The 70,886-nt window shown below is 53.5% G+C and overlaps 1 long non-coding RNA gene across 1 annotated transcript; it reads left to right on the forward strand.

Moving 5' to 3' along the window:
- Nucleotides 1-10,124: 10,124 nt before the first annotated feature.
- Nucleotides 10,125-15,576, forward strand: LOC115503414. Its single transcript, XR_003965366.1, has 3 exons — nt 10,125-10,708; nt 11,002-11,093; nt 15,390-15,576. It is a non-coding gene; the product is annotated as an uncharacterized LOC115503414 (long non-coding RNA).
- The last annotated feature ends 55,310 nt before the right edge of the window (nt 15,577-70,886 follow it).

The raw sequence follows: 70,886 nt of genomic DNA on the forward strand, positions 1-70,886 counted from the left end.
GACAGAAGAGGTGAGAAGAGAGAGAAGAGGTGGGCTGGGCCTGGCCGGAATGGCAGGCTCAAGGGTAGGGGTGCCACGTGCGGTTTTAAGCCAGGGGACCTCTTTGATCAGAGCAGGGAGCGTGAGCGCTCAGGAAGGGGCAAGCCGGCGTTCTGGGAGAGGCCAGCCTTCTCGGATCACGGAATTCTCCTCGGGTCTTAACAAAATGGCCAACATGACCACGTGCCTGCATGTTCCATTTGTCACATTACACCCTTGGCTTCAACAGCCACGCCGAGGCCCGGTGCGAGGTGCCCGGAGCGGGAGAGGTAGGACATTTTATTGGACGCTATTGAATTTGTCCAGACCCCTGCAATTCCCCAGGAAGGGGCCACGGGCACGGGGTTAATTTACCCTCCGACCCGAAGCCGCAAAGTTGATAATCAGCTGCCACGGTCTACGGGAGAGACGAACCCCATTGTGGAGCTGTTCAATAAATCTGCTATTAGCAGGGAAAGTGCTTACATGCACTTAAAAAAAATTAAACAACAAAATAAGAGCCGTTGATTGACAAGGCATCAATAAAGCCGTGCCCGTGCACTGCTGACCTCCCCCCCACCCCCCAGCTGCCAATCCGTGTTTATTAGAAACCTGCTCTATAAATAGCTTGTGGCACAGAAAACAGTGAGCCGCTTCTCAAATGTGTCATTGTGAAATGCTCACTATTTAATACTTGGCTCTTGGTTTGCTCTAGCTGATATGTGGGGCATCGGGAATAAAGGGTTATTGTCAGGAGGTGGCTAATACTTTTTGACCCTCCACCTCGGAAGCGAAATTTCCAGTTCCCCGCTCCCGCTCCTTTCTTCCTTTTGTGCCGACCGCCTGAACGCCAATTTGTTTTCAGGGTAGCAGTGTGCTTTGCTCGAAGAAAAAAAAAAATGGCTTTCCCATACTTCTCTGAAACCAGGGTTGGCCACACAGTTCTGGGCAATGAGACACCGCTGAGGGTTTCTGGGAAAAAATTTTTGCTGATCCGATACATGCGCCACCTCTTTCCCTTTCTTCCGTCCATTTTCCTCTCGCCTGGAACGTGGCTGTGAGTCTGGAGGTACAGCAGCCATATTGTGGCTATGAGGTTACGAGCTTGAGGATGAAGGTCATGGCGATATGGATGGCTGGAGCAAAAAGAGGGATAGGGTTAGAGTCCCCAGTGTTGCTGTTGAGACACTTACCGTTTCAGGCTGTCTATTCATGGGCATTTTGGTGTGTGATAAAAATTAATTCTCACCTGTTTAAGCCACTGTAGAAGGATTTTTTGCTAATTGTAGCTGAACACATCCCTGACTGCCAGCCACAGTTTGAGTGAGCTTACATACATTAATTCATTTAGCCCTTGCTACAATCCTCTTAAGTAGGAAACATTATCGTTCCCATTTTGCAGATGAGGAAACGGAGGTCCTAGAAGAACTGTGAAGGGGAAAAATCAGGACTGGACCGCTGGAATGCTGTGCTCCCGACTCCTCATCGGGGCTCTCTCTGTCCTTCGGCTCAGAGAGGAGGCATCACGACAAGGTCAGGGGAGAATCTGTTCTAGGGTTCCCAGTGTTTCTCCTCTCGCCCTCGGGATGTAAGAAGTTACTAGTAATGCTTGACCAAAACAAACCACAACAAAGCGAAACATCCTAGTCTCAGAGCACGAATCGTGCAAAACGGGGAGGAAAGATTGGTTATAAGATGTCGGATCTCCGCTCCAATCGATAGTCCGTCAGCTTAAGAAATGAAGGCACTCCAGGAGCCCTCGTCCACGTGAGGCAGAGAACACAGCAGGAAGGAAATTCAAGCCTCATTCTTTATCTATCCCTCTTTCACAGGTAGGTTTTCCTCCGCTGGAGACACAGCACATTCTGACTCACCTAGAGAATCACGGCATCTCGAGGCTACAAGAGACTTTACGGGGGTCATCTGACCCGCTGCCAACTGGAAAATGGTAATAACAGTAGTGAGATTAGTTGACCGACAATAAACACTTCCTATGTAACGGGCAACCCTGCTGATCACGTTACGTACTTCTTTCTCTCAACCATTTTAGGAGTTTGGTACGGCAGATGTCTCTAACTTCAGAAGAGAAACTGAGGTACGGAGAGTTTAAGCAACGTGCTCACAAGTTATTTAGGTGAGTAACTTAGAAAAGCGAACGGAGGGGCGCCTGGGTGGCTCAGTCAGTTGAGCGTTCGACTTCGGCCAGGTCATGATCTCACAGTTCATGAGTTTGAGCCCCGTGTCGGGCTCTGTGCTGACGGCTCGGAACCTGGAGCCTGCTTCCGATTCCCTGTCTCCCTCGCTCTCTGCCCCTCCCCCCACACGCTCTGTCTCTCTCTGCCTCTCGAAAATAAAGAAAACTAATAAAAAATTTTTTCTTTGCAATTCGTGGGTTCGAGCCCCGCATTGGGCTCTGTGCTGACGGCTTGGAGCCTCGAGCCTGCTTCAGATTCTGTGTCTCCCTCTCTCTCGGCCCCTCCCCCACTCATGCTCGCTCTCCCGCTTGCTCTCTCTCTCTCTCTCTCTCAAAAATAAATAAACGTTCAAAAAATTAATAAATAAAATTTGAAAAAAAGTAAGTGTACTTGTCAGGGTAGCATCAGGTCTATAACAAATAATCCCCCAAATATTAGTGCTTAACACAGTAGAAATTTACCTGCAGACCCCTCCACACTCCAATGCTGGTGTTTCTGGTCACAGGGTGGTGTCCTCTATCTACATGGTGCTTTGGGGACCCAGGCTCCTTCCGTCTTGGAGCTCTGTTATCCCCGAGGGCCCCCTCTCTGTCCACCATAGCCATCCGGAGGGAGAGCACAGAGAACTCACTTCCTTGGAATCTTGGCCCACAGCGAACAATATCCCACTGATGAGAAGTAGGGATGTAGCCACATCCAGATGGAAACCAAAGGCAGGCCCTTCTCGGGGACACTTCCGCAGTGTGGAATGAAAGGGAGGACTTCGGGTGACAACTAACCACCTGTCATGGTAAATGGGGGGAGGGGAGGGGGCAGAAGGCAGCGCAATTTCATCCGTCTCCTCTCACCGGTTAGCAAGGAAGAGGGAGAGGAAACGGCTGTTGAGTAACCAGCCGCTTGAGTCAATCACGTACTCGCTTATTCAGAATCTATTCCACGCACGCTGACTGAGCACCTGCTCTGTGCCAGGCGCTGCGCTAGCTTTGAGGAGGGACGTCGTTTCCGTTGTTCGAGGCCACCCTGCTTCCCACCCAACACCGCGCTAAAGCTGCCCTCACCAGAGTTACCAGGAACCTCAATGGGGATCAGCCCCAGAGACACCTTCCAGGGACCTTCCTAGACCTCACGGCCCGTTAGATGCCTTTGCCGAGTCAAGATCATCTCCCTTCTTTGGGATGGCTGGGAAAGAACCCCAGGGCCCCAGGATCAGACGTGGAGATGTGGAGGGGCCTACCGCCAGCCACCCCTCTGCTTGGCTCCCTGGAGCGGAGTGGGGAGGGCCCCTTCCCCTCATCTCTGATGATTGAACCAAGTTCATGTTCAGAATGTATATAAAGTTATTTGGGCCAAATTTCCATGTTAACTGTTCAGAGCAGAAACGCTCAGTGTCAGTTAAATTTGGTTAGATTACAAGACAACACAGTCAAGATCAAGAACATGTGGCCTGATTTGATTTAACCCAGAGAAGAAATGCCTTTTTCCTTCTGCTCAGCTATAACATTATACATATAAAGATACATACGTGCTTGCTCTCTGCCAGAAATGTCAACTGCTTTTGATCTCTCCCTTTAGATATTAAAGTTTCCCCTGCTCACCCCTCTGGTTGGCGGGCCCCTTAAGGGCTTTCAAACCAGTAAACAAGCCTGGAGCTGTTGAGAGGGCGGAAGCTGTTTGCCTTTTGAGCTGGAGCCCCGTAGCCCAAAGGTCGTGTTTAATCAGCCTCAAGGTTTTGGTTAACACTGACTTGGAGTTTAAAATAGCATTTCAATAACCTCGGCCCCCTCCCGCTCCCCCATCAGCCAGGGGAGGAGGGAGACAGGGGCCCATGGCTTTCGAAGGGTTTGTGTGTTTGTTGTTAAGGTTCTGAAGCGAACGAGCCGCGCTTGGCTGGTGGCCGTGATGGAGAGCTGCCCTCCTGGGCCACCTCGGGCAGGGCCCTGGCCAGGACCAGGTCCTGAGTGCTCCCCAGTAAGGGGACTTGCTGTAGCAGAGTGCCGGCTGGGGTTTGCATTTCCTTCTTCTCTTCTGCTTGGACTCTAAAGGTAGGTCATGCTCTTCAGGAGAGAGCATGGGGCCCCCCGGTGTAAGTTCTCAATTACGCCCTCAAAACTGGGTGAAGGGGGAGAGTAGAGGCATCACAGCCTCCCCCACAAGCTGCTTATGAAACTCACCCAACGCCGGAGATGGCATAAAGCCCTCGCTGCTCTCCCTGCCCTGGGAAGGGAAATCCACAAGCCTCCTGGGATGGGGGTCAGGCTGCTTTTGCTCCCTCTGCTTTTCGTCCCTTTTCCCCTCTACCCCTTCCTTCTGTGGCATCCTGGTCCTGCCACGGTGGCATCTGCCCTGGGAACCTGGCGGTAGACAAGCTCCCATCTAAGACAGATGGCTTTGCCTCCTCTTTAACAGAGCCTGCCTATGAAAGCGTTCTTTCAATGCGTCACTATACTTAGAAATAGCCTCCCGGGGCGCCCGGGTGGCTCAGTTGGTTAAGCGTCTGACGTCGGCTCAGGTCACGATCTCACAGTCTGTGAGTTCGAGCCCCGCGTCGGGCTCTGTCCTGACAGTTCCGAGCCTGGAGCCTGCTTTGGATTTTGTGTGTGTGTCTCTCTCTCTGCCCCTCCCCTGCTCACACTCTGTCTCTCTCAAAAACAGAGAAACATTGACAACAAATTTCTTTAAAGAAATAGCCTCCTCGGGGCGCCTGGGTGGCTCAGTCGGTTACGCGTCCGACTTCGGCTCAGGTCACGATCTCGCGGTCCGTGAGTTCGAGCCCCGCGTCGGGCTCTGGGCTGATGGCTCGGAGCCTGGAACCTGCTTCCGATTCTGTGTCTCCCTCTCTCTCTGCCCCTCCCCCGTTCATGCTCTGTCTCTCTCTGTCTCAAAAAATAAATAAATAAACGTTAAAAAAAAAAAAGAAAGAAAGAAAGAAATAGCCTCCTCATCTCATGGGTTCGAAAACCATGGGCCCCTGTCTCCCTCCTCCCCTGGCTGATGGGGGGAGCAGGAGGAGGCCGAGGGTGTTGAAATGCTATTTTAAACTCCAAGTCAGGGCTAACCAAAGCCTCGAGGTTGAGGTTGAATAACACACCATCAAATAGCTCAGCCATCCCGTGCTGACCAGGATGGCCTAGGTTATGCCGCAAAGTAACTTTGCCCGAACCCCACAGAAGCCCATTCGTCACCCATGAAGAGTCCCGTGCAGATGAAGGGGACCTCGGGGGGGCCCCTTGCACTGACTTGGTGAGGCCGACAGCCTCCACGGTCTCACCACGTGGCTCCGTGACCACAGAAGGGACACGTAGAAGGTTGAGAATCGGCTTTCAAATGCTTTAGCCCAGAAGTCGCATGCACGGCTTCTGCTCGTTGACCGGCCCCAGTCACAGGGCCCTCCTCAGTGCGAGACGTCTGGGAAATATAGGCAACACATTAGGGGAGCGGGAAGTTCCCTCTGCCACCCCTCACCCCACCTTCTGCCTCTCGGAACCCTCGTAAGTCCCTCTTCTCGGGTGTTAGGGAACTCCCTTCTGAACCTATTGCTAGGGCCGGGCTGGGATGTGCCTGAATGTAGAGGCAGCGGACGGAAGAATCATCCCTACCATCATGGTCATCACCAACCACCATCATCGCCGATATCTATTCGGCAATTTTCCATACGCCAGGCGGGCGCCGAACCTTCTCGTGCGTTGTTTCGTTTCATCCTCCGCAGGTTATCACCACGAACTCCTCATTTACTGCCGCGTCAGCTGAGGCCCAGAGAAATTAAATGATTTGCCCTAGTCTGTCCATCAATAGTTGGCAAAGCTCGGGCGGTCAGACCCCCGAGTTCTCCATGCTACATCTACAGGCCGGTGACCGGTCCCCGAGACCCCGGGCCGTGCAGGAGTCAACTCCAAGGGGTCGTGGTGCCGTCAGGGGGGGGATCCACGGCAGCTTCCCCTGCCAAAGCGGACGGTGGCCAGCTTCAGCAACCCCCAGACCGCTGCTCACCTTGAGGCCTTCCTCCTCAGCACAGCCGGGGCCTCACCGGCCAGGCCCCCTCTGCGGGCCCAGCTTCCCCCGAGTTAGATGCTTATTGACTGGCTGTTCCTGTCTGGTCCCGATGCCCAGAGGATTTGGCCGAGGACGTCACCGGGGCCCGTGGACCTCAGGCAAGCAGGCCTGGCGGGAGGGAGGCGCAGTGGGCCAACCACAAGGCCCGTCTCCCAACAGTGGACCGTGGGTTCCACGACCCACGTGGGCTCTCCCCTGCCACATCCTTCCCTGCAGCTCGATGGAAGCTGTTTTTGCTCCCCATTAGGCCAGACAAGGGGAGGCCTGTTAGAATCCAACCCACAGCCAAAACACGAGGGGTGTGGGATGCTGCATTGTCCAATCCTGACCCAGGCCCCGGGAACCGAGTATGCATCTTGGGGGCGGGGGGGGGGAGCTGGTCACGTGGGGCAAGGGTCCTTCACTCACGCAGCTACTGATGGTGCCAAACATCAGGTCCAGCCCAGAAAGAGGGACGAAACAAGGCCGCTTGCACTTGAGGAACTTCCTGCAGGGGGTAGACAGACAGATCGTCCTAGAGTCGAAACAGGTGCAAAATATGACGGAGCCCCAGGGGTGGTGGTGACTTCCGGTCCTTCAGGAAGGCTGCCGTGAAGAGGGGATAAGGATGCTGACGCGTTTGGACTCAGGGGGCACGGTAAGAAGAGGACGTTCCAGGCAGAAAGAACAGCATGTGCAAAGGCCCGGGAGTTCGGGAATGCGTGCGCTGTGTCCTGAGAATGTGCATTTGCCGAAGGCGGCTATAACATTGGGTACAGGGCATGGGAGGGGGCCGGCAAGGTCAGATGCGGCCCCGGAGGGATACTTCTGCCCTGAGGTGGACCCCGGGGAAAATTCACGGCCCAAGGGGCCTTTTACTCGGGCCCTCCTGAAGGTTGAAGAGATGTGGGGTTTGGAAATGAAGGCTTAATCTGCGTCTGTGAAGGAGGGCAGAGCCTGGGGGGGGGGGGGTTGCCGCTTGGAGCTTCTAGACGTGCTCCTCTCCGTGGGCAGTTCACAGCAAGGATGCTCGCTTTCTCCAAGGCCCCCGTGTCTCTCTGACTTCCCCTTTGGCCACCGGTGGGACAAAACTCTGCTTTGTAAAGGGCTCCCGTGGTCAGGTCGGCCTCCCTTAGACAAGCTCTGTATTTTAAGTGCAGCTGCTTTGGGACTTTAATCCCACTTGCCAAATCCCGACATGACAACCCCCAGAGTAGCATTCGATGGAATAAAGGGGGGGGGGGTGTCAGGAATCTTGGGGCCCGTTTTAGAAGCTTGGCTGTCGCCCGAAGTGAGTGCGGCCCCAGGAACGGCGAGCTGGAGTAAGAGAATCCCTTGGGTGCAGCTGGAGGGTGGCCTCACCGCACAGGACTGGCGACCGGAGCCTGGCTTAGGGTGGACCGCAGAGAAGCGTCTTCTGACCAGTGGGGGCTGCTGAGCTGATTGGCTGCGCTTGAGGTTGGGCCCGCCCCCCCACCCCGGGTTTCCGCCTCCAGCGTGGGTGGGAAGGAGGGGGGATGCTGCCTGCAGGGAAGCGACTCTGGGCCCCACGACGTACCCCAGCCCCACCCGCCTTCAGTCCCTGATGACGGCCTTCTAGGACCACAGTTGACCGGAGAAGCAGGAAGCCCCCATCCCGGGTTCTGCTGTCCCGGTCACGTCCCCTCTGAGCCCTCACGTCCCCGCTGCTTTGGCCTCAGGGCCAGGGAGGGTGCAGCTGGGAGACCCCCCCACCCCCACTTTCTGGGCAGGCTCTTTTGTACCCTTTGTGAGCCGCCCAGTTGGATGTAGCCACAAGAGGAGGGGCAGGAGAGGCTCAGTAATAAGTAATAATAACGACGGTTATGAGACTCACAGGTCTTAGAGAGGGGAGGGGGGGAACACCATGCAGGGCCACAAGGGAAAGACCCCCAGGGTGGACAGGAGGCAGGAGACGTTAGGGGGCTGCGCGGGGTTCCCGGAGGCAGAGGCAAAGCAGGGCGGGGAGAACAGCCTAGAAGGGCTAGTTTGAATAATTTCCGGCTTTGGGCTGTAGGGGCGGTCTCTAGCCGCTGGGCACCTGGCCCTGGGATGATGAAGGCAGAGAAACATTGCCTCCTGGGTGCCCAGGCAGGAGGAGGAAAGGCTCCGATTGGTAGTTTGCATATCAAAGGCACACTCCAGCTGGGCCCTTTGCTACCTCTAAGAACTGGCTGGCCCAGGGAGAGGCAGACTCTCCCAGCCAGAAAGAGTTTAAGATGTCAAAACATCGTAATATACAGAAAATTAAAAAAAAAAATGCAATACACAGGCTCTGCTTAAAAGTGGGTAATCGGGGGTGCCTGAGTGGCTCCGTCGATTAAGCGTCTGACCCTTGCTTTTGTGGGATCGAGCTTTGCATCGGGCTCTACGCTGATGGCACGGAGCCTGCTTGGGATTCTCTCTCTCTCTCTCTCTCTCTCTCTCTCTCTCTCTCAAAATATAAATAAATAAACATTAAAAAAAGTGGGGACTCAAAGCTGAGGACAGGTATGACACATAACTGGGGCATCCCCGTTTTTTGCAGAGGTGGAAACTGAGGCCCAGATACTCCAAGTTTTGTGTAGGCTCACGGTTGGTAAGGGACAGAGGGAAATTTGACCTGTGGTCTTGTATTTGTGTCACCAGGTCCCTACACCTCTCCCATCTCGGGTATCTGTGTCTCTTCCTTTGCCCCCTTCCAGAAAAGAGACTCAAGCTTTCTTACCCAGAAGAAAGGACCCCGAACTCCCTCCGCAGTGCACACCCGGGCACTCCCTAGACGTGCTCCCCCGACAAGGTGGCAAGGGGGTGATTCTCAACCCAAAAGACGGGGTGGTGCTTAACTCCTGGGAGCCAACAGCAAAGCCCGCAACTGGCGAGAGGCCAAGAGGGAAGGAGGGAACTTTCAGAGGAGAGTAGGAGGCCGTGCCTGTGCCCCAAACCCACAGCTCGCCTCTTTTGGGCTCCCCCCCAAAACTGAGGGCCCCCCACCACCACCTAAACTGAGGCTCTGACTTGTTCCTTTTGTTTCTGAACCTGCTTTCTCGCCCCCCCTCCCCGTCAGTTCCATTTTCTGGAAGTACTTCAGTGACTCCGTATGAGTTGAGGGACAAGTCTCTGGCCGTTAGCGCTCTGACCGCGATGTTGTTTGAGGCCACACTTTGGGGTCCTCAAAGGGCCCGGGGTCAGAGGGATTCACTAGAAAGCACCCCATGGACCCAGCCTGGCCCTCACCAGCTGAGCGAGCCCCACCGTGCAGGCAGGCGTGAGCATCAGTGCCCAGGCGGAAGGGAGCTCGCGATAGTCCCTCTGAGCACAAGGAGACAGATGCCGCTGAAAGCCTGAGGATTATTTGCCTGGCACGTGTGACCTGCTAATTAAGTTTTACTATTTACCTCTGGAAAGCGACGTGGCTTCCTGGGCTCTGGAGAGGGCCTGACCCCTCCCCTCTCGTCTTTCCATCCTCCACCCCGCTCAGGCCTGGAAACTTCTAGCTCTGAGAGGGGGGTACATCGTTGTTGGGGCCTAGAGAAGGGGAAAAAGTCACATAAGCCCCTGTGCACACCCCACCTCCCCCCCCCCCAAGTGCCCCGTAGGTGGAGAGCAAGCCTAGGGATACGGGGCAAGAGAATGAAGTCATTCAGCCAAGGCTAATTAGCTCCTTCTAGCTACTTGACCTTGATCTCTTTGAAGGTCATTCCCCTCACTTGTAAGGTGGGGGAAATAATCACATTTCCCTCTGAGGATCGATGGGAGGATTAGAGGAGGCCGTGTTCGTGTGGGAGAGTTGGCTAGATACCCACTCAATGTCTGTCTTTCCCTTCCTTGTTACCTACAGGCCCAGAATTCTTTAGTTGGCCAGCAAAGTGCCCAGATAAACGATCATGTTTCCTGATCTCCTTTGCAGCGAGGGCTGACCCAGGAGATATAAGTGGAAGTTGTTGGCCATGGCGGTGGAGTTCATCTGCTTCCATAAAGACAAACCTGCCGCTCTTTCCTCCTTGCTTCATTCTCCTTCTTGCCTGGGATGCAAACATGATGGCTGGAGCTCTAGCAACCACCTTGGCGTATGAAGTGATCTCGGGAACGGGTCCACGTACTGAAGACGGTGGAACGAAAGGATGGAGATGTCACGCTGACTCTGGACCATCTATTTTTGGATTTATTCTAAGGGATAGACACTTAACCTCTCTGTTGGTTTAAGTCAGTGGTTCTCAAAGTCTAGCTTCCACTAGAATTACCTGGAAGGCTGGTTACACACAAAGATAGCTAGGCTGCAGTGCCTGGAGGTTCTGATTTGATAGGTCTGGGATGGGGCCTCACAGTTTTGTTTCTAACGTGTTCCCAGGTGATGCTATGGTGCTGGCCTGGGTACAAGGTGCACCTTGAGAACCACCGGTTCAAGCCATCATCAGTGAAGTTCTTTATCTTCCGAAGCAGAACCCAATCCTAACTTACCTAGCAAGGTAAGTGCTTCACACTCGATTAATGTGATTATTATTTTTGTACAGGGGTGGAATGATAGCCAGGGGGCTACCCATTCCCCTCCTGGCACCCAGGAGATCAAAGGGCTGGGAGGGAGGGCAAAGCCGTGACGGCCAGCGTGCCCACCCCAGCTGAAGGCAGCCTTGACCTCCCCAAAGGAGACTGGGTGGCCCCAATGCCTTTCTTCGGGGAGCGGTTGAGGCCCCACTTTGCCCAGATCCATTGTTTGGCACCTCCCGTTTGTCTGAGTTGCCCAGAAATTTTCTGAAAACAGGAACCACGTGTGAAGTCGAGCGCTCTGCAAGTATTATCTCATTGAATCCTCGTGACCCATTTCACAGATGAGGAAACTCAAGCGAACAAAGGGTAAGTCACCTGCGCACAGTCACAACACCCTCGTGAGCGACGGAGTCGGGGTTTGAACTGTAAATGCCACCCCCCCAACAGCTAGGAGAGGCTGGAGCCACCCCCGCCCTGGCATGGGGCGATGCTCAGCTGTATTCTCAGAGATAAGAAAGCAAGGGGGCCACGGGGCAGCTTTGGGAGAGGGTGGAGGGAGTCTGGACCCTCCTGCCCCTGCGTCCACGGACCTGCACTGAGGGCTGAACACCAAGCCCTATAGAGAACGAGGAGAGGCGACCCCTTGTCCGGGCATGTGCGCTGTGTTGATGGATTGGAAGCCATGCTTCTCCTGAGGTCAGTGGCCCTCCCTGCCCTGCCAGCCACTCTAATAAAATATGAAGTTCAGAAACCCCAGGCAATCCTCTCTCTCCGCTGAGTGATGACCTTGTAATTGGCTCACAAGCTAGCTTGATTTATCCACTCCAACCCGGGCAGCCCGAAAAGGATGAATGAGCTTCAGCGGCCTGCGGACGAGAGCAGAGTCCCTGGGAGCCGTGATGCCATGGGCGTGGGGGCCATTTGTCACCACCAGCCTTTGCCTAATTGTGGGAAGATAAAGCGGGAAGGTGCCGGGTTGCAACGTGTAATCGTGGTCTTTCGTGGAACAACCTGGGGCCCAGTTGGCCAGGCGGGTGGTCCGACTGGGAAAGTCCCAGACACGGACCTGCTCCTCTGACACTGCCCCCACCCCCCCATGAAAGAGGGCCCTGTAGGGAGGGACTGTGAAGCTAATGGTGCTACAGCCTCAGGGGAAGGTGATGCCCTCTGCCGAGCGTCCTGGGTTCGAATCCTGACTCTGCCATTTACCGGCTGAGGGCCGGTGGCCAAAGTCACGTAACCTCTCCCTGCTGAGCATCATGGTTAAGAGCACAGACTCTGGATTTGAATCTGGCCTCCACCTTTCACTAGCTGTGTGGCCTTGGACAAGTTACTCGATCTTTCTGTGCCTCATTTTCCTTATCCATACGATGGGGACAATAATAACACTCAACAGGCTGTTGTGGCAAATTATCACGATCTGGGGGGTTTAAAACAACAGATATTTATGCTCCCACAGTTCTGGAGGCCAGAAGTTTGAAATCAAAGTGCTGGCAGGGTCACGCTGCCCCTGAAGGCATTGCGGGGAGGACCCTTCCTTGCCTGTTCGCCTCCGGGTGGCCCCAGAGTTCATTGGCTTGTGGCTGGGCCACACCAGCCTCCGCTTTGGTCTTCTTATGGCCCCCCCCCCTCCTCTCTGTCCCCTGTCAGGACACTTGTCATTGGACTTAGGGCCCACCCGGATAATCCAGGACGATCTCACCTTAAATTTTTTTGACTTCATTACCTTTGCCGAGACCCTTTTACCAAATAGGGTCACACTCACAGATTCCGGAGGTTGGGACCTGGACGTAACTTTCTGGGGCTGTCCTTCAACCTACTCCAAGGGCTGTTTTGAGAATTAATGAATTCATACTTGTAAAGTTCTGAGGCAAGGGGCTGGCACATCTTAAGTGCTATACAAGTATCTGCTACGTGAATGTGTGGGTACATACATATTATATGATTATTATATATGTATTCTAGGTTCTGTAATGTATGAAACGTATACAGATATTTATTTGTATTTTAATATAGATAATATTATAAATATAGATATAGATATAGATATAATATAGATAATAAATAAATATACAGATATTTATTTATATTTTAATATAGATATTAGACATTAATATATTTATTATTAGTTTAATATTAGACTTTAATTATATTTAATTTAATTTAATATATTCGACTTCATATATTCATATGTGTGTATTAACGCATGTAATAAATCTACATGTATATATGCAGAGAAAATACACATTCTGGAGTAAATCAAGCTATTGCAAGGATTAGAGAGGACGCTGTCACTGTGGTCAGGGCATAGTAACTATTTGGCAGATGCTGGCTTTTGGTATTATGACATCGTACAGGCTCAGGGATGGGAAGGTCAGTCCTTCAACTATTCCACAGATATTTATTAGGCATCTGTTTTGTGCCAGGTGCTTGTTAGGCAATGGGGATAAGAAAGGGGGTAAAAGAGCCCCCTTTCCTCCCAGAAAGCTGTAGTTGGGGAAACAAAGACACAAGTAAGTGTAACATTATGTCAGCCAGTGACAAGGAGAAAGGAAGGACGAATAACAACAGCAGGCATAACCCCAAATCACACGTGTCCTGGTAAAGGATGGACCCCGTGGGGAGACAGGTAGGTAAACTGAGAACCCAGCCTACCGTTTTAGGTTTGACACGCGGGGAAGGAGAGCGGGGACGACAGGGGAATCGGGAAACTTTCAGGTGGAGGGGAGGTGCCTCTTGAAGTGTGAGGAAGGGGAGGGAAGCAAGCAGAGCAAAGTGGGGGAGGGCATTCCGGCAGGCGGAACAGCAGGAGAGAAGGGTGCTGGCACAGGAGGGGCGATGCTCGGGGCCGAGGCATGAAGCGGCCTGATCCAGCTGGGGTGCGGGCAGCTGAGGGGCGTGGGCTGGCCACACTGCCAAGGGCACTGGGGACTGACCCGCGAAGGCTCTGGTCCCACCACCCAGCAGGGGGCTCGGTCACTGTGGCCTGACTAGGAGGACTCATGGACTTTCGCACTCTGCTTGCAGCTGGAGTTTTAAGGACCTGGGGACAGAGAGATGGCGGGGGCGGGGGTGTCAGGAGAGAGGCAGAGTCCTGAACCATCAGAGATGAAATACACAACGTGCCTAACATGAGTTTCATAGTGGACCATGCTTAGAATTGTATCTGTGTTGTCCGGTGTAAGGAAACCAGGCTCAGAGGGGTGCAGCGATTTGCCTGAGGTCACACAGTAAGTTATTTCCCTGGCAGAACCCCTCTCCTCGCTGCGGCCTGCTGGGCCCTATGTGATCTGGCCCTAACTAGGTCTCTGACCATGTTCCATCTCCTCTCTTCCCGCCACACGGCCCCGAGGGCCTCTGCAGCCAGTTCACCCTTCCCTTGCTGTTCCCACATCCTCTGCTGGGTAATTCGGATTCAAGCGCTCCAGCTTGGACGGCACCGCCTTGGGAATTGGTCTGAGCCACATCTATTCAGCCTGCCTGAGTGGAGTCTGACTACCGCTGTGGGCGATGAACAGCTCTGGAGCTGACTCGCCACCCGGCTTCTCTGGTCCTGGCGTTTTCCAAAAAGCCTCGGCAGCGTGGCTAACCTCTGTATGTTATGGTGGGGGAGGGGGGTGTGGGCTGGAGGTTGCAATGCAGGGGAGTTGATGGCCCGTTCAATGAGGGACGGATGGAAACTGGTAGATAGACGCCACAAACTCGTGGCCTTCAGCGGGACAGTTCTGAGATGTGTCTTGCTCAGCACCTCAGAGGGTCTCGAGGGGTACTGGGCCCAGCGGTCCACAGAGGTAACCGATGCCCCGAAACACCTGTATTTGCTTTTCTCATTTCCCTGTCTCTTTTGTCCTGCTCCCTCACTGCTTCCTGCAGTCAGCTCCTGGATAACCCACCTGCACCAAATCCTTGTCTCAGGCTCTGCTTTGGGGGACGCTGGAACTAAGACATGTACCTTTCCTGCTCCTATTATTTTCTGGGTTACTCAAATCACTTGCCGTTATCTCTAATCACGTAGCTTGTAGGTCTCGATAGGTAGATGGCCCCCAGTGTTCTTCACTTTTGATGCCCACTCGTATGTAGCTGGCCTCCCCTGCATTGTGACAGTGTGGTCAGGTGTGACCAATAGAATCCAGTGGACGTGAGGGTCCGTGACATCTAAGGCTAGGGCAGAGGACATTACCCTGCTACTCTGGCGAAGACAGCCGCCACGTTGTAAGGCCACTCAAGCAGCCCTGTAGAGAGGTCCACGCGGGAGGAAGCAAGGCCTCCTGTCCACAGCTGCGTCTCCCACACCGTGTGGCCTTATCAGATACCCCCAAGTGGTATCAGCCCTGGAACGGCCAGCATCTCTGTGCCCAACTCGGTCTCTGGTCCAGCCAGCCAGGACGCCCCCGGAGCTGGCTTGAGTGTCCCTCCCCTCCAGGAGTGACACAATGCTCCCAAGGACAAGTCACTGGCTCAAAGGTCTGGCCCTAGCCCCGTTCCCTCTCGTTGCCCAGTGTCACCTCAGGCAACCCGTCTTCTCTCTCTGGCTGTGGCCTTGGCTCCAAAGAGATACTCAGGAGCCCCCTCTGTGCATGAGGCGGGGTCAGCGCACAGAGCCCCGGGCCCCCACTCGGTTCCTGCCTTCACCCAGGGCAACTCTACTTTCCTGTTCTGTAGATTGGGGTTTCTAAGCAAGACATCACCTGATACACACCTGCTAGAATCATGGCGAGAAGTTACAACACCGATTGCTGGTGAAGATTCAGGGCACCTGGAATTCTCCCTCCTTGCTGGCAGGAAGGCAGAAATGCTACAGACACTTTGGGAAACCTTGGCAGTTTCTCAGAAAGTTAAATATGGATTTACCGGGGCGCCTGGGTGGCGCAGTCGGTTAAGCGTCCGACTTCAGCCAGGTCACGATCTCGCGGTCCGTGAGTTCGAGCCCCGCATCGGGCTCTGGGCTGATGGCTCAGAGCCTGGAGCCTGTTTCCGATTCTGTGTCTCCCTCTCTCTCTGCCCCTTGCCCGTTCATGCTCTGTCTCTCTCTGTCCCAAAAATAAACATTGAAAAAAAAAATTAAAAAAAAAAAAATAGATTTACCATGTGACCCAGCAATCCCCACCATAGGTATTTACCAAGGAGGGGGAAAAAACTACATTCACATAAAATCCGGACACAATTGTTCACTGAAGCCTTGTGTGTAATAGCCAGAAAGCAGACACAGCCTAGCTGCCGCTAGGTGGAGAATAGGTAAATAAACCGCGGTTCCTCCATACAATGGAATACTACTCAGCAATAAAAAGGAATGAACGACGGACACGCACAGCACCGTGGGCGTAATCCTAGTGCATCGTTACATACGTCGTTAAATGCAACGGCTGTTACAATGCAGGATCCCATTTATACGTCATTCTGGAAGACGGTTGAACCAGTGGTGGCGAGGGGGGAGGGCAGCTGTCGACCACAGAGGGCCGCGGGGGACCTAAGCGGGGCCGGTGGACCCCTCCTAACCCCGATCGTGGTAGCCGTGACGCCACCGTGCTTTTTAAACTAGCAGACTTGCGTGCTCTGGGGGTGAAATTACTGCATGTAAGTTACACCTTCCCTGAGAACTGAAAACAACAACAACAAAAAATCATCATCATCATCTGAAGAAAGGGTTCTGCTGTTCCAAAACAGAAGCCAGAACGTCCCCAAGCTGGGACAGTCTAAAGGTCCTTCCCGCCACGCCAGTGTGGGATCCCAGAGGGACGCAGAGCTGGGCTTCCCAGCTCCGAGCCGCGCCCAGGGGCTTGGCGGGCGGATCTGACACCCTGTGTCGGCTTGTCTGTTGGGTGCCCCGCCTGGGAGACACTGGTCCTCCCCCGCTCCCCCTGCGTGGCCTCCACTGAACAAACACTGACCCCTGCTGTCTCCTTCTGCTTCTCTTCCCCTCTAGCCTGCATCTCGGGGCCAGGAAACTGTGGTCCGTGCCTAGGTCGGGGGAGCTTCTGGAGAGGAGCAGGGGAACAGACACAAGCAACAGCTGGCCGCCAGCCCTTCAGCGGGTGGGGGTCCCGCTGGAACTAGGCTTTTGTCCTGGAGCCACCAGCCCTCTCCGGGGGCTGGGACAGGGCAGAGCCCAGATGGGAAGCCCAGGGGCTCCCAGGACACCCTGCTGCCTACCTGCCTTTGTCCCAGTCGCGCTGCCCAGGCCTGAGGGGGAGGAGGAGGGGGAGGAGGGCATCAAGGGGTCCCACAGATGGGGGCAGGACTGGGGTACAGAGCCACAGAGGCCACAGGCCGAGTCGGCCCGGCTCTGCTGAGGGTAGCCAGCTAAGTGCTGCCCTTCTCTGGACCTCAGTCTTCCTGGCTGTTAAATGGGAATGCCAGTCCCTGTTCTTCGCTTCTCTCCTTTATTTGCCCACCGAGCACAGGCACCCTAGGGGGCGTGAAGAGACGCACGGGGCTGCCGGGGTCCCCGGCCCCACAGAGCTCAGAGACTCAAAGGGACCCGGAGGTTCACAGCAAACAGGGTAGCGGCGGGCGGTGGACACGATGAGTCCCAGTCTACAAGGACGGCTTGGAACCGGTCTATTTACTCACTCCGGGAGATGACCCAGGGAACGAAGTGGGGTTAGGCTGGCTGGGAGCTGGGGTTGCGGGGTGCGGAACAAGGCAGATTCTGGACTTCGCCCCCAGAGCCCCCTGAACCTATCCTTGGGTGCTCACGTAGGCGTGTGCGTGACATCGCGGCCCGCGTGGGCCTCGGCGTTGGGTGCGCGCACAGCCCAAACGTGCGTGCCTCGCCGCGCGAGCGCGCGTCCGTACTTCTGGACGTGAAGGTCGATGCCACGCGTCCGGTGTATGGGTGAGGGGACGCCGCGTGTGTTGGTGGGCTGTGAGCGCGTGTTTGCGTGGGCACGGCGGGGGCGGAGCCACCGGGTCCCGTGCGCCCGTGTCCGGGGAGGGGGCTGCTGCCCCAGCTGTCCCCAGCCGAGACCCCGGGCACGCACACGGTTGCCTTCTCCCGGGGGGGCGAAGCCGGAGCCTCCCCAGGTGACACAGCCGCCCCGGGCAGGGCCGGGCCGGGCACCGTCGGCCAAGCGCTGATGAGCTCCCTTCATGTGGTAGCTTGGACCTATTTCTGTCTTGTTTGGCTCGTCCTGGCCGGGTGTTCCCGTCCAATGATGCCCTGTTTCTCCACCCGGCTATTTCAGCTAAGGAATGTGCTGTTTGTGTCTCAAGCAGAAAAACCAAAAACCCCCATTATGGTTAGCTGTCCTGCGGCTTCGAGCAGCCACTCATTTACTTAGGTTTCTCCTAGGCTATATTTGTCGACGGATGCCATGTTGAACTTGGAAGGCACGGGTTGGGGGGACCAAGGCCTCTTTGGGGGAGGCTGGGGCATCATCTCAGGCCTCTCCACCGTCCAGGACGGCGTTTGACTTCTCTGCTCGGGGCGGGGAGCTGCCCATTCTGCTCCCCCGCTGCACTGCCCAGCACCCCTGGGCCTGGCTCCCCCAGGCCTTCGGCCTCAGCTGCAAGCCCTCCGCCCCCCGTAGAGTTTTCTGGAACCCTGCTCCACACATCCAGAGCAGCATGGGGGCAGTTACGGCACAGGATCTAGAACAGAACTGTCCGGTCTGACCCTTGGTTCGGCCATCAACTGGCTGGATTACTCAAGCGAGTTATTTCTCTCTGTTTTGCTACCCCTCCATCCACGAAGTGGGAATAAGATGCAGGATGGTTCTAAGACATGCATTTTCACACTCTCACATTGGCCTTACGGTCCATAGCGTGGCTCCAGTTTTTCTCTGTCTTAATGAATCAGGAACTGAGGGTGTGGTTCATCATCGATGGCGTGTAGAATTCTATGAAACAGGCTCATAGCCCTGTAACAGATGGCACATTTGAATTAAGCTAATTTGAGGAGGTTGTTTTTTTTTTTTATGTTTTTATTTATTTTTGAGACAGAGAGAGACAGAGCATGAATGGGGGAGGGTCAGAGAGATAAGGAGACACAGAATCCGAAGCAGGCTCCAGGCTCTGAGCTGTCAGCACAGAGCCCGACTCGGGGCTCGAACTCACAGACCGTGAGATCATGACCTGAGCCGAAGTCGGACGCCCAACCGACTGAGCCACCCAGGCGCTCCCAGAGGAGGTTTTAATAAAGAAACGCAAAGCCGTGAGCAGGATGTGGGGAAACCACGGGCGGTAGTGAGATACTGGGACTAGTGAGAGAAGCATTTTCATGACTCCAGACCTCAAGAAGGAGGTGGGGGGCGAGGGGTTACCGGAACCTTCGGGAGACATTTTGGTACCGAGGACCCTTGCCAGCAGTGACCTTCTCTTGTGGGGCGCACGGCCATCCCAAGACAGGCTACTGGCTCCGGCACCTATTAACTATATGATTTGGGGCAAGTTATTTAGTTTACCCATGCCTCAGTTTACTCATCTGCAAAGTGGACGTGATGATGGTTCCTACCTCATAGGATTGTTGCCAGGCTTACATAAGTGAATACATCGAGTGTCTAGAACATCTCAGTAAAGCCTGCCTATTATGGTCCTCATCCTTTCGGTAATAGTACCTGAAGTCGTTCTTTCTACCTTGGAGTTCTAAGCTGCCCCATTGCCTGTCCTAACTCCAAACCTGGCCCTCCACTGTCCTGTCTGTTCTGTGAACTATGGCCACCAGAAAGCCCTGGCTCCATGGAACCACAGCAGTGATATAGGATCAGGTCAGGGTCACCTCCCAGCAGACACTACTGGTAAATGGTCTCTGCTCACCACTCACCGTCAGCCCCTCACCCCATCCTGCCCTACCCAGCCCCCCGCAGGACTAGAACACAGATGGCAAGCCACCATGGAGCGTCTCTAACTGACGGGGGAGTGGAGGTCAAGAGCCTTGCTCCTGCCTCTTTCCCCTCCTCCCTTTCCCCTTCCTCCACACCCCCGCGCCTCAGTTCTAGAATCTTCCAGAACAGTGGCTCCCCAACAGTTTCATCCGCAGCCCCCTTAGGCCACACCAAAGTCCCCAGACCACGAATCTCATCCTACCCCAGGGCAGGAAGGAAAGAGAAGGCGGTGAGAGCACGGAAGAGCCCCGTGGGAGCCCTCGAGAGAGCCTCTGTACAGAAATAAGGGCATGGGGGTGATTCATAACCAAACTGCAACACCTACATGTTTCAGAGTCTAGTAGTTATTGGAAAATGATAGGCCCCACACTCCGCTGGTGCAAATACGCATCCCTACATGCTGTGGGGTTAACCGACAACCCGCCACAAGCTGCCCTGATGACGAGGGAACTAAACCAACAGCGATTCGTAATTAAAACATAAGAATAGCGACAACTGCAAACCAGGACCAGCCCGAGGCAGCCCCGATGATGCCCGGACCTCTCGCGTAGGACATCTCGGCCTGTGGGAACATGTGGTAGCGTTTTGCGATGCGGCCAAGGGCTGCATGGCCGCCCGACGTCTTTGCCAAATGCTGAATCAAGTCTTCAAGAGCCTTCTAACGTGCTAATTTTCGTTTATAAATACCAAATTTTAGCAGCCCTCAGTGACTCACTGGACCTATTAGTGAGTGGCTATTTGTTTAGAGAATCGTGCATCGTTTGCTGAAGGAAGATTGTTGGCTTGGAAAAAAAAAAAAATCACTGTGTCTAGAATCTTGTGTTTCAGGGAAAATAGCCACGATGTAGAAGCCAAAAGACCTGGGTTCGAGACCTAGCGATACACACCCTGAGCCTCAGAGTCTCAGGAAATCACAGCGGACCGCTGCGTCCATAACAGGCGGGCTTATGAACAAGGAAGTGACGTCATTGGCTCACAAGGGACTTGGCATCACGTTGCAGTGGGAATCTCACAGGAGGGACAGCAGGGCCGGTGGCTTCAACAGCTCAGTGTCATTTTTGAGAACCCCCATCGGCTCCGTCTTCCTTGGGGTGGCTTCCTCCCTCTGTGTGTTATTCCCAGAAGCAAATGTACAAGGGTGTTATCAGGGAACTGCCTCGGAGAGAAGGTGGAGAGACAGCCGGGCGAGTCTGGCACTAAAGACCGGGATCAAGGTTGGGTGGAAACGCTCTGGAGTGCCTGCAGGGGCTAAGGAAGGGTCAACAAGGCTGTGGGGGAGTCCTAGGGCCAAGGTCCCCGCAGATCCCCTGGACGCAGCCCGCCTCGGTGTCCCTGCCACGCTCCTTCATTGGCCCGGAGCCGCCCGAGGGAGGCGTGGCCTCAGGGCCAAGGTGGAGAAGGATTTCAGCATGCAGCGCAGTCCTTGGACATTTACGATCCCTGTGGTGACAGGTCTGCAGGGGAGAGGGGTCGCCGAGGTTTTAAGCAGGCTGCTTCACGCTCCGCAGTGCATTCCTGATGGCCTTGGGGGGGGCGGGGGGCGGGGGGGGGGTGCCCGTCGGACGCCCTCCTGGAGCGGAATCCCCAGGTGGGTCTTCGGCCTCCATGGGCCCGTGTCATCATCGCCTCCTTCCCTCCGCCTTCATGCTTCCTTCTGCCACCTGCCAGGGCACCTTGGGCGCTTGCACGTTGCTCGGAGTCCTGCCTGGTTTTCTCTAATAACCATCTGCGTAGCCACTTTGGCCCGTTCGCCGGGGTCCTTGCTGGGGTGTGGAATTCCCAGGCCCCAAGGAAGTGCCCTCCGTCGAGAGATTCTTGTGTCTCTGGTCCTACACGCCAGCCCCCTTGAACAAGAACGCCTGAGCCCCACCCCCTCCCGCGGAGCTCCGCCCACACTGAGCCGGGACGCGCCACTCATTATTGCTTTTCTTCGGCTGCAGGGCCACGCCCGGTCCCACCGCCTTCCACCTCAGCCTCCGAGGCAATGTGGGCCTTTGCCCTACGTCTCAGCCTGGCAGCCGGGCTCCCAGTAGAAGCGTTGGTTGCCTAGTGAGGGGGAGGCTGCTCCAGCCCCCCCCCCCCAGCCAGGGCGGAGGAAGCACCTGCTCTTACAGGCAGGGCACGCTGCCCCAGGCATCCATGTGCCCGAGGACATCCATTCAGATGCCCCCATTGCACATTTCAGGACCCCCCAGGTCTTCCCGAGCAGGGCCTTGGCCTTTGCATGACAGAACTGCCCTGGTGTCTGCACGCAGACGTCTCCGGTGTTGTCACCATGGAGCTCTCTGCCTCTTCGCTCGGCTGTGTCTGCCTTTCCAGGGCAGGTGATAAAGGCCTTTTTGTGAGCCACCCCTGAGGCCAAAGTTTTGTCCCGGACCTGGGCACGGGAGGGAGGGATCCTGAACCATATCCGTGCTGCCGCAGCGTTGGGAAGGCCACCAGCGGCGTCTGCTACGGAGGGGACCTTACAAAGGACACAGCCCCTGCTTACAGACAGGGATACTGGGGTCTAGAGTGGAGGTGGGAGAGACGCGCCCGGGGTCTCACGGTGAACTCGGGCCGCGACAGGAGACTGGGACCTAGGCAGACTCTTCCGGAACAGGTTACACGCATCCTGTCCCGGGACCAGCACCCGCGACTGGGCCCTGCTCTTACTGAGCTGGCCCGGGACAAGCCCTCCCTTTTCGGAGATCTCAGCTGGGTTGGCCGTTTTGGTTTCCGGAGCTCCGCCTGGGCTCTGGCTACTTCTCCCTGGAACACCGGAGCAGCCCCTAGGAGTGAACTCACAGCCAACCCGGGTGAGATATTTTTAGAGCCATTAAATGTAGCAATAACTCCTCACCTTCTCTTAAGGCTCATTTCCTATTTCTCTATTAAAAGGAATAAAAACCCATCCTGGAAGGCTGCCCGACACCCTTTTTGGGGAAGGAGGTGGGACCGGACGCCAGGCAGGCAGTGCTGGCCAAGGTCAGATGGAGTTTGCCTGTGAATCCTCCACGAGGCTTGCCTGACGGCGCAGCGACCCCCACCTCAGCTCTCCAGCGATGTCTGAGTTCCTGCTGCCGTGACCTGAGTACCAGGGATTGTTCAACAAATGGGGACCAGATGGATGATCTTCCCGATGGGACTCAGGAGGGAGCATTATCTCCAGGTCATACAGACCTCCTAAATCACCTCCACCTTCCTGTAGCCTGGCCGGAAAGTCTACCCCTGGGCACTTTCTCTCGTTGGCTGAGCCCAGGGTTAATTCCACACGTCCACATTCATTCTTGGGGGTTGTCTTTTCTGCAGGCCCCTTGCTTGAAAATAGAAACACCCCTGGAAAGAAGTTCCAATGTCAGAGCTCTTTGGTTGGGACAGAGTGTGGATTCCCATATCTGCCACTTAGAAACTGGGTAATCAAGCAAACCATTTCCTCTCTCTGAGTCTCAGATACCCACTGGGATCAATTGTCTTTATAGGACCTCTCTCCTGCGGCTCTTAGAAAGATCAGGTTCATCAGTGGTTTGAAAACTGCTTTAGAAGCTGTGAAGCTGTATCAGTCAGATGAGGTTAAGCCGTGCTGTAGTAACAAACCCAGAACTTTCAGTGGCTTAACACATAATTATTTCTCTCTCATACCGAGTTCTCTGGTTCCACCTTTTGGCTTCACTCTCTCAACTCCTGGCTTCCCAAGTCACCGCGACAGGGGTTTAAGGTCTGGAGAGCCCACACCAGCCTTTAAATGCTTCGAACCTGAAATGACACTCGTCACCTCCGCACCTAGCCCATTGGTCAGAATTAGGACATGGCGAGAACCGACGGCAAAGAGGCTGGGGAATGTGGGCAAACGCGGGAATACTTGGCGAGCTGTCGGTGTCTCGGCCACGACGGCGAGCTACGATTAGGAGAGACTGTGATTATTATTCGCCAGAGCAATTTTTCTCTGTCTCTCGCTCATTTTTACCGGGAGCCGGAGCAGAGATGGTCGAGCCGTGAAGTGGCATCTGGGACAGGATGGAGTGTCTGTATGCTCAGGGCAAGAGGGAAGGGGCCAGAGAAAGGGGGTGCAGATATGGGGCGAGGGACGGCAGCCCCACCGGATGCATTCTCTGCTAGATTTAAGCTGGTCCTGGACCCTGGAGAATAAAGGCCTCCTGCCCAGCACCAGTCACCACAGTCTGCTGGCCCCTGCCGGGGTCTCACTGACACTCCCTGGGTCCCCGCCCAGGCCAGCCAGGACCCCTTAATTCTCCAATTATCTGTGGCTAGAGACCGGCTTTGTTTCTCCGACCTCTGGTGGACTTCCGAAAGGTATGACTAGAGAAGTTGCCCAATCCAGAAAGTAATCTGGGAAACAACAGTAGCCCTGCTGGAATACTCTAGAAAAGAACCCAATAAACAGATCATCACTTGGAAGATACTCTAGGAACAAAAAAAAAAAAAATCTAAATAAGACGATACAGAAAAGAATCCAGAGGCTAAAGAAATGAATTTGCGACGCACGTTGGCAAACTGAGATTAAAAAAAAAAAAGACTGCTAAGAAAATAAAAGGAAGAATGTGACAGCTTGTCTGAATCCTGCTGGAGGAGACAATTCCACTGACTGAGTCACCAGGATACTGTGGCAGTGTTACATTGCTCTGGAAGTTAAGTGCTTCTCGGGATTTCTTTTCTTTTTTTTTTTTTTTTTTAAGTTTATTTATTTTGAGAGAGAGACAAAGTGGGGGGCGGGCAGAGAGAGGGAGAGAAAGAGAATCCCAAGCAGGCTCCGCATCATCACCGCGGAGCCCGGCACAGGGCTTGAACCCACGAACTGTGAGATCATGACCTGAGCCGAAGTCGGACGCTTAACCCGCTGAGCCACCCAGGCGCCCCTGGATTTCTATACTCACCTCATGGTGGACCAGTTTCAAAGGTCTGTGGCTCAGCACTGGGCTCTGAATACACTGGCCTGCGTAGCTGCAGACTCCCGGTAGGCAGAGCTTGAATTGCCCTAAAAAGAAATACGTGGGAGGGGTGCCCAGGTGGCGCAGTTGGTTAAGCATCTGACTTTGGCTCAGGTCACGATCTCGTGGTTCATGGGTTCGAGCCCCGCACTGGGCTCAAAAACTGACAGCACGGAGCCCACTTGGGATTCTCTGTCCTTCCCCTCCCCCTTCAAAATAAATAAATAAACTTAAAACAAGAATTGGGGCACCTGGGTGGCGCAGTCGGTTAAGCGTCCGACTTCAGCCAGGTCACGATCTCGCGGTCCCTTGGTGGCTCAGAGCCTGGAGCCTGTTTCCGATTCTGTGTCTCCCTCTCTCTCTGCCCCTCCCCCGTTCATGCTCTGTCTCTCTCTGTCCCAAAAATAAATAAACGTTGAAAAAAAAAAAAAAAAACAAGAACCATGTGGGAGATACAGACCCCCCCCCCACAGAAGCCTGGCTGGTGAATAATGGGGACCCCCAGCCTTGGCCAGGGAACGTGCCGAAGAAAATCTCTCCAAGCCAGACCGGGAGGGGTGTGTTTGGAGTTTTCTTCTCTCCGGACTCCGTGTGCCTCCCGGTGCCACCCCACACCCACGCTCCAGAGCCACTCATATGCATTTATGGCTTTGCCTACTCAAGTCTATATTAATTAAAGAGCAGACCCAAGATAGGAGAGCCAACTGTCTTATTTCATAAAGTAGATAATGTTCGAGATTTTAATTTACAAGGAGAGCAGAGACCAGGGTCTGTCTGCAGCAGAAAGAGCCGTAGAAAGCTTCTTAGTTTCTGAATCTGATATCTCAAGACTCTCTGAGTTGCCATAAATTCTGATAAAATGTCTTCCCAGCGGCAAAAGATAATTTTTATAAGCTTTTGGAAGGGCCTAATAAAGCAATAATCTACCACCTTCCATTATTTAAAGACCTGGCTCAAGGGATGTGATTTGTAAGGGTTTTTTATATATAAATATATAGACGTATATTAATTATATGTCTCAATCCATCACCCTCTCTGCGAAGGAATTGTGGCAGAGCTTTGGTTTCCCCAGGACTGGCCTCTTGCCTCTGCTGGAGCTGGCGAGCTCTGTCTCTGAGTCCTGCCCCTGCGGATCTCCATGCCTCCAGGAGAAGCGATCCTAGGTGATAGTGCAAACGCTCTTCGTCCATCCCCTGGCCCTGGGTGATAACCTTAGGGTTACAATTCCTGTCTGACAAACACGATTTCTCTGTGACAAGGCCCGGTGGCGACGAGGGCGGTTTAGCCATCATCTGACAACAGGCACGTGTTGGGGATTTTCCCATCGGCCTCTCGCCCGAGTGTTCGAGCTCTGGGGTTATCGTGCAGACACCAGCCTGAGCCTCCAATAACAATGAGCTTAAGCTCAGCGCCAGAGAAGGCATCTCACCCCAGGAGCCGGGGACCCATACCGGACGAGGTAGAGCCGATTTTCAAGGCTGCGGGATTTGTGTGGCTTATTATATAAGAGTACTTCTTGCCCCCGGGGAGCGCTTGAGATGCTACCGGGCAAGCGGATTGTCCCAGGTTCCTGCCCATCAGCCTTCTGGCCTCACTCAAGCCAAGAGGCCACAATGGGTGAAGCTATTCCTTAAAGGGACAGCGGTTGCCTCCTCTGTCTTCGCCATGTTTCTGCATTTCTACGGCGTCCCTTCACAATCTGAACACACGAGGCAACCCGACACTGAAAGATGCCGGTGAAAAGTGGCAGCATTCCATCCATCATGGCATCTCCCTTTAACCGCGGTCTGTGACCCAACGTAGGTGAAGAGGCAAGTTCAGACTAGGGAGGTCCAAAGGCAGAGCCAGGATTCAAATCCAGGTCTGGCTGACCCCAGAGTCTCGTACGGCTTCTGCTACAAATGTTGACGTACAGACAGAGAGGACAGAGAAGGTAAAGGAAGGAGGGAGAGAAGGAGGGGGGGCGCCGTTGGAATCAGCCACCTGGATGAGCTGCGGATCGCTGTGCCGGAGGAAGAGAGGGTTTGTAGGGGGAACGCACAGCCCACACGAGTGGAGAGTGGGAGCAGAGGACCCGGTGAAGACTTGGCGAAAAAGAACGAGCAAAATTCCAAAGCGAGAGATCTCCTCAGCTCTGTGGGAGAGAATCACCCTCTGGAAACCACTGCTGGCTTCCTCCCAGCCAAGACTGGGCCCAGAAGTAGCTGTGCTCCTGGTTCGGGCTTTCTGGCAGGACCAGGAGCCTGGAGCACGAATCGGGGCCTGGTGCCGAACCTGTGCCCGCTGCTCAAAGAGTTGCCTTAAATCTTCAGGACTCAGGTACAGAGAAAAACTTTGAGAGGCATTACGAGCCACTGAGTAAGAGGAGCGAGGGGAGGAGAGAATTTCCCAGTCGGAGCCAGCGGGGACCGGCTTCCCACGCTGTGCAGGTTTCCTCCAGAAAAGCGCACGCACTGGGGCCATCTGCGGCTGAGGTCGCCGGCAAAGGCTTCCCCGCCACCGTGAACTTCCCAGATTTCCGGAAAGTCCCCAGCAGCCTTCCCAACCCCTGCTTCCACCCTCCTCCCGACCACCTTTCAAGAATTGCACAATTTCCTGAAAAACGAACGAACAAACAAACAAACAAACCCTCCCTACTAGAAACACCCCGAGCAGCTCCTGGCTGCCTGGCTGAACCCCGAGTGCGACTGCGGGGTGGGGGGTGAAGCCAACCCCCAGAGAGTATTTCTGCCACCCAAAAGAATGGAGTAATTGTTTTGGAAAGCTAAGGTTGCCTTCTTTGGACACCTGAGTATATAGACTGATAGTCAGACCTGCTACCTACGTTTGAGGAAGCAGATCCCATCAGAAAGCCCGAGAGGTCGGGATGATCCCCATTCAGTGGATTGGAAACATTGGTCCCCAGGACACGAGCCACTGAAATCAAGCGTGTGAGCCCTGCATTGGTCAGCTCGGGCCGCCACAACCAAATACAACAGGCTTGGTGGCTTCAGACTGGAAGTCCAAGATCAGGGTCCGGGATGGTTGTTCCTGGTGAGAGCTCTCTTCCTGGCTTACAGAAGGTGTCTGCTTTCTGAATCCCCTCACCGCCCTGCCCCCTGTGTGCGCACAGCGAGAGCGAGCGACGCTAATCCTGTAGGTCGGGGCCCCACCCCCAGGACTTCGTGTAACCTTCATCACCTTAGAGGTTCCATCTCCAAATACAACCACACCTGGAGGCGAAGGCCTCAACCAGTGGGTGGGCAGGGCGGGGGTGGGGTGGGGGAGGGACTGAACATTCCGTCCATGCCCGACCCCCAGCCTGGTGCTCCTCCTATAGCACCTGGAAACCGAACGCGGTAGGGAGAGGCATCCGAGGAGGGTGAGAAGAGAAGAAAACGAACAGGGACGAAGGTCTGGGCCTAGTTGCAGCCCAAGTCCAAAAGACGCTCCTCTCCGAGCCTCGAAGCAGACACCCCGCTGACATACTGAATCTGTGATGCTTATTCTTGGCCCGCGTCGCGCCTTTCAGAAATCTGAATTTGTCGCCAATTTCTAAAGACTGGAAGACTTCCCATGACAACCTGGGTTTCTGGCATCTCTTGGAAAATCAGAAGGTCCCTCGTCTCCCTGGGGCAGCACATCAGCCTAGCAATCAGTGTGGGAGTAGCCTGTCCCGATGGGACGTCTGACTTACTCCTTAGCTCACCCCGGTTCTTGCCATTGGCCGTGACCTCCCGGGCTCCCTCCGGGCACACCTGCGCCCCGTGGGCCTGAGGAAGACGGGGCGCCGCTGAGCAGGCCCAGCCTCCGTGAGCTGCTTTGCAGAGACAACAGCACAGCGTGGGCCCTCTTTGATTCTGGCGTGCCCATCCAACGTGCGGCCGCTCGCTTCCCCCCATGACAGTATTGCATAATTCACAGGAAAGCGGATTAATATACAGTCAGGAAATTCAGACACTCGATACGACTTCTAAGGGCCTCTTTATTTGTACGAAAAAAATATCATCCCAGAATATTCACTGTTCCTCCCCTCTGGGGTTTGAAGATCATCCCCCAAGACCCCGTCCCACCGACCATTTGGAGGATGACCAGAGAATCCTGTAGGCCGAGGGCGGGTGGCTTCCTGGGCACCCCATGCTGGCTGCAGGCACCCCGAGGTTTCCATGTGAAGGGCCCGATCTCGGCGTTTATTTATTATTAAAAACTCAGTCTCTAGCTCTGAATCCTTTGCTGTTTTTTGGCTCTTTCCTGAAGCCTCTCCCACAGCCCAGCTCCTCTGATCATTGGCCCAGGAGGAAGCCGGCCTGTTACCCCACCGTGCTGCTCGGGCCAGGGGAGGTGGGGCTGGGGGGGAAACCAGCAGAGGCAATGGTAATGGTTTCTGGGTCCACCCACGCGGCTCTCTGTTCCTTAGCCGTGTGACCTTGGGCAAAGCGCTTTACCTCTCTGGGCTTCTGACTGTTCCTCTGCCAAGAGGGGGTTTGCCACGCCCCAGAGAAAATGTATTGTGATAGCGGCTGAGGAAAAGTCTTCGAGAGACATAAACGATACATAAAACTCAGTGAACAACAAGGAATCGGTGAGGGCTTCCAAAGGAAACAAACAAGGCCACCCAAACAAGGTAACAGATGGTGAGGGGAAATAGAGGACTATTGACAAAGGAGTAGGCGGGTTTGAGGACACTGACAAGGGATCGGGCAGCACCCTAGGTTGTATCTGTGGAGGTCTAAGAAAAGGAGTAACTGGCAGAGAACCCAGAAGCATGGCTGTACAAACAGGGTTACCTGCACAAAGAAACGAAAAGCAGAAACAGACCCATAAATACAGAGAACGAACTGGCGGTTGACAGAAGGGTGGGGGTGGGGGCATGGGTAAAAGGGGTGAAGGGGGATGGGGGGGTACAGGCGTCCAGTTATGGGATAAACGAGTCATGGGGTTGAAAGGCACAGCCTTGGGAACAGAGCCAGTGACATTATAATCGGGTTGTATGGTGACAGATGGTACCTACATTTGCGGTGAGGATAACATAATGTCTCAACTTGTCGAATCACTGTGTTGGGCACCTGAAACTAACGTAACGTTGTGTGCTAAGTATACTTCAGTAAAAAAAAAAAAAAATAGAGAAAAATGAAAATTAAAGCTAACCAAAAAAAAAAAAAAAAAGAGAGAGGGCCGCCTTCAGTAGGGCATACAGCCAGCCCCTGGTGACCTGGTGAGGCAGGGGAGAAGCTGGAGGAATAAATAGCCCAATATGCTCTCCTCTTACCCTCCTCAGTCTTGCTGGGGTCTTCCACTGGCCACACCCAACTGGAAGCCAGAGAGCAAGGAAGTTCTCACAGCTGTGCGGGTAATCAGTCTCTCAAGCCACAGAACAGGGTGTGGAAGATGGTCACCGGGTCTGGAGGGGAAACAGAAGACATTTGGAGCCACCTGGAGCACACAGGTACCAGTCACTGTGTTTGTAAAGTGCGCCGGGCCCCCTGGCAACGTTTCGTATCGCTGTCTCCCTTGCTTGCCTCGCCAGCCCTAGGAGGTGGGGACTCTGTTATCCCCAGTTTACAGATGAGCAAACTGAGACTTAAGCAGACCGAGTGACAGGCCCAGGATCCCCCGGCCACTCACTGGTAGAGGCAGGAGTTGAACCTAGGATCCCAGATTCCTCGGGCACGTGGCTGTGACGGGCTCTCAGGTGGAGAGAGAGGGCTGTTCCTGCCTCACTATTCTGGATCCCAGCGTCATATGAATGCCTTCTGCGTTGTTCCATATGCAAGTGTCGGGCCCTGTGCTGGGGGCACCATGGAGATTTGCTGGGCTGGCCTCAGGGACTCATCGTGTAACCATGAGCCCTGTGAAGGCAGGGAGCACAGCCCTGGATACAGGCACGCCGGGGTGGATGGCGGGAGCAAAGCAGACGAAACAGAACGTAACGCTCAGCGACAAGGAGGGTCTGCGGACAGAGGAGACAGCCAGCTCCAGGTGACCCTGGGGCTTCCCCGGGGCCTGGAACCCTGTGTTGACAGAAGCGGAGGGAGCGAGGGGCGCGGGTGAGCAGTTCTTTCTGAGGTCCCCGTAGAACACGCAATTGGACATACCCAGCTGGCCGTTAGGCTCTGTAGGCTTTGAGCAAGTTCTCTGACTTCTGTTTTCCAGGAACCGAAGAAACAGGGCTGCCTCCCCTCCCCACACTTCTTTTTTCGGTCATCTATGGAGTAATATGGAGGACAGCGGGGTCCCAGGGAGAGTGAAGGGTAAATATAAGAAGAGCTCAAGTCCGTAATCACCATGTGTAAATCACCTTTGCACCCCTGCCTTAGACTAATCATGTGAATGAAAGATAAAGCTCTTTTGTGTCCAGCCACTGACATGTTAGGGTTTGTTCGTTACGAGAGAGAGAGTTAACTCGCCAGAACTTGGAGCTTTTGTGTGGGTCCCATCTTGTATATGGAAGGTTCTGCAGGATGGGGAGCTCGGACTGCCTCCAGAGGGTTCCCTGGCTTCTAAGAAGAGCTCCACTAGGCAAGACAGAGGTACGTCTTCCCCTAAGAAATTTCTGGCCTTCGGCAGGGTGAGGCGCACCCGGGCCGGGGATCGGAGGGGATCTGGGCAGTTGGGTCCCCCGCTCTCCAGGGACCCAGAAGCAACTGGAACTCCACGCATAACTGCTCCAGTTCCAACAACGGGCTTCCGGGTGCGGCAACAGCTTGGAGAACTCAGCCGGCAGGACACCTACATCCAACCCCACACTGTCTTCTTGCATACTGATCGAAGCAGCTCTCCCTCGGCTTCAAGTCTCCAATGGCTGGGGGTTTTTGTTTGTTTGTTTGTTTGTTTGTCTTGTTTCGTTTTGGGTTCTCCTGGTTTTTCATTTTCTCCCCCCAGATGGAGCCATTTTTCGTTGCGTAATTGAGACCCGTCGTGCCTCCCCGCCACCCCCCCCACTCCCCGCCCATTGCCGGCCCCACCACTGCTCTCCCAGGACGAAGCCCCAGAAGAACCCATGGGGCGACAGCCAGGGCCTTCCCAAACCATGGCCTAATTCAGTGCTATTTGATACTCCTGCAAACCCAGGACCCGCACGATGTGCTGGGACCGTGTTTGTTTGGAGAACACAGTTCCACCCCCTTTGTACTGCAAGCCCAGGACCGAAGAACATGCATACATTTTCTGCAAATCTGGAGTTTGCAAGGGCTGGAAGGGAGGGCGGCTCGAGACCACGCAGACGCACTACGGTTTCTCTATCCACGATACGGGTGCGCGGCTCCGCGGCCCGGCCGCCTCACAGGGAAGTTAGGAAACAGTGCGGAAAATGCCTTTGTCAGTGGCGAGTGCCAGCTTCGAGGAACAGAGGAGTCTTACGACCGTGGTCCCAATTAATAGGGGTTTCTTTTTCTCCCCATAACGAGCCATGGGGAGACTGGAGCACGGCAGTTTGGGGCAACGGTTCAGTGGCTCGATGATGCCAACAAGGCCCGAGGTCTGTTTCATCTTTCGGTTCCACCATTCCTGGGATGTTGACTTTGGACCTCATGCATTTGCTTCCTGATCCCAAAATGGCCAGTGGCTCTCTAGACCTCACGTCTGCACCAAAGGCAGAGGGAAAGGGGTCAAGGCAGAGGTTTTCTTCTGACGAGGCTTCGCCTTTGCGTTTGATAGGGTAAGCCACATCCTGAAGATTGTCCCGTCACCTCTCGCTGGCCTCAAGGATGAGCACAAAGAGTGGGGGCACGAGTGATGGGGTGGAGGAGACAATGGGTAGCACCTGCCACAGAACCACAGACTAAGAGGGGCAATGAGCTGGGTTCCAACCCTGGTTCTGCCCTGAAATTGCCCAGTGCGTCTGTGGGTTCTGTCCCTGACTTCTCCGTGCCTCAGCTGACCTTCTGTCCCAGGACAGAGTTGAACTCTGGGCCCGCAGGGACACTTCCTATGTCTGTGGCTCTGTGGCTGTAACCTGGAGCTGGTGACCATTCTGTGTGGCGCCTTCAGCAGGGGAGGCCCCTCGTGACTCCCTGGGGAAGGCCAGGCCCACCCTTCTGCTTGTGTTCCTCCTCCTCCGACGCTGCAGTGGCCAGTTCATCTGCCCCAGGATTCTGCCTCCGGGATCGAATGAATCTGCGCTGATCTCAGAGTTAAGCCTGAGAGTGTGCAGGGGCCTGCCTGGGACAGAGGGGACAGAGGCTTGAGCCCCCGGAGGGCTGGCTGGCTGCTGGTCCCAGGGATGCTTCTGATTCGCCACGTGACCTGCAACCAGATGCTGGCTGTGCCTCAGTGTCCCGCGCGTTCGGGGAGGGAGCTGGACAAGACGGTCTGTGTTGGGCTGCAGAGCTTTAAACTACGTCTATGGGGTCGAAGAGGAAAATGGGAGAGAAAGCCGAGGTCCGCATTCCATAGGAAGCCCCGGACGTGGCGAGCCAGGACTGCCGTAGAGAAACAGAGGCCCTCCTGAACGAGAGAGTCAGTGCTTTCTCTGGGCTGGTGTCACACTTCCAGCCAAGGAACTTGACATTGACGATTCTCAGAGCCTCAGGCAGGGGGCGGACCCTCGGGCTCTTGTTTCTGTTCCATAGACGTCTCAAAGCCCCGCCTGGAGGTGACTCTGCCCTCCCCAACTTAGGGTTTAAGGATCCGTTCTAAGAGTACGTGGCAATGACCCGCCTCTCTATATTCCTCCTATCCCTTCTTCCTCCTTTCCTTCCTTCCAGAAGCATTTACTGAGCAACCACTGTGCTAGTGACCTAACAGTGAACGAGACAGACCTGGTCCCTGCCTCAGCTCCGAGGAGGTGGGGACACAGGCACTGAATAAGTATTTACCGTCTGTATGTTGAGGGTCAAAGCTGTGAGAGCATAGATAAGAACCAACCCACAGAGCCAAAGAGAAAGGGGACAGGGACAGCTTCCTGGAGGAGGTGGCATTCGCGTGGCAACCTGAAGGATAGGGAGGGGTTAACCAGGTGGTCCACGTAGGGGCATCCACTGCGGCCACTGTGAGTGGGGGTCAAGTGGTTCACTTCTGCCCGCTCTCCAGAGAATCTTCCACTGGGTGAACGCTTCACCCGGAAATGCCTAAGAGATTCCCTGTTCCCCTCATCACCGCCCTGAGGGAGTAGACTTCAGTCAACAACTGACGTAGGGCCACAAACCCGGTCCCCTTGACTTAAGGTGGGACAATTCTGGCTCCATCACTCCCCAGAGCTCCCCCCAGGGCTAGGCTAAGGATGGACTGCTGTGGAACCCACGGCTTTGCTCAGCTCCCTCGCCTGTCCTCTCCTCCTTCCCGTGCTCGCTTACAGGTTTCTTCCGGAACAGTTCCTCAAAGAGCTGCTTGTAGAAGAATCCCCATGCTGATCTGTTTCTGGGGAAGTTACCCTAAGACACCCGATGACCCACTACTCCAGCAGAAAGGATAGCTCATATAAAAGCCCCGTTGGAGACAAGGAAAAATAGGGGAAATTTGTAAACCACGATTCCGGGTGGCCGGGCCGTGGAATCTGCGGGCAGCATGGTGAGCCCCGAGGCTGCCGACTCTCCCTGCAAAACCCAGAGATTCTGCACCAGCTGTTGTCCTGACGCAGGCTTGGCGAAGTACCAGTGAGAGCCTGCCGGCTCCCTCTGCCCTATCTTGGCTTCCAGAGGTAACGTCAGCCCAGCCGTGAGAGAGGGAGATCAAGAAAAAGGCATCCGGGGGAAGCCGGAGGTATGCCTTGCTGATAGTAATGCGCTGTGTGTTTTGCAGGCCCTGTGGATCGATAGCGATGCATAATTGAGAGGCTCAGCATTGTCTGTTTACTCATCCGTGAGCCCGAGAGACGCAGCCCCTTGCCAGCCCCGGAGTCCTTCTGAGGCTTGCTGCCCAGCTCTGAGGCATCTCTCTCAGCCCCCAGCCCTCTCCTCACTCAGCGACAACAGCCTCTATCTAGTGGAGGGAAGGACACATCGGACATGGGCAATGGGGAGTGGCAGTTCAGAGGGCAGGCTCTGGAGTCAGACTGTATCAGTTAGCTATTGCCACAGTAATGCTGTGTAACAAAAGAAAGGACAAACTCTCGGTGGCTGACAACAATAAGAATTTAGCTAACGCCCCTGTTGGGGGGGTGGTGCTGAAACAGCTTCTCTGACCTTCAGCTGGGCTTGCGGATGTGTTTGTGGTTCATCTACAAATTCACGGATCCCAGCTGTGGAGCTCGGATAGTTTTGCTTTCCCTGAAGATCTGTGTGCAGTCCGTTATCCTCCTTGTTCCAGCGAGATAGCCGGAGAATGTTCTCACAAGTACAGAAAATGGAAACATAAAACCTCTCAAGGGCTAGACTCGAAACTGGAACACTGTCGACTTCGGTCTCATGGTCTTGGCCAAAGGAAGTCACGTGAGAGCACCCAAAGGCAAGGCTAGGGAAATATACTACACCTTTTTACGGAGAGGTACCGTAAAGTCACGTGGCCAAGGGTGAACTATCAGGGCCAATAACATCATCTGTCCTGGACTCCTTCTCTGGACTTCTGGCTCTGCCGCTCGCTAGCTGTGTGCCTTTGAGTAAGTCACTTAACCTCTCTGAGCCTCAGTTTTCTCCTTTTTAAGAGACAAATACTAATGGTAACTTCCTTTTGGGTGGTTGTAAGGATCTGAGTCAAGTGGGAAAGATAGGTAAGGAATTGTTCTATACGGTTTGTTATCTTAGCACCACGAAGTCCTGTAGCCATGAGGAAACCATCTTGGGGCAAGGGCCAGCTCTGAGGTGGCAGAGGGGAAAAGAAAAGGAATCTAATCCTTGAAATCTCTGAACTGCCTGATGGAGTGACCAGAAGCTCTCAAATACTAGATCTGTGTAAACCATAAATTCCCTTCCTGTTTGGGCAAGAGTGGGCTACTTTTTTTATTACTTGGGTTACAGATGCTGACTTCTTACGTGTCCTCTGAGGGCAGGGAGAGGCTGTCCAGCATCTTTTTTGACTTCATCACCTCCCTAAAGCCCCAGTGCCTAACACCATCACCTTGGGAGTTACCGAAGGTGAAAGGTTACCAGTTCACCGTGTGAATTTGCGGGGGCACAATTCAGACCATAGCAGTGGCCTAGCCTCTTAATGCTTTCACTATCTGTTTTCTGAAACACTGATTCGTTTAGGACAGAGTATCTCTTGAAATAAAATATTCAGCAACATTTTTAGTTGAATAAGTTTCTTTCTCTTCCGCCGAATTCAAGTTAAACATATTCCGTGGCTTTTCTTTAATGTCTACAATTTATTGAATGTCGAGTAGGAACCCATTTCGATCACTCATTTCTGTTTTGACCCATTTGCCTGTCCATCTTTCTGTCGGTCGATCTATGTAACGTTCCCTCAGCGTATATGTGAATGGAACGGCGGGAGTAATAGGCAGTCGTGCGAACAATGGCTATTTCCTAGCAGGAGAACGTAGGATGATTTTCCTTTCTCTTCCAGTTTTTTCCATTTGAAATTCTTATATTTTTAAATGAGCAGGCACCTTTTTATTTTACCAAAAAATAAAATTATTACCGCTTTTCTTTGTAAAACCTAACTTGCTGATAAAATAAAGATGATGGTTGCCATTAATTGAGTGCCCCCTACATTCTGGATGAGTGTCTCCCAAAGCAGACTACAGTGTGTGTGGCTCTAGCCTCTTTCCTTTTCCTCCTCCCTCCCTTTCAGCCAAGTTTATCTCTTCAAAGGTCTTTCATAGACATTGCCCAGTGGCCTCAAGTTCCACCTGTCAAGTGGCAAGTTTGGACTGTGATTGCTAGCCCTGTTGGACAGAAGGGTAAGCTGACTCCAAAGAGGCTAAGTGGCTTGGCCAAAGTCCCCTGGCCAGAACCCAGGTCTCCATATTCCCAGCCTGGAGCCTCCTGGGCTAGGACTATGGGAAGCTTTGGGTGCAAAGCCAAGAACTCCACCTTCTTGGTCCAGGACTTGGCACATCAACTCTCTATCTTCTACCTTCTTCTAGAATCCCACTTGAGTTCAACCTGATCTCCAAGACTCCCATCCTGAGGCTCAGAGAGCCTCTTATGAATAATAATCAGCACTGGGGACATTTTTTGAAAAGGTACTAATATTAATTTTACAGAAATAAAATCAAATTGGATGCCTCCTGGCTTTCCCCATTAACTTAATGTTAGGGACTTTTAACGGATGTTTTAATTAGATGTTCCTAGTAATGGGAATATGGCTCAATTTTCAAATGAGGGACCAAGCTGCCAATATTCCCATCTGGACTTTTAATTAAGGTGAGAAAATATGAACCAATCACATGGGATTATTGCTTGGGTTTTCTGCAGGATGGTGAAGTCATAATACACCAGGCACACAAGGGCCTAGAGGGGAAAGGGAAGGCTGGGAGTCGCGGTTGGGATGGTGGGGACGGGCAAGTCAGGACCTAGTCACTTGAAGGGGACCCTATACTAGTCTATTTTTCTATGTGAAGATGTGGATCTGGAAGCTGCTTCCAAATACTTATCTGCATTTCTCTTGGACTTTCCGAGGTTTGTGGAATACCCGCTTAACAAGTATATTGATTTGCTTTTGCTGTGTGACAAAATATCCCCCAAATTTAGTGGCTTTAAAAACAACTTTCTACTATTTCACAATCCTGCATGACAGCAATTTGGGCTGAGCTTAGCTGGGAATCCCTTCTAGTCTGCACCAGATTTAGCTCATCTTGCCTAGGCTTGTCCATGCATGTGTGGTCAACCAGTGGACCAGCTGGGGCAGGCTGGCTGATGAGGGTCTCATCTGGGATAGCTGGGATAAATGGACCTTCTCTCTATGTCGTCAGCCATTTTCCAGCAGCCTAGCCTAGGCTACAGGGTTTTAAGAGTTGCTAGAAGGTAAGCCCCCATGCTGAAAGGCTTTTCAAGTGTCTTCTTGCATCAGAGACTTCTGCCACTGTCCTGTTTGCCAAAGCAAGTCACGTGGAGGGCTCTATCAGAGGATGAAGGCATAAGAGGCAGGAGCAAATTGAGGGCATTCCTATAATTAACCCCCCACGACAGGTCAGGTGAAAAGCAGGGAAAGCCTGCTTCATTAAATCAGAGGTCCCAAATACCAGTGCCTGAAATGCATGACACAAAAATGAATGAAGCAGGCCTGGCAGTAGGCACTGAGGGATACCGGTGACCCACCCCATGACTAAAGAGTCTCTTTACAGCTCAGCCCCGGCCAGTCATTACCATGCAGGAACACCAGCCAAGGGTGGCTGGAGAGTATATTTTCTCTGTTGTCAGCAGACGTCTGCGTTTTAGTACAGTGTCTCTCAATTTTTAAAGGTTGGACACAAAATAAATGTTTAAACTCCCGTACAGCCAGTAGAGAAATGGGAGACAAGTTTGAACAGGCACTTCACCCAAAAGGAAATCCAAATGGCCAATACAGATGTGAAGTGGTGGTGGACCTCATTAGTCATCAGAGACATACAAATTAATCCCAGGATGAGGTACGTTCACACCACACTCTCAGACCCTGCTGATGGGAGTGAAAGCTGGGGCAAGAAATTATCTAGAGGAGTCGGAGGTATGTATAGACCATATGCAGAAATGTCACTCCACAGCACGTACTAAGAAACAGGTGCCGTATTCACCAGGCTACACGGTCGAGGGTGAGCATGGTGGCTTTGTACCCAAAAGCCCAATGTGGGAAACAATCAAATGCCCCTCAGCAATAGAACTGCTACACGTGTTGTTGTGGACCAATCCGAGGGAGTTCTATGCAGCAACGAACATGACCAAAATACTGATACGTGGGTGAACGGGTGCCACATGAGTGAGTCTCACAGACATGATTCGGAGCAAAGAAGCAAGACTCAAAAGAATGCATACTGTATGATTCTCTTTATAGAAAGTTCAAGAGGGAGTAAAATTAAACTATATGCCAACGTTCATGTGCATAAATGATAAGCAATTTTTAAAAGAGATGAAAACAGTTTGAGAAAGCCAAGGTGGTGGCTCTCTGTGAGGGCAGAGAAAAGGTGGCGATTGGCTGTGGGCATGCCAGGGGCTCTGTGTTGCTGTCACAGAAAGTTGCCAACTTTCTTGACCTGGGAGATGGTTGTCTGAGTTGGGAACTGGAGTGGGGCTCAGCTGAATGATTCTTATGTTCTAAGTGGTATTGCCTGGGGTCACCTGGTGGGTGACTGGCTAGTTGGGAGGTTCCAAGATGCCTTACATCACATCCGTGGGAAGGCTGGGCTCATCTGGGCTCCTGAACCCCCTCCGTGTGGTGTCTCGGGCAGAGCGGGTGGCTTCTTCTACGAGGCTCAGGGTTCTGAGAGTCAGTGTTCCCAGAGACAAGAAGTAGAAGTTGCTGGGTCTAAAGACCCGGGCCCGGAAATGAGCACACTGACCGCCCACTGTATTGCACTCATCAGATCAGTCGCAGAACACCCAGGCTCCAGAAGAAACAGGTACCCCACCTCTCCATGGGAGGATGTCAAAGAATCTGCGGCCATCTTTAACCTGCCAAAATGCTATCACTGAAAGGAATCGGCCAGTATTTATTATGAGGCTTCCAGGGTTAGAAATTTGAGGACGCAGCCTTGCCACTAAGACCCTCCCGTTGCTTTGGCTGAAAGGGCAAAGCCCTGAAAATCAGCTTCTTCCTTCCTCTGGGGTGGCGGTCCTCGGTGCTCGGTCCGATGAAAGGTGAGGAACAAGTTTTTGGCCGACTTCTGTCCCCCAGGGCGTACCCTTTTCCCCCTCAGTTCTCTAGCTCCAGGAGCACTGCCTTCCACCGCCCCATATGTGTGGGGTTCTTGCCCCCCCCCACCCCCTCCGCCCAGGGCGACGGCAAGCGAGTCGGATGGCGAGCGAGTCTGCTGAAGGCTTAGCAGCCAATAAGAGGCTGTGTGTGATTCGGTGACACACCTGTGCCCCCGTTCCCACCCCACACCCACATTAGCGTTTCTTATCTGTCAAGTGGCTTTTTAGGGAGTGGCAGGTGAATACAGACGTGGCACGTCTTTGCAGCTGGGTTATCCGGGTTGCAATTTCAATTCTGCCGTCTACTCACTATATGCCAGCTGCTGGGCAACGTCTTTAATGTCTCAGTCTCCTTGTCTGTCCGATGGGGATAATAATAAAGAGACACCCCTAAGGGGGGCTACTAGGAGGATGAAGTCATTTAATATAAAGCACCAAGAACGGTTCCTTCTCATAGTAAGTAAGGATTAGGCGAATGTCTGCCCTTATTTTTAGGATGGCAGAACGAAAATACACCTAGGAGGAAGAATGCAGAAGAAGGCACAGTGGAAAGCCAGTCTTCCTACAGTTGTATCTCCTGCCTTCCTCCCCAGAGGTGATCTCTGCTGGTAGTTTCTTGGATACACTGCCAGAAATATTCATCCAAGCCTGTGTGTGCGCGTGGGTGTGATTTTTATTATTTTTTACTTTTTTATTTGGAAAAATTTTTTAATGTTTATTTTTGAGAGAGAGAGAGACAGACAGACAGACACAGAGACAGAGTGTGAGCGGGGCAGGGGCAGAGAGAGAGGGAGACACAGAATCCGAAGCGGGCTCTGGGCTCTGAGCTGTCAGCACACAGCCCGATGTGGGGCTCAAACCTATCAACCGTGGGATCATGACCTGAGCCGAAGTCGGACGCTTAACCCACTGAGCCACCCCGGCGCCCCGTGTGTGTGTGCTTTTTAAAAATCATACACACACACACACACACACACACACACACACATTATAGAATACTGAATACTTTTATAGACATTTATCTGTACCTTGCTTTCTTTCTGTAACTTATTTTCAAGTTTTTTATGAGCACATCTGGACTCAAGGAATTGAGCTCTAATGGTAGAGTTGAAGATATTAGATATTCAGGCCCTCAGGGAAGAGATTCAATGGAAGAAAAAATCCTTTAGGCCTTCCTCAAATTCCACCAGGAGATAATTCCTGATCCTGCTTGTGGATTTTAAGTTTTGTCCCCAATTCACTCTGTGACCTCGGCAAGTCCCTCCTCTCTGGCCTCAGTTTTCCCATCTGTTAAATGGGTGTTGGACAAGGTGATCTCTAAGCCCTTCTGACGCAGGTCGTTCTAGGGCTTCAAGGATACCCGGAGACTCCAGCCTTGGCCGTGACCCTGGGACGTCAGGATCCGGGTCGTCTTCTACAACCCAGGAGTCGCCAGGCCCCATTGCACACAGCTTCTGTAAAGGGGCTGGGGATGGGGGGGGGGGGGGGGCGTGTGTCACTGATGCAAGGAGAGTCGGGTAACAAGGCCAGAGCGGGAATGAGGCAAATGTCCTGGGACCGCCTGAACCGAACCCGGGGCATTTGGAGACGCCAGGCGGGCGGCCTCGGTTTGTGTTGGATGCCTCACAGCCCGCCCGTGGTAACCAAATCAGCTTTTGTTTGTTTGTCTAAATAGGAAGACAGAGGCTCGGAACTGCCTGGGATGGCTCCACAAACAGCCCCGCGGCCAGAGTAGGCGGCCGGGGGCTCAGCTGGGCAGCCAGGGGCCTGCGGGACTGAGGAGGGGGCGCCCGGAGGCCAGGCTAACCGAGCCTGCGAGGGGATTGGCACGGGCGGGCGGCCGGGCAGGACTGAGGGGAGCTTGCCCAAGCGAGAAGTCTGGAAGGGAGAGGCCGGCCTGGCCCAGAGCACAGCCTCGGGTAGGCCTCTTTCCTCTGCCCTGGCTGTGCCCTGCAATCTCTGACCTCATCCCCGGGGAGGCGGGCCTGGGGCCCGACCCCTGCGAGCTGCCTCCGCCTTGCCCATCAACACGAGTCAGTGTCAAATGGGTTATTGATCTCTCCCTTCTGCTACGGGGGGCACAGTGGCCAGTTAATGAGGGCCTCCCTGGTCAGCAGAGGGAGTGGAGGGGACCAGCTTCCTCAGAGACCAGGACAGCTGGCAGCCATCCGGGGGCCTCTTTGACCCTCGGGTCCCCCAGGCCTCGCTTCCTTTCCATCCCAGAGCAGTCAGGCTCCTGGTGGGGGGACGGTACCCCCAGATTCAGAATTAGAAGAGCCTTTGGGTGTTTTGTTTTTGCGGCAAAAGGAGATGTAGATTATATAGATTAGGTATAGGTGTAGAGCTAAAGCGTTTAAAAGAGCCAGTTTTATAGAGCAAAACTGGTCTAAGACTAGCAAATTCATGTGATTCAATCCAACCATCCTAAAGATACAGATGCGACATTGACTTAGAGCTCAATCTACATTCACACAGAGATATACAGACTCATAAACAGGCACACATATTTTAAAACAGTATACTAGTCATCGAATTTATCAGTTTTACTGAGCTTTGGCATCAGGGACATCCAGAACCGGACCCCCACCTTGCCACTTACTGCTGCCGCGATCTTAGTTAAGATACTATCCCCTGGGGGGCGCCTGGGTGGCTCAGTGGGTTGAGCGTCCGACTTCGGCTCAGGTCACCATCTCGCGGTCCGTGAGTTCGAGCCCCGCGTCAGGCTCTGGGCTGACGGCTCAGAGCCTGGAGCCTGCCTCCGATTCTGTGTCTCCCTCTCTCTCTGCCCCTCCCCCGTTCATGCTCTGTCTCTCTCTCTGTCTCAAAAATAAATAAAAAACATTAAAAAAAAATTAAAAAAAAAAAAAGATACTATCTCCTGGAACCTCTGTTTCCTCATCTGTGAATGGGAAGAAGGGGGGCAGGGGATATAGACAGGACCAGCTTGGCCTGAGCCGGGATAACTGATTGGGACCTGACCCCTGGTGTGCAGAATGACCTTACCTTGCCCTTTCTTATTGGGCCTCTCTGGCCTGTCGGGAAGCAAAAATGCCTTTCGGCCCTACGCGTGGCGGAGAAACACAAACATTCATCTTATGTAAAACTTTTTTCGGTTCCAGAAGTAATCCGTTTTATAAAATTCTGAGCAGTGAACTCAAAGGAGAAGATAAGACGCCCCCCCCCCCCCGCCCGCCCCCCAATCCCGGGCCCTGAGACTACCAACGTGAACAGTTTATCATGATGGGGGGTTCCGGATGTATAATTTGCAGGTAGGGAAAATCTGAGTCAAATTAGCTTCAGACCAAAGGGAGTTGATGAGCCCACATGCCTGAAATGTTCAGAGGAAGCTTGTCAGATGGCCCAGGGGTTGAATGATGTCACCAGGTAGAGCGGTCAGCTTGGGGTACCACAACCCATACCACAGACGGCGTGGCTCAAACAGCAGAAATGTATTTCCTCACAGCTCTGGAGGCTGGAAGTCCAGGGCCAAGGTGCTGGCAGGGTTGGTTTCTCCGAGGCCTCTCTTCTTGACTTGCAGATGGCCGCCATCTTCCTGTGTCCTCACACGGCCCTTCCTCTGTGCTCACACCCTCCCGGGATCTCTACTCTTATTGTACGGACACCAGACACCAGTCAGTCCTCCTGAGTGACATCCCTACCGTCGCGACCTTGTTTAACTCTGATTGCCTCTCTAAAGGCTTTATCTCCAGATACACTCCCATTGGGGGTTGGGGCTTCAACGTTCGAATTTTTGCAGGGGACCCCATTCGGCCTATAACACCAGGGATCCACGGCTCTGCGTCCTTAAATCTGATTTCCTTTGCCTGCCTCATCCTTCGTCAGGACCAGTGGCCCCCAGCAGCCCCAGGCTGACCTCCTACCTTTTTATTTACAAGAGGCGGTGTCTCTGTTTCAGAGTGTCTCTGTTTCCGTTGCTCCCGCAGAAGCCCCAGGATTCCGTTTGATTGGCCCACCCTGGGTCATGTGCCCCCTCCTGAGCCAATCACCGGGTTCTGATTGATCAGGCCCATGACCCGTGTTCATACTGGCTGTTGGGGATCAAATCGGCCCCATGAGAGCACACGGCCTGGAGTGGGGGGCAGTTCCCAAAGGACGTTGGGGTTTTCTTCCCAGCAGCAGACTGCACGGATGCCGGGTAGGCCAAACAGCTCGTGCCTATCACATTCTTGGAATATAATCACGCACGAGTACATGCTCCCGCCATCCCAGCAAAAATACAGTCAGGAGTGTCGGGGAGCTTGGAGAGGCACAGATTGCTAACCACCTCTGTGTGAACGACAGTTCTGTGGCCCTACCTGAGGCTACACCCTGCAATTCCTCCCTCAAGCAGTGTTGCCTTTATGCCCTTCTTAGACAACCCCCTCCAGCCCCACCACACGGGCCACCCCTGAAAGTCAAATCTCTCGCCGGGTATGTTTCCTCTAGAAGAATCAAGGTGCCTTCAGACCCTGGCAAGGCAGAAGTCTCAGAAAAGAGACAGGAGGTCTCACTGCCTTTGAAAATGGAAAGCGCCATCAAATTCCGTCTGCCATCTAATGGAAGTTGACCTCTGCAACCATGGGAACACCAGAGATCCCGTTCGGCCTCTTTTCTTTAAAAAACATTTTTTTAATGTTTTTATTTATATTTTTGAGAGAGAGAGACAGTGCGAGCAGGGGAGGGGCAGAGAGAGAGAGGGAGACGCAGAATCCGAAGCAGGCTCCGGGCTCTGAGCGGTCAGCAGAGAGCCCGACGCGGGGCTCGAACTCACGGACCGTGAGATCCTGACCTGAGCCGACGTCGGACGCTTCACCGACCGAGCCACCCAGACGCCCCTGCCTCTTTTCTGACCTCTGCTCTCTGATCCGCAGTGCGCCCACTGAAAAAAGGAAGAGCTCTCATCTCAGTACCAGACCCTATTGGGTCCCCGCACCCAACCCCCTAAATTCACCATCTGATTTTCTCTTGGAAATCGCCCTTCTCCTCAGAGGGGCAGTTCAGGTAGAATGACAAATGCGGGTGCGTTCCACGCTGTGTGGAAGCCACCTGGATAAGCTCAGCCCTCTCTTCACCCTACAGCTGGGGTCAGGTGCGAGGTCAAGTGTGGGGTCGGGTGTGGGGTCTGCGTGTGGCCAAGCAGGTGCTCTCATCGGGCCTTTGCTCGTGGAATCTGTGATGCAAAGGCGAAGGTACGGGTGGACCCCCTCGCCCCAGCTGTGGCCTGCTCGTGACCGCGTCATTCCTGCTGCGACCCCATGGCTGTGGTGGCTGCTCCCCAGGCTTCCAGAGCAGCCCTGCCATATCCCGGTCTGGTGACTCCTTGACATTTTGCCAATGAATGTCATCATGCTTTTTCTGCTGCTTACGGCCAAGACACCTGAACCCACCAGCACCCCGAGGGCCCTTCGATGCCAAAGTTGGCTGAGAGAAGGGCGGTGACCGAGACCCCTGCTGAGTACTCCTTTGTAAGTTCCTTTCCTCCTGGCCGCACCGCTCGAGGGCATTTCCCAGCGTCCCTTGCAGGGAGGCAAGCCCATGTGCCTAAGCGGCGGCCAGGGGAACGTGGGCGTGAGGTGCAACTTCCAGACGCGGCCTGCAGGCCCTCGGCGCAATCGTCCACGGGGCCTCTGGGGTCCTAGAGGCGGGCAGTGCCCTGGACGGAAGACGCCACACGGGTGAGAAATGGAGTCTCACCGTTTCAAGCCACAGACCCTTCAACGGGTACTCGTTACGGAGCTGATGTCGTGGGCCCTCGGTGCGCGCACAGTAGGTCTCTTGGGAGAGGGTCTTTGCCTTCGAGCTGGCAAAGAAGACGCTCATCAAAGCCAGGAAGTGACCACGGCTGAAGCTCCCTTGTCAACCAGAGGGGCGGGCTCCCCCGACCGGGGGGCCAGGCCGTGTCTCCCCTAACGTAGAAAGGGCTCGATTAGGAAAGACCCAGAGCTTCAGATGGGCCCCGCCGGGACTGCTGCTTTCTTGCTCCTTCAAGTATAACCTCCGATTGCATTAAGAGTGAACTTTCGGGGCGCCTGGGTGGCGCAGTCGGTTAAGCGTCCGACTTCAGCCAGGTCACGATCTCGCGGTCTGTGAGTTCGAGCCCCGCGTCGGGCTCTGGGCTGATGGCTCAGAGCCTGGAGCCTGCTTCCGATTCTGTGTCTCCCTCTCTCTCTGCCCCTCCCCCGTTCATGCTCTGTCTCTCTCTGTCCCAAAAATAAATAAACGTTGAAAAAAAAAAAAATAAAAAAAAAAAAAAAAAAAAAAAAAAAAAAAGAGTGAACTTTCATCAGGGACCCAGGGATTTCGAAGCGCCTTTCGGATGTTCTGGAGCCTTCCCTTCAGAGTTCACTGGGCTGGGCCCTTTTTCCCAGAGCACTCTGGGAAGATCCTTCCCCGAGTAAAGGAGCAGATGTTGATTTGCATATATGCATGTTTCTGGCCTCTGATGAGACTAGGAGGTGCATTTTTAATCAAAGCCTCCAGCGAGGCTGGGCCCTCGAGGGGAGGAGAGGAAATGTCACAGCAAAGAGGGTGTGGGCCTGGGAGACAGAGGCTCTCAGAGCTGAGGCTTGTTTATAAAATCGGATCGTTGCGGGGCCCTGTGGCTGGCAAACGAGGCGAAAGATGCTGGTCGACCTGGAAGTGAGGAGGCGGGCCCCGGCCCCTGCACTGGCGGCCTACAAACCTCGGACAAGTCCTGGCTTCTCCCTGAACCTCAGCTGCCCCTATAAAACGGAGGGTTGGGGTGACGCCACTGGACCCGCTACCTTTTCCAGGTTATTCTACGAAGAAAAGCAAAATTATCCTGGACACAAAGTGCTTTGCAGCCATTTCGGGCCCTCATGATGCAGATAGATGGAATGATCTCCCGGACAGGGTTGGAAGCAGCAGGGACGCCCCTCCCTGACCCCTGGGGCCCGGTCCGAGTTCAAGGGGCTGAGGGTTTTATCCTAGAAGGAAGTTCTCCTCCACCAAGATGCCCAGCTTGGAGGCTGGGGTAGGGTGGGGAACAGCCCACAGCCCTTCTGGTGAATAGGGACGCCTTGCTATCTTCGGAAGACGATGTTTGGAAACGATCGCAAGGTGAATTCTGTGTCCCTCGAGCTGGCTAATTGTCAAAGCGGTGTCCCCCGAAGTCTTTACGAAGGATGAGCTACGTCTGCGCGTATTCCTCGAACACTTCAAGCCCACCGCCCTCACTTCCCAGTTCCGTTCATGTCTCCGCTGAAACGTTACCGCCTCCGACGGTCTTCCCTGAGCCCTTCGGACTTCAGTGGCTCTTGCCTACCACTCTCTTTGCTCCGATCTGTGGTTTCTCAAGCCCGGCACTATTCTACCTCGCCCTGGATAATGCTTCGCTGTGGGGGCTTCCCTGTGCCGCGTGGGGTGCTTAGCAGCATCCTTGACCTCTACTCCCCGAGATGCCAGGAGCACCCACCCTCCAAAGGCTATGATGATCAAACAGTGTCTCCACACATTCTCAAACGTGCCCCGGGGGCAAAGCCTTCCCAGTTGAGCGCCAGCTGTCCGACTTGTTTTATTTTTCTGTAAATAAAAATTTCTGGCACCGCCTGAGGTGTATTTTGCATGCATTTCTGATCAGCTGTGTCTCATCCGTGGCCCCCACTGGAACGCGAGGCCTGCTTGGGCAGGGCCCCTGTTTTCCCTCGTTCACCAGGGTGCCCGAGAGCAGAAACCGGACAGGTCAAGGAGCCCACCGAATGCCTGTGGAATAAATACGGGAGTGAGGAACAAAGCAGCGGCTTCACGCGCCTGTGTGTGGGGCACGATCCCTTTAACGTCTGTGTGCACGCGTGTGTGACCAGATGCAGAGATTCATTCCTGCGGCGGCTGGTACAAAAAAGCTTTTAAGGGAAACGGCAGTCTCCACCTGAATAGCACAAGTGCACTTTGAGGAGGCCACCTCCCCCTCGGGCTGCGGAATGGGCTTGAAATTGCGCTGCAGGAGGCAACGACACAGAACCCCCTGCTGGCTCCCACCACGTTCAGGATAAAAGCTAATGTGCGTGCAACACCCGACGCCATCTACACTCTGTGCCTCGCTGACACTCATCCTTCATTCTCCCCCATATAAACTCAGCCCCTGCCAAACCAGCTTCCTGGAGAGCCCTCGAACGCTCCAAGTATATCCTGCCTCAGGGCCTTTGCACGTGCTGTCGCTGCCCCCGGAACACTCTGAACCTCTTACAGAGGTTGTTTTCGTGGCTTGCAAGCTTTCCCGCTCCTCTGCGTGTCTATGCAGCAGTCACCTCTTCAGGGAGATGTTCCTGACTGCCTCATTTCCTTAATGTTTGTGTTGTCTGTCCCCCCATGGGAGTATCGGCTCCTCGAGGGTAGGGGCCCCTAACGGCTTTGTTTTCTGCTGCACCTAGATTCTCGCTTGGCACCTTCCTGGTCACGTGCGGGTGTGCGTGGATGCATGTATGTGATTTATTTCAACCGCAAGGCCAGGGGCGGGGTGGGGGGGCAGGGGGGACGGGGGACAATGGCTGGTACACCGTGGGTGTTTAGGTGGGTTCCCCAAGGCAGACCCTGAGGCAGAGTCGAGTGAAAGTGATATTTAGGAAGCGTTTGGGGGAACAATCCATAGGGAGTGAGCAAGTGGGACAGGGAAGGGAAGGAGGCCAAGAGAGGGCGCATAGCCAAGCAAAATTTTGCAGAGGGGACTCAGGGTCACATATCTGAGTTGTCCGGCCCAGGGGTAGGAGAGGGGAAGCTTTTATATCCCACGCCCGTCATGCTGTCTAGATGGAAGCCCATGCCCAGGCACTTCCGGCGGTCTGTACGCGCAGGCCGAGAATGTTCCAGAAACTTGAGGGCAGTTCTCTGCAAAAAGACTCGGGGGCTGGCTAATGGGAGCAGAAGCACATCCAGATTTAGAATTCGGCGTGCTTGGGGCGCCTGGGTGGCGCAGTCGGTTAAGCGTCCGACTTCAGCCAGGTCACGATCTCGCGGTCCGGGAGTTCGAGCCCCGCGTCAGGCTCTGGGCTGACGGCTCAGAGCCTGGAGCCTGTTTCGGATTCTGTGTCTCCCTCTCTCTCTGCCCCTCCCCCGTTCATGCTCTGTCTCTCTCTGTCCCAAAAATAAATAAACGTTGAAAAAAAAAAAATTAAAAAAAAAAATTTAGAATTCGGCGTGCAGAAAGGGAAAGGGATCCCCGGGGCCTGCAGATGGGACGGACCGTGTCTGTGCCTGTGAGGCACGTGCTCCCTATCCCCCGTGTTTGTGGGGTAAATGCTCCAGCCTGTAGCCACACAAGTGACCTCATCCCATACTAGCGCACCGCCGTCGCCTGCGACTCATAACTCACGTTAAAATGAGCAGAGCGGGATCTATCTCTGAACTGTGGTTCTGTCCCTCTGGTCCCCCAGGGCCTGCCAAGGCGTCTGGCTTCTGGAACATGGGTGGCACGTGCTTCGTAAATGACCCCACCAACCAACCCCCCCAAAAGGCGAGAGGAGGGAGAGACACTGCTAAACCTGAGCCCTTCTCTGTGGCATCTTCTCCCGGCCCAGGTGGACCCGGGACTGAGCAACCAGAAACTTCTCCGGCCTTTGAGGTTGCCACCCCCACTTCAGGCACCCACATTCTTCTCTGCCTTCCCCCTTCCCAACCCCCAGGTTTCCTCCTTGCGTCTCCCCCCCCTTACCCCGGGTTCCCCTTCCTCCCAGGGGTCGGCCCTGGCCTCCCCCAGAACCTAGGGCCTTGGCTTCCTGCCCCAGAAACTTCTGGAGCCAGGTCAGACTCCAGGGCCCCAAGAGTTAACCACCTCAACCTCAGCTCCAACTGTTCACCGTCAAATGGATTTCTCGGGCCAGCCAGAGTGCCGGGAGCCCGGGCCGAGCTGGGTCGAGCGGAGGTTTATTTTTCTGCTGACTACCCTCTCCCAGCTGAGTATCTTTCCCAGGACAAATCTCCGGCCCCGTTTTCCCTGGCTCTCTCTCCCCGTATAAAAACAACTTTATCTCTAAAGAGCAAATAACACCCAGCGCTCATAACAGATGCCAAGAACTGTTTCTGTTTTGATTTTTGAAAATAAAAATTCAACTGTGTTCAATAAAATTCAGAAGCCGCTTCCCTCTGTGGAAATTAAAGGGATCCAAGACGCCGGAGAAGCCACCGACCTTCCTAATTAAAGCTGCAGCAACGGCGGGGATCTGCTTCCTACAACCAGTGTGCTCTTGCTGAGCCGAGAACAAAGCCGGCCCCCATCAATATTTCATTCTCCTTTTCCTCCACGATAACAATGCTGTGTGTTCTGAGTGCACCCCCCAAAAAGACATGCAGAGCTATGTTAATTAGGGTTTAAATAATTGACGCCCCAGATCTCGCCGTGTTTCCGGAAGTGTGCAGGGTGGGGTGTTGGCTCAGCATATGCGTCTATTCACGGTCACAGCCTCTGTCTGTCTGTCTGTCTGTCTGTACTGTTTGGCAGGTATGGGCTTAAGGGAAGACCAGCCCCAGTTTCCCAGAAATTGCTTCCATCCTGAGGTTTTAGATGGTTTTTTTTTTTTTTTTTTCGTTTTGTTTTGTTTTTTTACTCTGAGTAGCAGGCTGGAGTCTGGTAAGATGTATTCGGTTAAGGCCTACTCTGAGGAAGTGAGTTCTGTACTTTTTCCTGCCCTGGGTCAGGGGCCGGGCCACCCCCAAGACTCTGACCCCATTCTGGGAAACGATCTGTGGATGCCTGACCTTCAGGAAAGGCAGAGCTAATGGTCTTTCCGTGGAATGAAGGGAGGAAGGGAGGGTAGAAAAGAGAGAAGGAGGAATGGAGAGAGAGACAATGAAAGGGAAAAATGGAAGGAAGGAGGGAGGAAGGATGGGTAGATGGGTTGGGTGGATGGATGCATGGAAGGATGGGGAGTGGGTGAGTGGATGGATGGATAGGTGGCTGACTGCAGGGCTGACTGGGTGGGTGGGGTAGGTAGGTGGGTGGGTGGATGGATGGATGGATGGACAGTTGGGTGAGTGGATGTTTGGGTGGGTGGCTACAAGGGTAGCTGGCTGACTGTTTGGGTGGGTAGGTGGGTGGGTGGATGGATGGATGGATGGATGGAAGGATGGGTAATGGGTGAGAGGATGGATGGATAGGTGGCTAACTGGAGGGATAGGTGGCTGACTGGGTGGGTGGGGTAGGTAGGTGGGTGGGTGGGTGGATGGATGGGTGGATGGATGGATGGATGGATGGATGAGTTTGTCCTGAGGGCCCATGGTGGTTTATCTCCTCCTGGATGGGAAAAAAAAGAATACAGTAGATAGTCTCCCCATTGGTCCTTACATGCAGATAGCACCTTACGACCTAGTTCTATAAGCAGCGAGAGGAGCCGTGGTGTGGTGGCCAAGAGCATGAACTCTGGACCAGAGCTATCAAGCTCTGCCGCTTACAGGCTGTGTAACCTTAGACAAGTTACTTGGCCTCTCTGTGCCTCAGTTTCCTCATCTGTAAAACAACTGTACCTACCTCCTAGGGCTTTTGGGAGCATTAGGTTGTTGTAAGTATTAGACATGTTGACATCGGGTATCAGCCACAATCATGCTTGTTACAAAGGTTTGAATTTCAGGCAGTGCAGCAAAGAGGGTAGGGGAGGCGGCAGGGGAGAGACCATGGATGGGGGCGGGGGGGTGGGCTTCCAGGGACTCCAATACATAGAGGCAAAGAGAGTCAATGAGGAGGGTTCTGGTGAGTAGAGGGGGGCCAAGGCTGCTCGTCACTGTACTAAGGACATATTTAACAAGTCTCCTTGGGCTGCGGGGAGGGTTTAGCGATGGCCGACTGTGTGGACGGCCAATCTTTGTGGGGCTTCGTACCCGCCCATCTTTCCATGGCCAGCTCCATTGTCATTTTCTTTTGAAGAAAAACCCTCCCTTATCCCATCGCCTTGCGGTTCTTGTCTGGACCGACACAGGTCTCGAACCAGGTCACATGACCCCAAATGGGAACCAGGGGGAAAATGCTGTCTACGTCCACTGGGTTCTAGACTCTCAGGGAAGCCTCGTGACAACCATCGTGTCACCCGTGGGAAGAGCCCGTCAGAGGGTGAGGCCAGCACAGCGGGGCTGAGAGATGGACCGAGCCTGTTCCACAGCCCCAAAGCTCAGGCTTCTCTCCCTTACAATCGAAGAGCCCTAGAGAACATATCCAACTTCCTTCCTTCTGCCCGTCTAAGCCCTGGGCCTGGCCAAGCCTCCCTGCGGCCACCTCACACACTTTTCTGGGACCCGGTATGAACAACCTCCAGGAAGCTGGGCACGGAAACCCTGGCCTCCCTTTTACCCCTTGCAATAGCCATTAAACAAACGTTCAGCAGAGCAGATAGAACACAGACACGGTGTCTGAGTCTGAGATGTATGCTAGCCCAGTGAGGGAGACTGACACTGTCCAGGTCCTACCTCAGGGCCTTTGCCCATGCTGAACCCCGAGCTGGGAATGTCAGCTCTCCTCTGCCTAATGCGACCCTCCCGCTGGTTCAAGCCCAGCCGAGATGCCGCTTCCTCTAGGCCCTTCTCCGGTATCCCCTCGGGGAGTTTCTCTCTGCTGGTCTGTCCCTTTCCTGAGCCACTTGGCTGCCATCTTGGAGTTGTCTGTCCATGTTTGTCTATCTGGGAGTTTAGGGAAGGGAAGGATTTTCCTTGCTCCTTGGGAGAGGGGAGGTCTCCTCATGCCCCACCATTATCCCCCAGTCTATGAGACTCCCCTTCCTCAGTTTGAGGAGTCATCTCCCTTGTCGTGTTTTGGTCACCCCAGCCTCTGGGGACACATCAGGTGGGGCCAGTCTCCCATTTCTGCACGTTGTTCTAGAACTTCCCATCAGACCTGACTTTGAGGCAGCCGTGAAGCTGAAAGGGTCGCCACAGGCCGTGGAGTCCAGGAAGGCTCCAGGGATGATCTGACTAGAAACCCCATCCCCGCAGGCCCAGAAACCCAGCAGCGGGGGTCCCTAACGGTTCTGCCCTTGAACCCGCGGGGCAACCCCAGCCTCCTTGGAGCCTCGTTGCGCTCGTGGCGTGGGTGAGTGTGCTCCTCCCCTTACTGGAACGGGCCTGGGGGGGTCCTCAGCTTCTGACCACCGGCTCTATTAGCCGATCTGCTTCTCTTGGGCTCACGAGCTGGTGAGAACCACGTCCCCTGTGCTCCTTGTGCAGAAGCCACACCGAGGCCCGGGCCAGGCGCCTGCCCGCGACGGTACCAGAAAGGCTGAGCCAGACGGCACCACAGAGACCAGTGGATCCTTCTTGCCCAGGGACAGAGCCGCTGGGGACTGTGGACCCACATCTGCAGGGGCTTGAACACAGGACTCCTGACCCCCAGGGCGAGGCTCCCACTCTCCACCTGGCAGCTGCAGGAGTCGGGGGGGGATGCTGACTCCCCCCCCTTCGTGGCTGCGCTTCTCCCCAAGGGTCCTCAGAAGAGGCCTCGTGGTTCCTATACCTGATGAGTACATCCGGCCCTTGGTTGCTTCAGTTCCTCGACAGCAGCCACAACGCTAATCTCTCCGTCCTCCCTCCAGCCTGCTGTTCCCTGCCCCTCGCTCGGTGCTCCCCATTTCTCCGCCTGATCCGGCTCAGCCTCCTCCCCGGAACCTCTTCCTCAGCCTGGGCCTTAGCGGTCAAACTTCCTCGGGGCTTGATCCTTCCCTCGGCCCGCCCCTCCTCTCTCTTCTCCCCTCCTCTTCCCCCTCCCCTCTCTCCTTCCCAGCCGGCCCTCCCTCCCGGACACCCTCATGGACCTCCATAGGCCCACTGGGCATTGACAGGCATATATATATATATATATATATATATATACATACAGGCCGAGACTCCTCACCGGGGCCACCCGCCGCTTACCTCCTGGTTCCACCCAGGAGTCTGACCCAGCCCCTCGTCAACTCAACATGTCACAAGCCGCACCGTGCAAAGCGGTCGAGAGCACACACACTCTAAGGCCGGACTGGCTGTGTTCAAATCCGGCCCTTGGCACCCGGTGGCTGGGCAGCCTTGGGGGGGGGGGTTCTGAACCACTCTGTGCCTCAGTGTCTCCATCTGTAAATGGGAGCAAAGACAGTACTTATCTCACTGGGCCGTCGAGTTCACGTAGGCAAAGCCCCCGGGAACAGTCCTGGCTCACGGTAGTTGTTACGTGGCTTTTTCTATTGTCGTTAATATTTCCCCCTCTTCCCTACACTTGCCCCTTCTTCAGCCCCCCCCCCATCTCGGCAAATGACGCCACCATCCACCCCAGAAATCAAACCTGCTCCTGTATCCTGCCCCCTCCTTACAGCCACCCATGTTATCACGTGGTGAACACGTTCACTGCCACGTTCCTGGCCCTCTCCTTCTCCTCTCCCTGCGGGGCTTGCAGCCGCCCCCTAACTAGTCTCGCGGCTTCCAGCAACGCCTGCCTCAATCTTCTCTCCACCCACAGGCCAGAGTGGTCTTCTGACGGTTGCTGTCGGCATTGAGCCTCAGGATCAGGTCCAAGCGCCCGCGTGTGACCTTCAAAGTCCCTCCTCCCCTCCTCCTATGGCCCAACTGCTTAGCGCCAAGCTTTTGGGCATACGGTTCCATCCACCTGAAATGCACTGCCTCCTTCTCCTCCCCCCCTCTCCCGTCTTCCCTGCTTTGGACTCTCCCGACTCCTCCCTGACTCCTGCCCCTTGGCCAAGTGTCCGTATGTCCACAGCCTCCCGGCTCACCCCCGTCCCGCCCCAGTCCGACCAGGCTGGGGTTGTCCGTCTCCCCCAGCCGACTCTGAGAACCACAAACACGATGTATTAATGTTCTCTTGCCGCTCTAAACATTTGCACAAACTTAGCAGCTTCAAACAATGCACACTTACTGTCTCACACTTTCGCCGTCGGGAGACTGGGCACAGCCTGGCCGGATTCTCTGCCCAGGGTGTCACGAGACTGCATTCGAGGCAGGGCTCCGAGATGCTGTGGTTGTTGGTAGGAGTCAGCGTCTTGAAGCTGTAGGCCTGAGGCCCTTGCTCTCCCGCTGGCTGTCTGCGGGGTGGTGGGGGGAGAGAGCAGGGGATGCCCTTAGCTTCAGGAGGTCACCCACGGTTCCTGGCCATGTGGCCTTTTTATAGACCTTCTCACATGTGGCAGCTTACCTGCTCAAAGCCGGAGGAGAATCTCTTCTGTCTTCCAGATGGGCCCACGCGGGTTTAAAGACCTTCACCTGATTAGGTCAGGCCCACCCGGGACAATCTCTCTTTGTGATTCGCTCCAAATGAACCCCAAACCCACTGACTTGAGACCTGAATTACATCTGAAGAAAATCTCTTCGCCTTTGCTAGATAATATGACCTACTCACAGAGTCAAACCCCTTCATATTCCTGAGGCCTGCCGCGCTCACGGGACATGCACACAAGGGGGCAGGAATCTTGCGGGCCATCTTAGAACTCTGCCTCCCACAACAGAGGGGGTGCGGGTGGACCCGTCTGCTTTTACCAACGCCGTGTTTCAAGCCTCTTGCCCACGGCGGGTACTCATAACCTATTACTGAATACGTGAATGAATGAATGAATGAATGAATGAATAATATGGCCATGCGGCTTCCTCCTTGGGAGGGAACGGTGGGATCGAGTTACACATCAGCCTGGAAGGTGACCCCTCATTCACCATCTAATCAGCTCCTTAGAGCTGATCCATCTACCTTCGGTGGCTACTTTTCCTTTCACCGACGAGGCTGGACATGTGAAGCACGGTCCCGTTCACTCCTCTGGGGTCATTTGATGTGATGAGCTGACGGCTGGCACTTGAGCGTCAGCCCCCGTGGAACAGAAGCTTGGATTCCCCAGTGTCCCCCAGGCCACCTCAAAGTAAGAAGCCACCTCCCCTTTGCAAGGAGCCAGCCTAATTGTTTCTTCATGGCCCCACGCTGGCACACGTTGTGTCCAGCCGGAGACAGTGGGGCATCCCAGGAGACACCCTGACTTTGGGCAGGAATCAGGGATAGACACTGTGTGCCGTGAGCCATGAAGAGTCACTCGCTGAGAGGCCCATAGCATCCTTTATTTATTTGCATTGAAATATTTATCGGGATGTGAGGCATCCATAATAGATATGTCAGCCGCTCGGGCAGGCCTGCCGGGGGAGGAATCTGGGTGGCCTCTTAGGCATCGCCGTATTCACTCAGTGAATAACTCACCTGGAATAACTCACATTTCCTGAGGACCTACTGCAGACAAGGCACTGGGCTATGGGATCAGAATTCGGGCACTGCCCTCCGGGAGGAGAGGAAGACGAAGAGGGGCTGGGGAGACGCCGGTGTTCATCGAGTGTCCACTGTGTGTGAGGCATTTTAAGCAGACTCTCTCACTTTATTCTCTCAACAGCCCCACGACGGCATAATCGCGTCTCCTGTGGAGATGAACCAAGTGAGGCCCAGACAGGTGAAGTAACTCGCCAAAGGTCCTCCAGTCTTTTAAAATCTGAAGTCCAAGGTCTTTCCACCATGCCTGGCTTCCTGAGACCTGAATTCAGAGATCGGCATTCGTTTCAGCAACTGAGGGAAGGCCGGGAGTAGAAAGATGAGGCCGCAGACCCGGGGTGGAGGGCGGGGAAGCCGTGGGGGGTCTGACCCCAGCCTAGAGGCTAATGATGGGAAAACCACTACGACCCTCATCTGTCGGGGCGTCACTCTGTGTCAGCCCCTGCTCGGAGCAGGGTAGCTCCTTCCCCCCTCCCAGCAGCCTTCGAGGGTAGCTGTTTTAATCTTCATCTTATGGGTGAGAAAAGGGGGGCTCAAAGGAGGGAAGCGACTTGCCCAGGCTTGCCAAGTACAAAGTCGCTGAGCAAACACCCCTGTGAGTTGTGCACTGTCACTGGGCCCGTTTCCCGGTGGGGGAAACAAACCACAGAGGGGTCCCGTCCATCACATAGCCAGGGTGGGTCACAGCTGGGATTTACAACCAGGCAGGTTGGGGCCCAGAGCCAATTTGTTTAATTCTTGTGACTGGCTGCCCCTCTGGTAAAATGCCTTGGCACCGGGGGCCTGGCATCAGCCTATAAACTGGGGGGGGCCGGGGGACTCCCCGGAAGGGGGGAGGGGCTGTCCCATAAGCCAGGGCCAGGTGCACAGGCCCAGCCACACACGCTTCCCAGGACCCTGCCATGCTTGTCCCGCCTGCCGCCTGCGATCCCATCGTTTCTGGGTTGTTCTCGGCCTTCCTTGGTAAGCCTCTAACACAGGACTCTCCAGGGCCCCGGAAAGATCCTTCCCGGCCCCGGCTCCCCATCCAGGACGATTTTTTGATCCCCGAGTGCAGTTCCCTGATCAGAGCCCGACGGACAGCAGTCTGGCTGCAGAAAGCGAACAAACACAGCACCACTACCGACGGCCCAGAGGCGAAATAACAGAAGCTTAACATCTTTCGGGGACCAGCCTGCTTCGGAAGGGAAGGGGTGTGTGTGTGTGTGTGTGTGTGTGTGTGTGTGTGTGTAGGCGTGTGTGGACTTAGTTTGTTTTAATCACGAAAAAGTCTCAAACGTCGCAAAGTAATAAACGTCTATGGTTTCTAAAGCCAGACGACTCTACAAGGTTTAGGCAGGAACATGGATCGTCTGCTTTCTCCTCAGCCCTCCTCACCTGCGACTTCTGCTCCCCGGTAGCATCGGACTTCACCCCGTAAAACTCCTGCTTCTAGTGCTTACCATGCCCCTGTGCAATATTCTGCTATTGTTTAATTTAACAGCTTCGTCCGGGTGTAATTGACATACCGTCCATTGTACTTTGTAACTGGATACATTCTGAGCTGTGCTTGCACTGGCAAAACCATCACCACAGTCAAGATGATGAGCACAGCGGGGGCGCCTGGGGGGCTCAGTGGGTTAAGCATCTGATTCTTGATTTGGGCTCAGATCATGATCTCACGGTCTCGGGATGGAGCCCCCCCCCCCCCCCCCCCCGTCGGGCTCCACGCAGACAACATGGAGTCTGCTTGGATTCTCTCTCTCTCTCTCTCTCTCTCTCTCTCCCCCTCCCCTGCTCACTTGCTCTCTCTCTCAAAAATAAATAAACATTAAAAAAAAAAAAAGATAATGAACCTATCCATCAACTCCCCAAATTTCCTCCCACTCCTTTGCAATCCCTCCCTCTTGTCTGCCCCCCGCGCCCCGCCATCCCCAGGCAGCCCATGAGCTTCCAGTCACTGCCAAGCTGCTTCCATTTTCGAAACTCTTATGCCAAGACAGTCACACCATATGTGCTCTTTTCCCTCTGGCGTCACGATATCGAGGCGTTGTGCACGCTGTTGCGTTAACAACCAACTAACAAGTTTTACTGCCGAGAGGTGTATTATCACAGGGAGACACGTCCGTTGGTTCATCCGTTCAACTCGAAGGACATTTACCCTGTTCCCAGTTTTCAGCTCTTTCAGGCGGAGCCACTCTGAACATTCACGTACGAGTCTTCGTGGGGATGTGGGCTTTCACAGTCCTCTTGGATGAGGACTCGAAGTAGAGGAATTCCGTCGTAGGATAGGTGTACGTATACCTTTTTAAAGAAACTCCCAAACTGCTTTCCAAGCGGTCCTGCCAGTACTCTTTTACTTCCCCTCCACTCCCCAGTGGGGTATGAGACTCCAGAGTATCTCACGCTCTCACCAATACTGGTATGCTCTGTCTCCTTATTTCTAGACGTTCTAATAGGCCTGTAGGGGTACCTCGTTGTGGCTTTAATTGGCACTTACCTAATGACCAATGATGCTTAGCACGTTTCCATGTGCTTGCTTGCCATCTGTATATCTTCCGTGGCGAAGTGTCTGTTCAAATCTTTGGCTGTTCTTTAGATCGGGTTGTTCGCTTTCCTATTAAGTTTTGAGAGCTCTTTATGTATTTTGGATACAAATCCTTTATCAGATAGGGGACTTGTAAATATTTTCTCGCAGTCCGTGCTTTGTGTTTTCACTCTTTAAACACTCTTTCAAAGAGCAGAAGTCCTTCATTTTGATGATGTTCAACTAATCAATTTTTTTCTGTGATGAAGCATGTTTTTGATGCCTTTTCTAAGAAATCTATGACCTAATCCAAGGTCGCAAAAGATTTTTCTCCTTTGTTTTTTTTTTCCTCTAGAATTCTATAGTTTTTGGTTTTACATTTCAGGTCTTTGATCCATTTGAAGGTCTATGATTAATAGTCACACATGGCGAGAAGTATGGATCAAGGTTTCTTTGTTTGTACATAGATACTACAATTATTCTCCATCATTTATTGAATAGACTGTTCTTTCTTCATTGAATTCTCTTTGCACTTTTGTTGAAAGTCGGATGCCCATATATGAGCGGGTCTGTTTATACACTCTTTGATCTGTTGCATTGATTTATTTGTCTATCTTAACACCAATACCGTCCTGTGTTGCCTACTGTATTGATTACTAGATGTCAGGTAACGTTAGTCCTCCAACTTTGATCTTCATTTTCAAAAGTGTTTTGGCGATTCCGGCCCTTTGCGTTTCTGTATGAATTTTAGAATCAGCTTGTCAGTTCCCCTTCCCCCCAAAAAACAAACTTCCTGTCTTATTGGGATTGCATTGAATTGACGGATCAATTTGGGGAGAATTGATATCTTTACAAGAATGAACCTTCCGACCCACTCACACGATACACCTCTCCACTTATTTAATTTTTATTTGATAACGTTTATCAATATTTGGTAGTTTTTCCGTGCACAGATCTTGTACATTTCTTGTCAGATTTATCCTCAAGTATTTCACATTTTCTAGCACGTGGTATATTTTGTTCCAATTTTCAATTATTCTGTGAAAGTATGTAGAGGTACAATGGATTTTGGTGTATTGATCTTGAATGCTGGACGCTTGTTACATTCCCGTATTAATTCTGGTAGCTTCTTTGGTAGACGTCTTTGGATTTTCTGCATAGATACGTATCGGAGAATAACGACAGTTTTATTTCCTCCTTTTCAACATGAATGACTTTTAATTGTTTTCATGCCTTATCACACTGGCTAGACCCTCTAGAACAATAGTAAACACAATAGGAAGAGTGGACATACCCGCCTTGTTCTTGATCGTAGGGGGAAAGCAATCAGTACTTCACCAGTAAGTATGATGTCAGCTGTGGGTTTTCATACATACCCTTACCAAGTTGAGGAACTTTACTTCTCGTCATAGTTTTCTGCAAATTTTAAAAATCAGGAATCAATGTTGGATTTTGCTGAATGTTTTGCATGCATCTATTGAGCTATTCATATTTTTAAAAATCTGTTAACATAGTGAATTGCATTGATTTATCCTCAAATGTTAAACCAACCCCTCATTTCTGGGATAAATCCCACTTGGATCAAGAGGTCGTATTCTTTTTATACATTGCTAAAACTTTGTTATGAATTTTTGCCTTTATGTTCATGAGGGACACTGGTCTGTAGTTTTCCCTTCAAATAATATTCTCTCTGGTTTTGGTATCAGGGTAATGCTGGACTGTGAGAGTTGGGAGATAGTCCCTCCTCTTAAGTTTTTGGAAGAGTTTTTGTAGAATTGGCATTATTTCCTTATTAAATATTTAGTGGAATTCATCCATGAATGAATTCTTGTCTGAAGTTTTCATTATAATAAGGATATTTTTTAATAAAATTCAATTCCTTTAATAAATACGATTATTGGAATATCCATTTGTTTGTGAGTGAGCTTTGGTCCTTTGTGTTTTTCAAGTTTGCCTATTTTATGAAAATTACTGAATTTATTGGCGTAAAGTTCTTCATAATCATATTCTCTTAGTATCATTCAAAAATCTGTAGAATCTATAGTGATTTACCTCTCTCAATATCGGTAAAGATCATTTGTATCTTTTTCCTTTCTTTTCTTTCTTTTTTTTTTTTTTTTTCCTGATCAGTCTGGCTAAAGTTTTAGGAATTGTACGGATCTCAAAAGATCAGCTTTTGGTGTTCATGGTTTTCTGCTTTCTGTTGTATTGTTAATTGTTTTTCTGTTTTCTGTTGTAGGGCTATAAATTTCCCTCCATACTGACTCATACATTTTTATATTTTGTCTTTTCCTCCACAGTCATTTCAAACAATCGAATTTTCCTTTGATTTCTTCTTGGACCCATGGTTTATTTCGAAGTGTGTCATTTAGTTTCCAAATACCTGGACGTTTTCCACCTATTTTTCTGCCATTGAGTTCTAATATAATTCCATGTGGCCAGAGAATATACTCTGAATCTTTTTAAATTTATTGAGACTTGCTTTATGGCCCAGAATATGGTCTCTCTTGGTGAATGTCCTGTGTGCACTTGTGAAGAATGTGTATCCTGATGTTGTCGGGTGGAACATTCTAGAAATGCCACTCAGGTCAAGTTGATGGATACCGCTGTACAAATCTCATAGGGCCTTACTGATTTTCTGTCTACTTCCTCTATCGATGCTTGAGAGAGGGGCACTGAAATTTCCAACTCTGATTGTGGATTTATCTATTTCTCTTTGCGGTTCTATCAGATTTCGCTTCATATATTTTGAAGCTCTGTTATTAAGTGCATAGATGTTTAGGATTGCTATACCCTCTTCATAAATGGAGCCCATTATCATTATGAAATGAACTTCTTTGTCTCGGGCAGGACCTACGCAGTGTTTAGTCTAGGGTTAATTACTCCTTGCCCTTGAGGCAAGAGCCTTCTGAGTATTCTACTCAATGCTGTAAGAAGTGAGAGCAGTTTCCACTCTGCCTGGTGGGAAAAGGTATCATTGCAGGCCCTATGTGAGCTTCCAATACTATTCTCTTTAATCCTTCTAGGCGGTGCTTTTCCCACCTCGGGAAGCTTCATCATGTGCATCTGCTGACGGCGCCCTATGAAAACTTCAGGGGACCTTCTGCAGACCTAGGTGTAACCCCCTCCTCTTCCATACTCTTCTCTGTGCACTTTGGCTGCCTGGGCTTTCTGGATTCTTCTCTCCACAGGAAGGCACTGTGTCCCACCTTCTCCCTGGGCGGTGACCAGGAAACTCTCTCAAGGCGGTAAGCTGCGGTAACTGTGGGCTTACCTCACTCATTCCCCCATCTCTCAGGGATCCGTGTCCTTGACTATGTCATGTGTGATGCTTTATTTTTTTTTTATTTTTTTAATGCTGATTTATTTTTGAAGGAGAAAGAGACAGAGCATGAGCGGGGGAGGGGCAGAGAGCCAGGGACACACAGAATCTGAAGCAGGCTCCAGGCTCCGAGCTGTCAGCACGGAGCCCGACGCGGGGCTCGAACCCACAAAGTGTGGGATCGTGACCTGAGCTCAAGTCGGACACGCAATCGACTGAGCCACCCAGGCGCCCCACGCGTGATGCTTTACAAGACATCGTTTCACATGTTGTCACTCCTTCAGGTGGAGCATAAATCTAGTCCTTTTCGCTCCATTTTGGCTGGAAATAGAAGTCATCATCTCTTTTTTAACTTGTTCATTTTGAGGTATCTGTGTTGACCTATGACTACAAAAGTTGAGGGCTTAGATTTCTCACAGAAGGTCCTCCACCCTTCCAGCGCCACACATCTTCCTTTCCTGCACCGTCCCAGTAGACATCCGGTGGAAATTAGCATTAAATGTTTGCACTCTTACGACTTCGGAAATAGTACTCTAGCTGAGTCCTGTGGTATACCAGGACCGATGCTCTTTCTTTCATATCTTTCCGTTATCAGTAGAGTTAATATTTGCCTTTTTAAATGGTTTGCTTTGAATCAACAAAACTAGAAGGCAACCAACAGAATGGGAAAAGATAGTTGCAAACGACATATCGGACAAAGGGCTAGTATCCAAAATCCATAAAGAACTCACCAAACTCCACACCTGAAAAACAAATAATCCGGTGAAGAAATGGGCAGAAGGCATGAACAGACACTTCTCTAAAGAAGTGGCCAACAGGCACGTGACAAGATGCTCAACGTCGTTCCTCATCAGGGAAATACAAATCAAAACCACACTGAGATACCACCTCACGCCAGTCAGAGTGGCTAAAATGAACAAATCAGGAGACTATAGATGCTGGAGAGGATGTGGAGAAACGGGAACTTTCTTGCACTGTTGGTGGGAATGCAACCTGGTGCAGCCGCTCTGGAAAACAAGGTGGAGGTTCCTCAAAAAATTAAAAAGAGATCTACCCTATGACCCAGCAATAGCACTGCTAGGAATTGACCCAAGGGATACAGGAGTGCTGATGCATAGGGGCACTTGTACCCCAATGTTTATAGCAGCCCTTTCACCAATCGCCAAATGATGGAAAGAGCCTAAATGTCCATCAGCTGACGAATGGATAAGGACGATATGGTTTATATATAAATGGAATACTATGTGGCAATGAGAAAGAATGAACTATGGCGTTTTGTAGCAACGTGGATGGAACTGGAGAGTGTGATGCTAAGTGAAATAAGTCAGACAGAGCAAGACAGATGCCATATGTTTTCACTCTTATGTGGATCTTGAGAAACTTTACAGAAGACCATGGGGGAGGGGGAGGGAAAAAAATAGAGAGGGAGAGGGAGGGAGCCAAACCATAAGAGACTCTTAAAACTGAGAATAAACTGAGGGTTGATGGGGGGGTGGGAGGGAGGGGAAAGTGGGTGATGGGCGTTGAAGAGGGCACCTGTTGGGAGGGGCACTGGGTGTTATATGGAAACCAATTGGACAATAAATGTCACATTCTAAAAAATGGTTTGCTTTGTTGTCTAATGGTTTATTCTTCTACTTTAAGAACTTCATACTCAAATAACATGAAAGTCATGTTATTTGGGAGGGGGGGAGGGAGGTTGCTGAGAGGTCTGGGTTATGTGGGCCAGCACGTGTCCCCAGCACAGCAGAGGCGTAGGGCAGGGACTCTCGCTTTGAGACACGGCCCCTGGCCCTCTGCATACGCATTACACGTCCCTGGTATATTCTGGGACTGAAGGAAAACATGGAGATTGGGGTAGAGAGGGTAAGAAGCATGAGCACAGAACCACACATGAGATTCTAGTCTTATCTATGGTACTAATGTTCAGCAGTATCTCAAGCAACTCTCTTTTCTTTTGAGGCCCCCAGTTACTTATTTATCTGTGATGGGGGCACGAAGTTAAAATGATTAGAGGTCTCTTCCAGGTCTCCAAAGCCACGCAAGGTTGGAGGTGACCATGGAGAGACATCAGGGGCCTGACAAGCTTCCCAGTCCCCTTCCCCCAATTCAGCCAAGACTCGGGCATTTCTTTGCACATAAAAGGGAACAGGCCTGGTCATTTGGGGCCATCGCGGGCTCTCGTGGTGGGAGCCACAGGAGGCAGGTTTCAGATCGAGATGGCGAAGAATTCAAGAAAGATAAAGCCTCCGTAGGTAATGAGCTCCCCATCACTGAAGTGTGTGAGCAGAACCTGTACCAGCCTTGGGCCAAGTTCTGCAACCTTCCGTTACAATCTTCGCACGGTATTGTCATCGGCTGTTTCCTCCACGGGCTCAATGACTGAACTGCGAGGCACCCGAGCGTCCAACCCAGGGGTTCTCAACCAAGGCAGTTTTCCCCCAGGTGACATTGGACGATGACTGGGGACATCGCTGGGTGTGACACCTCCGGGTGGAGGCAGGGGGGGTGCTGTAGGCATTTAGTGGATAGAGGCCGGGGAGGCTGCTAAACATCTTAGCAACTCCAGGAGACCCCAGGCAACAGAGAATCGTCCGGTACAAACTTAGCGGCATCGAGGTTGAGGAGTCCCCGATGAGCCCCCGCCTCAGCCGGGCACTCAGCACAGAGGCTGGCACACGGGGGGCAAGCGAGACGGGGAGGGGAGCGACCTGCAACGTAGGGCAGGGGTCTGCTCTCCTCGCTGTCCCCCATGCCCACAAGGGCCCCATAGGAGAGTTGTCCGGCACGGCTTAGGGGAGCGTTCCCCACCCCAAAGCACAGAGGGTGAATTCGTGGTCCGACCGGGCCATCCCTTCCCGGATTTGTGACCCATCCTGGTCAGCGAGGAGCCGGACTAGACCCCCACCCTTTCTTCCACCCTCTGGACTAACTGCCCCGTTGTCAGCTGAATGAGCCAAGACTTGAGCTTCCTCTCTGTATCATGGGGCCATCAGCAGACTCGCTTGCAATGGGGAACCATGGAAGGATTTGGAGCACAGGACCGGCATGCTCAGACGTGGGCCTGTGTTACTTTCCTGTTGCTGTTGGGACAACTTACCGCAAACTCAGTCGCCAAAACCCGTGCAACCCCATTCTTTTAAGGTTCCGGAGGCCAGAAATTCCAAATCAGTTCCACTGGGCCAAAGCCCAGGTGTCACAGGGCCGGTTCCTTCGGGAAGCTCTGGGAGACAATCGTGTCCTTGCTTTGTGTAGCTTCTGGAAGCCGCCTGCGTGCCATGGCTCTCGGCTCCTTCTTCCCATCGCTTTGCCTTTTCTCTCCTGCTTCTGCGGACACATGGCATTTCTTTCCCTTTTCCGTTATCAATTTTCCCTCTGTCTTTTTATAAAGATTATATCAGTGGGCTCACCCGGACAGTCCAGGCTACTCTCCCACCTCCAGGTCGTTCATTTAATCACATCTGCAGATTCCTTTTTGCAATACGAGGCGCAACATACTCACGGGGTCCTGGTGCTACAATGTGCACGTTTGGGGAGGTGGTTATTATTCGGCCGAGCACAGAGGCCAGACAGGAAACAGACTGCAGCTCCAAGCGGCCAAGCCATGGACGAAACTAGAGGCCCGGCCCAGTGACCCGGACCAGCTACGAGGCCATTTGGGGGACTCCACTGCAGGGTGACAACTTTCTCCAAGGTGTCCCAGTAACACTCCAGGACCCCCTCAGAACACTCTGCACGTTGGGGAGAGGATACATGGATCAGGTCCCCACAGTAATATCTGTGCGGCCTCAGGCCGGTTTCTGTCCCTCCCCAAGCCCTGTTTCCTGATCTGGCACGGAGGGATCATTAACCCCATCACTGCCTGCAGGACTTCAATAACATCAGATTACCTACCATCCCCAACCCCCTACCCCCCTTGCCTCTCTCCACTTGATCAGGCACACTAGTCTTAAACACACCAACATTACCTGCCTCAGGGCCTTTGCACTAGCTGTTGCCCCTGCCGTGGCTGCTCTTCCCCAGATACTGACATGGCTAGCCCCCTCACGTTCGTTTCTGCGTTCAGTGTCATCGTCTCAGAGAAATTATCCCTGAACATCCTATCCAAAAACCACACTGCTATCACTCTATCCTCTCTTCTGGCTCTATTTTAGTTTATTTTTTTTTTTAATGTTGATTTATTTTTGAGAGACAGAGACAGAGAGAGTGCACAGGGGAGGGGCAGAGAGAGAGAGGGAGACAGAGGATCCGAAGCAGGCTCCACGCTGACAGCAGAGAGCCCAGTGCGGGGCTCAAACCCACAAACCGTGAAATCATGACTTGAGCCCAAGTCAGACGCTTAACTGAGTCACCCAGGCATCCCTCCGCAGCGCCGCAGCAGAGAGGGAGTGGGGAAGAAATACCCCGACCTCTCCCTCCACCCCCGGCCCTCCAATCTCCAGCCGGTGCCTCCACTGGCCCAGACCACGAGACATCAGAGCACAAGGGAGCCGAGAGCAGCCGGACATGGGATTCAGCCTCCCTGGGCACCAAGCAAGGCAAAAAAGGGCAGGGAGGGGATCCAGCAGCAGGAGGCAGGTGGTGGCCACCATATTGAACGTTTGTCTCCTCCCCAAGTTCATATGTTGAAAACCTAGTGCCCAAGGTCCTAGGTATTAAGCCGTTAGGCCATCAACTCCGGCTCTCGTCATGATCTTACGGTTCATGAGTTCGAGCCCCGCATCGGGCTCCGCACTGTCAGTGCCTGGGACTCTCTCCCGCTCCCTCTCTCTCTGCCCCTTTCCAGCTCGCGCGCGCTCTCTCTCGCTCTCTTTCAAAATAAATGAATAAACTTAAAAAAAAAATTTTTTTTTAAATCTTTAAAATGATCTGTCTCCCCATTCAACGTGTGAGGTTCATGAGGATGAGGATTTTTGTCTCTCTTCATTATAACCTCACCCCCAGGTGCTGTGAACGTTGCCCGGGTGCCCGTAGGTGCTCCGTAAACGATTGTTAATGAATAAGCAAAACCACACCAAACAATGGGTCTAAAAGTAAAATGCTTTGTGGGCAAGAGAGTAGCAGGCATACGCGTGCAAAGCTGTCATACTGTGGTTGGATTAACTCCTTCGGAGCGGACCCGTCTGTGACTCATGCAGCAGAGAACAGAATGAGGGGAAGGAAGGAAGCGTTCGGTCACCTTTTCCTCATCCAGGGTGACCCCCGGGGCCCCCTGCCAGCTCTGGGTATTGTGCCCAGGGCACCTGCTCCCCCAAACTGCAGGCTGTGCGATGCTTATTTAAGAAACTTCCAGATCTGCTCTGGCCCCCTGCAGATTCGGCCAAATGAGTCCTGCCAGGTTTTCCCCTCAGGGAACGGTAGCATTTTTAGGCCCACCTCCCCTTGATTCAGAGTGGGCATGGCAATCGCGAGGGAATCTGGGGCCTGGTGGCCGTCCAAGGAAAGAGGACTGTGTCTGGGGAGGCTCTCCTAGGCTATGAGAAGCAGCTGCAGGAGACCTGGGACGCTCCCCAGGTCACTCCCACTCCGCACCAAAGTTGGCCCTGCCGTTACCTAGCCCTGGCGCGCAGAGCGGCTGAGAAGGCAAGCCATTTGCGAGGTCAGGGGGCCTTGGGTTCAAATCCCAGAGCCTCCTCTTGCTAGCCCTGGGCCGCCTCCTCCTTGAGGCATTAGTTCTCCGGCTTTCTTTGTGCCGCTCTCCTGAGCATGACACGAATCAGAAAGTCCCAGCAAGCGCCTGGCACGTAGTGGGCACCCCCACGCCGTCCTGCCTTGCCTGGCTTCTCTTCTTAAGAGCCCTCCAGAGACTGTCTTCACCGAAACACCGAGAGTAAGTAAGTAGCCAGACGCCAGCCCATCCTCTACCCGGAGCAGCGTCTCCGCGTTTGAAAACTTCCAAGGCGAGGAAACTTCTTCTCCCAGGCCGGCTCCATCCACCTCGGCTGCCACCTTGAAAGCCCCTCCGCCTTCCCCCCCAGGGCCTATCGCCGCCGTCTTAAGAAAAACCCTCGTCTCTCCCGGTGCCTGGAGTCGTCGCCCGGAAGGGAGGGGGAGCCGAGGGGGACGCGCTAATGGGGGACGCCGCGGCAGAGGAGGAGACACAATGGATGAAAGAAGAAAGCGCATCCAAACACGCGTTCTTGTTCTCGAGAAGAAGGGCCAAGTCTGACTTTATAGCAACAGCTTTGAGAGCAGCAGCGGTGGGATTTCATGGCAGAGGTTCCGCGGGAAAATCAATAAGCGGGGCCGCTGTTTGGAGAGGCAGCAAGAAAGGCCACTAACGAGGCCAGATTGTAACAGTTCTGCGAGCAGCCACAATGCTCACCTTACACGGCGCGGCCGCGCGTTAGTAAATAATAAATCACAGCGGCCGGCGGGCGGCGGCGGCGGCGCCGGACAGAACGCGGCGCGTTTGACTGCAAAGCAGACCCGGGGCCATGAATTATTCACCGCCGCGCGGAGATAAAACACGGCCGCGGGAGGAGGCGCAGCCCCGCAAACAGGTGCCCGGCGCGGAAATCTGCCTTTTGATTACGAGCCTGGGCCGGGGATGGGCCCGGCCGGGGCCCGCGGTTCGGGGGGCGGCGGCGCTCGGGGCGCGGGGAAAAGATGGGATTAATCAGGGGCGGCAGCTGACGCCCCCCAAGAGCGATTTGCCAGACTCCGGGGCTGGGAACGATTAGGGCAGGCCCGGCAGGGCTGGTCTGTGTGTGCACGCACGCCCTGGGTGCTGCAGCCTGCCTGAGTGTGCACGTACGCAGGGCATTCGTGTGTGCGCGGGCATGTATGCTGTGTGTGTGTGTGTGCGCGCGCGCGCGCGCAGCTACACGCGCCTTTGGGTTCCCCTTGGGAGTGCCCATAGTGCCCTTGTGGTCTGTGTGCCTGCAGGCACTTGGGACGGGGCGCGTGATTATGTGCAGACGCAGGGTACGAGTGTGGGAACCTGCCCGTGCCTGGTTCTTCCCGCAAGCGCGTGCGCGCCTGGGGGGGGGGGGGGTGCACGTGAGCGAGGACACACGGCATGCGCGAGCGCCGCGTGAGCACGTATCTGCCAGGCACGTGTGCTTACCGGTGGTCCTGGAGGTGCAGAAGCCGCTTTGGGCCGTCGTCCCGCGTACCCAGCGTCTCCGGACGCGCATGTGGGCACACGCAGGGTATGCGTTTGCGTGTGGCCATATTTGCACGTGTGGTATTTGCAAACAGGTGCGCGGTGCGTGCGTGTGTGCGTTTGCAGCATGTGGGGCAGGCACGCGTGTGCAGGCGGGGGGTGTGTGCCCGGCGCGTTTGTGTCGGCGTGCGCTGCGTGTGTTCATCCGTGCCTTGTGACGTCTTAGAGGTTGGTGGTGCGCATGCGTAGTACAATTGTGTGGCCTCGTGAGTGGTTCTGGGCCAAGGCGCTCACGCGCGCCCTGAGTACCTGTATCGTGTGGTCCTTTGCATGGCTCCCTGCCAGAACCAAAGCACACGCCAGAGGCCGTGCGCGTGATTATGTGTGCCCGTGTGTGTGTGTGTGTCTGTAGGGTGCAGATGGGCACGGGGACCTCAGCGCGTTCTGTTTGTGCTCACATACACGTCATCGCAGCGGGGCCAGCCGCATGTTTGCGGCGGCCACGTTCTCCCCTCGCTGCCCATCTAAAAGCCAGTCCGAAATGCCACTGCCGCCACAGAACGGATCACAGCACAATGCGTCTCCAAGACATAATGAACAATGTGCGATTTACTGACGGCTTCCTGGAGAGATGGAGAAGAGACTTTACCTCCTATTTCGCACCCCAGATTTCTTTGAAAGCCACGGTAAACACCTCTGCCTTCTTCCCCAGTGCCCTGTGGGGTGCCTCACCTTTTCCTTCCCCCTCGTAAATGAGTTTTTCTTCATTTACTCAACAGATTTTTACCGAGCCCCGCGCTGTGTTGGGCCTTGGAAGATACCAAAGGCAGTAAGAAAAAGAATCTCAGATTTGGGGAGCCCAGGAGAATAGTGTAGGTCAGACCCATGCACCTGTTGCTAGGACACACAGTAGGAAATGGCTGGTACCCTAAGAGGAGGAATGTGTCAGAAAGCTCAGAACGGGAAAGAGATGTCTCATGACTAGAGAAAACCCAGAGGTCTCCCTGGAGGTAGCGGACTGAAGTTGGGCTCAGAAGACTGGGGAGGATTTGGCCGTGCCAAGATGGAGACATGGGTCAGGGAGGAAGTCGAGAAAATAAAAGCCTAAGGGTGTGTCTCAGTCAGGGTCCAGTTAAGAGACAGAAACCAGGTACTTGAACAGAAAGAATTTAACATAAAGAATCGTTAACCAGGGATTCAAGCCTAAAAGGTAAAAAAAAAAAAAAAAAAAAGAACGCTCAAAGTTTTCATACCGTTGGCGACCGCAGGACGTGACCACCAGCTCCGGAGCTCGGAAAGCAGAGAGCAGGGTGGAATTATTAAAATTTAGAAGCTTAGAGGCAAAGCCCCTTGGGCCTGAGATCCAGACCTTTGAGAAGGAGGCACCGTTGGCCGTCACGGGTGTCTCTGAGCTTGGAGGCGGGGCTCCCCAGGCCCAGGAGCCAGACCGCTGGAAAGGGGGCACCAGCAGCTGGTGCTGGTGTGTCCAGGGGTGCGACGAGGCTGGTTCTATAAGAATTGGAAAATCGCCACCTGGGCTCAGCTGCTGCCCTGGGACAGAAAATGCTGTTGCGTGGTGAAGAGTCGTGGCCAGGGAGATGCTCACGGAGCCGCCAGCAGACAGGACGTCCACAGGAAGGAGCGAGACCCTCCCTCTCCCAACCTCGCGGTCTCCCTCCAGCGACGGGATGCTGACATGGAGCCCGAAGAGTGGCTTTTGGAGCTGCGGCCCCTGCATCACAAAGCTGAGGCCAAGAGGGCAGCTTCGGGGCTGAGAGACGGTAACTCAGTAACTGTCACAGTCCACCCCTTTGGCCAATCGGCATCGGGAGACACCCTCTACGCCCGTGTGAGATTCCGTGCAGTGACACCACAGCTGGGTCTCTGCCTGACATTCTCTCCACCTTCAAAATGAGGAGATACGTTTTCCACTGGAGTCACCCCGGGAACACCGAAAGAATCCGGAGTGAGCTTCCTGCCCGGAGTCCCACCAAAGGGCTTCGGGAAGGGCCGGCAGATGGCCGACCGCGCACTGGAATAGAGAGGTGTAGCCCCTGGCCTCTGGCTCCATGGACCCTAGAGCCTGCAAGTATTTGGGAGTCCGCAAGTTATGCCAAGCCGCTTCCCCACTGTGACCCTCGGCTTTGTCTTCTGTCTGCCTGCAGTGAGACCCAGAGGAAGATGTCAGCCTCTAAGAGCAGCCTGTGGGCAGTGGGAGGGCAGGTTCCAAGACTGGACTTCCTGTCTCCTCTGCCACTTGGGATGTCTTGTGCTCTGATCCCAATGGCTCTGATTTAGAAGACGCTTGGGAAGCGTTTCCGTGGGTCCTTCAGTGCGGTATAGAATAGGAATGGTAAGCCTGGGACCCTGAGCCTGGAGGGGTACCTCCGTAGCCAGCCCAGACCCACCCAGACCCTTGAGGAGGGGCCCCTGCTTGAGTCCTCAGGGTTGCAAACAGGCGCTTAGAGAGCCGACAATGATCTCCCCTTGCCGCTTCCTGCCGTAGCCCCTGCCTATGCCCAGCCTATTTGAGTGAATATCCTCATGATGCAAGGTAAGCTCTGTCTGTG

The sequence above is a fragment of the Lynx canadensis genome, chromosome E2, assembly GCF_007474595.2.
Source record: "Lynx canadensis isolate LIC74 chromosome E2, mLynCan4.pri.v2, whole genome shotgun sequence".
In the NCBI taxonomy this organism is placed as follows: Eukaryota; Metazoa; Chordata; class Mammalia; order Carnivora; family Felidae; genus Lynx; species Lynx canadensis.